The sequence below is a fragment of the Nelumbo nucifera genome, chromosome 4 (genome assembly GCF_055504915.1).
Source record: "Nelumbo nucifera cultivar China Antique chromosome 4, China Antique-T2T, whole genome shotgun sequence".
In the NCBI taxonomy this organism is placed as follows: domain Eukaryota; kingdom Viridiplantae; phylum Streptophyta; class Magnoliopsida; order Proteales; family Nelumbonaceae; genus Nelumbo; species Nelumbo nucifera.
The window spans coordinates 10617993-10676483 of NC_142652.1; the positions used below are offsets into that span (position 1 = coordinate 10617993).

Sequence of the window (58491 nt, forward strand, 5' to 3'; positions counted from 1 at the left end):
TAATAATACCCCGGTGCCCGGCCGGATTGTCATAACTTGCCAACTGACGGCATTAGATAAATAGAAAACTCAGCTGGGTTTTTTTACAAACATATGTACATCTGTACGTATTCGCACGACCGGAGATTCTTGCAAGTACCATCTACCATTTGCAGATGCACGGGCTTGTTTGTCCCCTGCAAGCAGCAACTGCAAGCTCGTACGTGTGGCATCATTTCACCACGTGCACTGTTCTCCTTTCTTTGCACATGGTAAGAAATCTAGACTCTCTACTCTCTACTCTAGACTCTGCATTTGAAAATTGAAAGCCAAGGGCTGCCAATGCCATTAGCCCATTACTCTCTCTTCTGTACCAGTACTCTGGCTCAAACTGGTGCAATCCGGGCGGGGTTTTGTATTCTGGGGTTTGCTCTATCTAAGTCTAAGGGGCCACTAGTTGCAAACTGGGGCTGCTTTGATCTCTAGTGTCGCTTGTCTGATCAGGCTCTCTCAGCACAGCAGATTTGCAGAACCAAGCGGATCAACTCAGCGACTGCAACTCCGGAAAAAAGTAAAGAGGAGAGGACGTTAACGTAACGGATGGAAGTCTAGAAAAATGTTGCAGGGTGCTGAAAACTGAAAGAATGGCAACTTTAAGAAATCCGTGACCGCGAGTGCTGCTCTGGCTCTGCTAAGTGCTAGCTAGGAGGGGTCTCGTCTTAGGCCATCTCTCATTAATTGGTGTCTCCAAATACAGACAAAATGGTGGAGAGACAGCCCTTGTCGTCCGCAATTTAAGAATCTATATATTTTACATAAATCATGGACTGGACTTGAAAAGCTTCCGAGTTCCAACTGAAATATCACATGTCCAGCAGCAATAAGCTCACCTTGTTATTTATAGATTATTCCTAGCTACAAATTCTAGAATGATCCGTGACTCTCTCTCTCTCTCTCTCTCTGCTCAGGTTAATCACCATTCTCAGCCTCTGTAAACTAAAACCTCTTTCTTTTTTCTACTATATTTTCCCTGGAGACCTGGATCATGTTACATGGATTTGATTAGATTACTATAATCAGAGTAATCAATACTCTGCAACATTAATTTGGTAAATGAGAGAGAGATGAGAGAGAGAGAGAGTGAGAAACCAAATTCTGGGAAAAAGGAACAAATCCCAACCCCAATCATGTTGTTGGATTAAGGAGGGGGCCCAAAAGTCACGAGAATGTAAGCACAAAAAGACGATTAAGAAGGTCGTACTCAAAGCAAACTTTCCAAAAAGGACTACCCTATAATTCATTCTCATTGTGGGTGGTCGGAAAAACAGAACCCTTCAATAAAATTCAGAGAAAAAAAAAACCATCATAATGTGTGGAAGGTGAAACAGGGGAAAAAAAAGGATCAAAACAGGATTTGGATAGATGATTAGAGTGGTTCATGGTTGGGCTGGACTACATTAAAAAAAAAAGGAATCTTGGTGAACTACAACTAAGAAATTCCCTCGATGGATTTATTTAAGTAAGAGAATTGAGTGATTTTGGTTTTCTCTGTTTTTTTTTTTTTTAAATCTTGTTTGTCTCGTTTTTCTTGTATTTGGGCGTTAGTCGGGTCAGCGCCGAAAACAATGGCAGGAAGCCTGGATGTGGATGATCGGTGTCGTAACGGTTTTCTGGAAAGGTTGCATCTCATGATCACAAGGATGGATCACGTGCAAGTATTTGCAACGAAGACTGAAAATGTCACGCATGCATTCAGCAGTCTTCAAGAGAACCAAGATTCAAAGAGAAAAATGTTTGGATTGATTCATAGTCTATTGTCCATGTCTGCAGTAATATAAGATTTTAAGTAATTAATACTTGTCTTTACTTCATGAACGTTTTCTGATGCCTTTTTATGCCTTTCCAAGTAAGCTAGCTTCATTCAGTTCCTTGACAAGTATGCAACCTTTGCCACGTCTGCACAGGGACATGTATTGAGCTCCAACATTATAAATAAAACCACATATTAGGGAGAGTGTATGTGTGTAAGGCTGCCAATGGACCGGTTTTGGATTAGACCTGTTTGGTCCAAAATCAATTTGGACGGATTGGATGGATCAACAAGACATTGAATTGGATCAATCGGTCCAAAATATTTATTAGATTGGATTGGACCTGATCTGTCCCTAATAAATTTATATTAGATTGGATCATTAATATAAGATAACAATATAGGTGTCAATGGATCAAGTTTGGGTTGAAATCAATCTAAACCAAAACAAATTTGAACAGATCGAACAGTTCATACTTTGACTTGGACCGGTCCAAAATATTCCAAAATATTCATTGGATTGAATTAGACCTGATCTATTTATAATAGACTCACATTGGACCAGATCGAATTGGACCAAATCCAATCCAATTGACACCCCTATATGTGTGTTTTGGAGAAAATAAATGATGCTACTTTGAATGGAAGCAAAGGATGCTATTGTCTTATAACGCAAATCAAATGCATCTAGGGTTATCACTTATCAGTGGGTCGGGTTAAGTTGTAAACCCTAACTGTTCCAGTTGGGTTAAGTGGCAAATCCTAATTTGACTCGGTTGGTAAAGCCTAATTGAGCTGACCCTATTCGGTTAGGATTGGGTCAACCTTAATTGGATTTTTTTTTTCTTTTTTCAGTTCACATTTAACATTAATGTAGAGCTATCAATGGATTAGGCAAGGTTTTCAAGCCCTTGTTGACTGAACGGTCAAACCGTTTGGCCTGAAAATTGGCCAACATATCGTTTCATTTCACCTCCGAAGTCTGAACCACTATTTTTGTGGTTGAACCATCAATCTGTTCAACCCAAACAACAGTTTTTTGGGTCAATTTTTTATGCTAATTATTTTTTTATTTTAAGATCCTTTTTAAAATGTCACAAGCTGATCCATTCAGAGATCAGACAGTTGAACCACGGACCGAAAACCGATGACCAAAACAGTTCTGATTCCGAGACAGTTAAAGCATTGGGATCGGGTCTTTCTGATACAACCTAACCAACCGAACCAGTTATATTGGTTTAGGTTATATGGTTTGTGTTCTAATTAATAATTCGGTTAGGGTACAGCCTAATTACCAACACTTGTATCAGGTTTATCTGATGCAATCTTAGGGTATTTACATTTTGCTTATTCTAATGCTAATGGGTAGTTTTAAGATTCAAATACCCAAAAGCCCTTTCATGCGTACAATTAGTGTTTTAAAACTAAGCTGGGAGGATGAAATAAATGCTTTTCCCTCCGGGTCAATGGGTATCATGTCATTGGTTCAACCATCCAAATAAATGGATCAACCAGTGACGTTGAGACAATTTAGACTGGTCAGGTGGGCCGTGGTCTCATGGGTTCAACTGTTCAGGTCAACAGGTCAATATTGTAATATTTATCGAAGTTGACCCAAGCTGAAATTGTAGTTTGTCAATGACAGGTCGAAAACACTGAATTACCTCTTGTTTTATAATTAGAAAATATTATTTTTTTTCTACATTTAAATCTTCAACTTTTTAGTTCTTTTTTTTTTCAAAAACATGTTTTGGAGTTGGCTCAAATGTCATTTTAACGTTTAAACTGAATTCTTTTAGGAAATGTCTTAAAAATGATATATTGGTATGATATGATACAATACATTTGATACATGAATATTCACAACTGAAAGTTTAAAGTGAGAGTGATGTCCTTTTCATTTGCCAAATTACCTAGCTACATGCTTAATTGCCCCCAAATTGGTAGGCAGTACTAGCCCCTGTCTAGGAGTGTGTATTGGATAAATAAGTACTTATCCTAATAAGTGCTTATGAGTGTTTTTAGTGACAAAGCAATCCTTTCAAACAGGGTAAGCTTAGTACAAGTATTTTGAAAATACATGGCAGGCCAAGAGGAACAGGCAAAAAAATGTAACGAGCGCTTGAAAACAACCAAAGATCTGTGCTTATTTAAATTATTCTGTCTTATTTCCCAAACACATATAAGTGCTTATTAATATAGTTTTAACCTAAAATAAATGCTTTTTCAATAAGTGCTTGAAAAAATGAACACTCCCAAACAAGATCCTAGTATTGATATTCTATCAGTAAATAATTGGTACCAATACCATGTAAGTGTCTTGGAGGAACACAACTAAGATTAAGAGGTTTTATTTCTTGTTAAAAATAGAAAGAAATGATGAGTGAGAGAACATAATTAGGTTTTAATCTCTTGAATCATATAGAATTTTAAGTTTAAGGAGAAATGCTAATTACATAGACACATTTAAAAAGCAGTGATGACTGTAGAACTAGAATTTGCCTTTAATTTGTTACAAAGAGGATTTTTCTGAAATTTCTGTCAACTCTAACTAATGCTAATTTACAGGGCACTATTTGCAGTAATTTCCTGAAGACATTCAAACTGTGAGGATTTATTTTATTTAGGGTTGTTGTCTTGAGATGAGAGTTTGAACTAGTAATATTAGAACGTGTTTTGGGTGGGTTTGTACCAGACCTCGTAACTGGGACAAAATGGGACCGGACTAGTAAGAGGGCCCAAACACATTTTTATGTTTCCTACGATCACATTCTGATTAATTCAGAGAAAGCTACAGGAGAATTGGTACTTGATAGCCTGATGTAAAAGCTTAATCCCTCCATCAACCAAAATGCTATTATTCAATATAAAAAACCGATGGAAGAATTGAAATTAGGGATTAGAGATGATTTAGAAAAAGGTTTAAGGAGGGGAAAGCAATGAAGCTTTCACAGATTCCTCGTCCCTTCTGGGCAGTCCTCTCCTTTTCCACAAAACGTCAGATCCATCCAATTTTTTTTCTGCCTCAAATGAATTTTAGAGCATGGAGTAATTAGCAAGTCAAAGATGGGTTTGATTAGAAGCTTATAATTTATTTAATCCGTACAGGTTACGGAATTAAGATCCCCTGAAAACCATGCTCAGAAGAAATCAGGTGTGATAGGCAGTGGCCTAGAAGGGTGGCACTATGAAATTGGATTTTATTGATTAAACAAAAGGTGGGGAAGAAAGGGTGAAAGGCTGGAAATGTTAGGGTTTCTGGCACTTGGAGCTGGTTAAGAAGACAAAGCACAAGACTCACACCCGTGAAGCTTGCATGTGACCATGAAGAGCTGTTATAGTCAGTGGCCTTGACATACTATAGACCAATTCACGTGTGACCCCTTTGGCTTTTACACCTCTCCCACTCCTGAAACACCCCCGGCCCCAATCACAGTAGGTGACTGGGAGAGAGAGGCCGAGCTACATCTACCCATTATTGTGTTTGTGTGGCTCTTCCTCTTCTTCACTTCTTCCTTCAATATAAATTAAACAAAATCCCAAAATATAAGGTCCCCTTTGCTTCATGGAAATAGGGGTTTAAAATCGGATTGGTTGGACGAAATTAGAAGCTCATTCCCATTCCTGATGGAATGACATTTTCCCGTTTGAGAGAATGGCTATTCCCTCCCCTCTCTTGAAAATAAAATCTCATTTCAACTTATTTCAATTCTCATTCTGATTCCTATCTGAACCAAATAAACTATAATGGTCTGATTTCAACTTATTCAACTAATGTTGCTTTACAACTTTAAAATACAAATATTAATCTCCTATTGTTGTTTTTTTGTAATATATATATATGCATTGATTCAGCAAACAAAGAAAAAGAAAAGGAGAAAAAAACTGGGAAAAGGAATAGGAGAAAAAAATTGGGTGATGTGATGGACACCAGGCATCATGGGTTGGTGAATGGTGATACAAACAAATGAACAGTACCAGTCAATTATTGGTGCCCTACATACACTCAAATAGTATTTCGCGTTATTCTCTGAGTTCTTGCAATGTATTGTTTTTTTTTCAATGAAAAGTATTTAATTTGTAATTTTTTTTTCTTCTACGCAAACCCCCATTAATGCAAGAAATATTTTATGGGTTTTCATCTAAACTTATTCCTCATCTTGATTGAATTGGGTTTTGCTCCATCTGTAGCTTCAAAAAGTGGAAAGCTGATGCCCCCACTCGGATCAGCCAAAGATTACAACGTCCTTGCATGAGCAACTGGGCGTGTCACGTGCAATGTACAAATGACAAATGGCATTAATGGTGGGTTAAATAAATTAATCCCAACCAACTGTCATAAAAAGGAAAGAAGCAGCAGAATATAATAATCAAACCAATACTCAAATGCAAGAAGGAAAGAAAAGCAAGAGAATGAAACAGATTAAATCCCCATTCTTGTCAATCTGTCTTGCTTAAGTGTGTATTGGGACATAATTTCTGAGTGTTTCTCTATTTAAACCCAACCATCTCTCCTCTGTTGCCTATCTATCTAAACTCTAAAGTCTAAACTCACTTCCTCTCCCTTCTCTACCCTTTTTCCTTCCTCCACCCTCTTCCTCTATCGCTCTGTTTCTGTCTACTTAACGTAGACAGACGCAGACGAACGTCAAAACACACTCAGCATAGCAACACTGGGAGAAACAAAAGAGATGGGTAGGTTCAGTCTAAAAGGCCTCACATTGTTCCTTCTCATTGCTCTTCTTGTTTGGAGCTCTACATTTGAAGTTTGCAATGCCAGAAGAGGCAAGCACTGGAGGCAGAGCAGAGGTATCACCTCCGCCTCTTTATCCAAGAAGAAAGGGAAGACTCACGGTGGTAGCCACCACCAAGGCATCAGCGGCGGTGGCCGTGGGTCCAAGCCGACGAAATCCCCACCGCCTGCGCCAAAACCGGGAAAAGGGTACAAAGGGCCAAAAGAGCCAACTCCGGTACCGCCACCGGGAAAAGGATTCAGTGGTAGTCATGGTGCAGTGTTCGATGTGTTGCATTTCGGTGCCAAAGGCGACGGCAAGACTGACGACACGAAGGTGATAGCTTCAATTTCTTTCTTGTTCTCATGTACCCCCATTTGGTGCTTTTAGTATACTTAACAAGTTTGAATCCCAGACTCAAGTGGGTTCATATTCATTTTACTAGAAAAAACATCTATCAAACATTTACACATTTAGTTTTTTTCATAGCTGCTTGAGTTTGAAAAGATAAATTAAGTGCAGAGTAACCTCCATGGCTCCATCTCCATCGTATAGAGACTGTAGAGTAGCTTGATGTGGTCTAAATTCATCTGAGCAGTCATAGAACTCAGGGCGTATTGGCCAAATAAATCCTCCCACTGGTCACGAAGATTAAAAACAAGAGCAAAAAGTAATCACCGCGACGGTTGTCGTAATGTCGTCTCGTCGCTGCTTACAATTTAATTTAAATAATGATAACAATATTAGTGGGGAGGGTTGAATTTCTGAGGCGTATAAAATTGCGCCAGAACCAGAATGATAAAAAGAACATCAAGAAATGGACAAATGATCTTCTGGAGAAAAGGGGGGGAAGCGGCCATCACGTGGGGGCCCACTCCCCAATTTTTATTCTGATTAAGGCAGTTTGGTGCAGATTCCAACAATTATTTTATACGGTTTTCATACGGAGTACCACCCCCCACACCACACTCACACAGTCACACTGTATTGGTGTAAATCAAAAATGGTTGTTTGTCAAATCTCTCAAATTTTATGTATTTTGATTCGGTGAAATGCAGGCATTCCAAGCTGCATGGGCAGCTGCTTGTAAGGTGGAGGCATCAACAATGGTGGTGCCAGCAAAATTGGTGTTTCTTGTCGGACCCATTTCCTTCTCCGGGCCTTACTGTGAATCAAACATCATATTTCAGGTGAATTTCTGGGTCTGGGTGGTCGAAATTACTAGTTACACCATTATTTATCATACAAATAGACAGAAGCTACCCATCCAACCTCTTGTAGCGGAGAATGTTGTGATGTCTCAAATCCAGAGACAGATGATGATCAAAGGGGGGGTTTGAAACTTTGAGGCCCACCTGTGATTTTTGTGGAAGGTTGAAGAAACAAGAAAACCCATCCATTCTCTGCTTTTGGGGGTGGTGGGTTTACCACTGGTCACGCGTCCAACAGTAGAAACAAACAGTATAATCACGCAGCCAACAGTAGGAAACTAGAAAATTATATTGAGGCATCAGGGACCAGGGTTTATTTAAATTTAATTAATAAAATCCTGTTAATACTTGAGGCTCACGTATCGGTATCGGGTGGCTTGCAGCTGGAGGGTACAATAATCGCTCCCACAAGCTCCGATGCTTGGGGTTCTGGACTGTTGCAATGGCTGGAGTTCACGAAACTGAGGGGGATTACAATCAAGGGTGGAGGCATAATTGATGGGCAGGGTTCGGTGTGGTGGCAAGATTCCCCGTTTGATGATAGCACAGACAGTGAAGCACGGTTAATCGTTCCGATTACCGACGAACCTCCCACGACGGTCAACCCTCGCATTCCGGTAACTTACGCCACCTGATCTCTCCGCAAATTGGTTCATCAAATTTCCTAGAGATAACAATAACAGGGTTTTTTTTTTATGGGTAATCACCGCAGATAAACAGCACACTCGGCCGGAAAATGCCAAGCATAAAACCAACTGTAAGTACTGAAGAGCTTCCCAGTGAATTTTGGGGTTTTCGTTTTCTTATTTTTTTCACCATATCAGTAAAAATTAGATGTATTTAGTACTCTCCCTCTCGCTGTGTTCTTCTGGCAAGCAGGCTCTGAGGTTCTATGGCAGTTATAATGTGACAGTCACAGGCATAACAATTCAAAACAGCCCTCAGTGTCATCTGAAATTCGACAACTGCATCGGCGTCCAAGTCTACAACATGACTACCAACTCACCCGGCGACAGCCTCAACACTGACGGAATCCACCTGCAGAACTCCAAAGACGTGCTCATCCATAGCACAAACCTCGCTTGTGGTAATTTCAATTCTGCATCGTGTGTATCTGTACTTCTCCGTAAAAAAAAAAAGTCTAGCTTAGGTCTTTTCATACTTCCCCTCACCCATGACCCAAAGGCCCAACTCCAAAGCTCTTCATGTGACTCCAGAAAGATTTATAAGAAAATTTATGAGTAGCCAGTGGTATGCATCAGGACTTAGAGGCAAAAAATTGTGACACATGGCAAATGTGTCTGTAGGACAGACACATCATCAAGGTCTAACCGCTACAATTGTGACACATGGCAAATGTTCATGTGCAACAAAAAACACTCTGCAGGCTAAGTATTTTGTGGCCACAATATTCCTCACACATATACCAATCAAACCTACAACGTGGATCCATTTGGAATTGGGTTTTGGGACCAGCACCCAACCAAAGTACTCTCCTTCCACTTACTCCTTTCTGTTTCTCCTTTTAGTTTTTCTATTGTCTTGTTCCAGAATAGGAACTTGGATACCTTCTGGTCTCTCTCTCTCTCTCTCTCCTTTTGACCTTTTGTCTTCTTCCGAAAGAACATGGCAGAGCAGGAGTAGCCCCCAAAATTTACCAGAAATATAAAATGAAAGATTACCCAAGCGAGATGGTAATTTAGGCAAGTTGGGTAATACGGATACAGGAACAGTAAACGATGCTGCACCTGCACAAACTCTGCCACGCATCCCTAACCTTGAAATACCACCAAGCCAATACCTTCCAGCACATAGTTTTTAAGAATACAATTCTCCACACTCCACTCCATCCATATCTGTGTAGAAGCAGAACTAAAAAACAATAACCAACCAGTTCCACATCTCTCTGCCTGCTTGACATCAGGCTCCTACGCGTTGTGCAGGTGATGACTGCGTATCCATACAGACAGGATGCTCAAACGTATACATACACAATGTTAACTGTGGACCTGGGCATGGCATCAGCATCGGAGGTCTTGGAAGAGACAACACCAAAGCCTGTGTATCAAACATCACTGTGCGAGATATCATGATGCACAACACCATGACTGGTGTCAGAATCAAGACATGGCAGGTAAATGTAAATCCACCCTAGTGCCTAAGTTTTCTAGTTGTTTTTGATACTTTGAACCGTTCTGATTTCTGACTTCTGAGTATGAGGTTTTGAGTTGTTTCTATTAGAAACTCCAACTACAACTTATCTCTACTAGATCAAACTGTATGTATTAAAACAGTTCAATTGTTTTCTTATTTTCCTCTCTCTCTCTGGCATGCAGGGTGGGTCGGGTTCTGTGCAAGGAGTACTATTCTCAAACATTCAAGTATCTGAAGTTCAACTTCCGATTGTAATCGATCAATTCTACTGCGACAAGAGCACATGCAAGAACCAAACATCGGCAGTGTCTCTGTCAGGAATTACATACGAGAGAATAAGAGGGACCTACACAGTAAAACCTGTACACTTGGCATGCAGCGACAGTTTGCCATGCATAGACGTGACTCTAACTGCCATACAGCTAAAACCAATTCAAGAACGCTACCACTTGTATGACCCCTTCTGTTGGCAGACCTTTGGGGAGTTGAGCACTCCCACAGTCCCCCCAATTGGCTGCCTGCAGATCGGCAAGCCATCAAGCAACCGGATCCAGTCCGATGGTGATACTTGCTGATTGCTTAGCCCCAGCCTAAGGATCCTATATATGGTGTATTCAATGTGTGGTTGTGATCTCCGACCCCTTCACACCAGTGGCTGTTACCCACCACAGTACATATATATTTATATTTATATATTTAGGGGATAATAGTCTAATGGGAATTCTTATTCACTAGCATTACGTTATTATTATTATTATTGTTTCCCGCTTCGAGGGATTGTACAGGGAGGGCATTGTTATTAGCTAGACTTCTACGGTATAGGGTATAAAGCAGCCTTGCTTGCTAGGGTGGATTTCCCCATTATCAGAATTAGTATACGGGTGCTATGTTATGATAGACCATCTCCATTGCAAATTTGCAATACATAATTGGTTTTCACCATCATTGCATGATATTTGTGACATGTCTATTTTACACAAAAGGGTGGTGCTGCTTTTCTCAATCAAGTTTCATCTACTGATGACGAAAGTTATAGAAAATGAGTATAGAACTATAAATAGCAAGTGGAGCTTTTTCCCTGGTGCAAGAGACGTTTTCTATACAAAATCTAAAGCGTGTGTTTTCTCATCTTAAGTCATGTGGATTCAAGGTGCCATATCACTGTTATTTAATTCTTGTCTTGATTTACATGCAAGCTAATCGTTGGGGAAGTTTCATTTTAACAAACTTTCATTAGCAATCGAAAGGATAACTCAATCACTTATAGGGTAAGTTTCAGTAAACAAAAACTTGAAACGAATTGATTCCATTCCACGTGACTTTCAATGTATCATAAATACAATTATACAATCCTCAGAGATGTTCAAGTTGCATAACAGAGTTGATGAAGGGTGTAGATCAGTGTTTAATAAGCCCCTTGAGAAGTTGCCCACAAAACTAGAACAGGACCGGAATAACCGGATTATTCTCGAAAGTTGTTTTATCTGCATTTACGTATACTTCTCCCTGGAGAGTTGATGAAGGGTGGATCAGTATCTATGTATGCTACCTTCAATGCCCCTGGAGAAGTTGCCAACAACTGACAATTGGCAAATAACTCCTCCATAGGGTGGATCAGTATTTACTAAGCAGCCACCAAAACAGTCTGGGACCAGTGTATTACAGATGATTCGAACCACTCTATATCTAGCTACCTCTTCTCAACCCAATTATTATGTATACAGCAATACCTCCTTAAAGGATACGACAAAGCAAAATGATTTAAAACAACCCAACAGTAAGAGTCGCAGAATTTACCATATCGGACATATAAATGCAATATTGACTAGGCTTAGTTCTTGTAAACCTTCAAGTTTTAATTGCTAGGTGCTGGAAAAAATTGCCACTGAAAACACTTTTTGGATACTTTTTCACTCTGCTTTTCTTCCTGAAAAATCTGGATCATTGATCAGTGGCATGTTTGAATTTATGTTCTCTACCCATAACCATATGCTTAATGCATATATGAAAGAAAAACATGATGTCACAAATCTGTAAGCCCATGATAAGCATGGACACTATTGGGCAAACCCAATGTTAATCTCTTACGAGATGACAACCGGTAGTAAAAATGGGAGACCAAAATGATTGGATAAAAGGGAGATAACAAGTATTAGTAGAGGAATGAACTCAATTAACTGTTGGTTTTCCCAAGTGGAGTGTTTCTTTATAAATTTTTATTTTCAAGATACTCCCCTTTTATGAGATGAAGGGAGAGTACAGAGGTTTAGTGCCAAGATGACAGTAGCTGCTATAATTCCAATACAATGATTGTGTCTTCTAACAAGGTTAGCAGTTAAAACCAAAAAGGTAGAAAGAAAAGATATGGAAACAAACTGGTTAACTGTTGAATTGCCTTTATGTTGCTTCAACAATTTTCTACTAACATTTCCACTCTTACTGACATTGACTATAAAGAACAGAAAGGGAGAGGAAAAAAGGAAAGCCTCAACAAGACTATTAAGCATTCAAAAGTTTACTTACAGATATATAAAACATCTAGGTTCCCACCATAGACCTTCCCCTCAAGTTATGATGTTGTGATCTTCAGTGCTCCTCCATTTATCATCTCTTGTGAGAATCGCATGTCCTACTGGAGGTGTTCAGGTGCACAGAGCACACTATTCACAAATCTAACTCTCTATTAAGTTTCAACCAGAGCCTTCAAAAGCTATCTGGGAGTTGTCACACAGGGAAACAAGGTTTGGCTCCAGCTCCAAGTGCCAGAATTCATAGCAGGCCTTCTATTTCATTAAGTTAAAAAATTTCCAGTCCATATGAGAATTCTGATTCTGTACTCTCAATATGTAATCTTCTTCCATTCACAAGGGGTGGTTTTAAAACACCAGCTGTACCCTATGATTTGTAATCTAACTGGAGCATTATTTTGTTGCTTTGCTACTAAAGAGAACTGCCTTGTCCACAAGTACTTTTGCACCATGATGCCTCCAACAATTTTATTTCACACACTAATTTCCCATGGAAAAAAAAAATCATGTTAGCTGGTAGGAGACGGAACGAAATGGAATAAATGAGGCTTCAAATAAAATGGAATAAACGCAAGATTGTACAGCTCCCATGGTTAACAATGCTCAATTGCTACATTTGGCCCAGAACGACGGCACCTACTAAAACCCATCATAGACCCCTCTTATTTCAATTGAACATCCATGGCTTCATATTCCCAGGCAAAACAATACCAGAACACAGGGCAGACTAGATTGAGTTTCCCTTATTAGGGCTGCCGAATAAGATTCAACATTACAAAAAAACCAGAAAAAGAAAGAAAGAAAGGAGACACTCCACAGGTAAATGCATGCTGACAGAAGTAGATGCCAAAAAGTTTGGGTTGAAGTCATAACCATCAGTGCCAACGTTAGTTTATTGACTCATGACTTAGGCTGCAGTCTCAGAACAGCTAAGCCCCAACAGTTAACTTGGGTAGATGAGTCAATTTTATTGCAATTCTTTTAAAATAAATGTTTTCACAATTAGTTATCTGAATAATGTCAAAAAAGATGGAAAATAAAATGTATAAGAAGAAGATTTATGCATAGTAATTTTAAATAAAAAAGCAGGAAACGAAAGAAAACATGAAAAAAATTAAAAAATAAATTGTTAAAACACAAATTACAATGAAGAATATGCCAACCTTTTTTTATTATTCCCTGTATCGTTGATAAGAACATATTGACTATCTTAGCATTCCACAAGGGGCCATCTTGGCCAAACGGTAAAATCTCAGGCTTAAAAGAGTGAGAAAATGGGTTTGAGTCTTTAGAGAAGCCACTTGGTGCAAAAATAGAGAGAGAGAGAGAGAGAGAGAGAGAGATTTAGCAAACTTTAATTGTGTAATCATTTTTCCTTTCTTTAGAAGCCAAAAAATTAAATTTGAAAGGACCCTGTAATAAAACACCACCTTGATACCAAGGACTATCTTAGGGGACATATTACAGGTCAGATAAGGGCAACAGAATAGAGCTTCTGATAATGCACAATAGGATGATTCAGTTAGCATTCTTTTTTATGCATCAACAATATCCAGAAAAAAGTCATCATAATATATTAGAAGGCTTTCAAGTACTTTTTGCTTCAACATTAATAACCTCTATATTTCCTTCTAGATAGCATGAAATTGAGTGTATTTCTAATTTTACAAGAGGATACCATGTATATCGTGCATCCTAATGGTCCAAATATTCCATTGGCCTGTAAACCAATCTGTGCTTCCCCTGTTTATCTAGTTCTTTAATGTGATTCCATGTGCATTAGGCTTTCCATTCATATATACCATAAAAATTAACTTCACAATGAGAGAAAAAATAACATGAATAATTAACCAAAGTTTACATAACCAAATAAGCAACAAGTACATGAGTTTTTTCTTTATAAGACCTGATAGCTGTGCAAGCATGGAGCAAGATTTATGATCTTCCAAAACCGGCCACTGCCTGCCTTCTTTTCCGCATATCTATCTTCTCAGGACTTGGTAATCCAGTCTTGCTTTCATACTTCTTTTCTAGTGCCTGCCAATAGTACAACCAAGATGACGAACAAAATAAGATATGGTATCTAATATTTTTTTTCAATAATAGCAGAGCAGAAAAATCAAGGAATTAAGTATCTTTTTTTTCCATCAGTGACAAAAAAGGTAGTGTATCAAGGTATGAATGTGAGAAAGTAGGTAAAATATATCATGAGGGGGTTAAAAAATAGATGCCCAACATCCATAAATGGGAACCCTGTGGGAAAAAAAATACCCAAAAAGATTGCACCATCAACTTGGTAATGAGAAGCAGTAAAGCTCACACCTTGTGAGTCCATGCTTGCTGGACTGTCTACTAGAGAGTTGGGTGATCTAGAGAGATGCGGATTGACTCTTGAGATCAAGGATATATTTTTTTATGAGATCAAGGATGTCGATTCTGCAATCTTATGAATTAGCCTCCAAGGGCTGCTAGAGATGCTCCCATCCGCCATCCATCCTATGAATCTCCAAAAATGTATATTCCCTGGTAGCTAATAGAAACTGATAGATCAAATCCCTGAATGAATGACAAAAGCTCTGCTTTCGCAGAGTTCCCAGATCTGACTCTTGTACCTATCAACTGGTTCCTCCAATCCCCAGATGGGCTTGGGTTACCTAGAGGCCATTCATTATAATTTACTTTGATTGAGCTCTCTACATGCCCCCCACTCCCAGGGAAAAAACTCTCGTTCTTACATAAGGGATGGTGCCACTTTGTACTCCTCTTTAAGCATCACCCCATCACTTTGTAGCCCTCTATTTTTTGGTTACTGCCTCCCTGGATTTGGTTTCTAGATCTCTACAGGTTTAAGACTTTAAGGATGTGCTTTGATTGTCTTTTAGAAGGGAGTCAAGGGACTGGTGGTTGGAGTTTGTTGATGTGGATTCCTATACGTAAATGTTCTTTGTGAGTCTGCCAATACATGGGAATGCTTTTTCTATTTACATATAAAGTTCTTTAGTACAAAATACATGATATGATGACAATAGGATAAGGTTAAGTCCATGCTTCCAGTCACCTGCAGCTGTTCACGGATACTTTCAAGTACTTCTTCAGTCATTCTATCAAAGAAAAGAGTTCCCTGCAAATTCACAAGCTAGTTGATAAACTACCTTGACAGGTGAGCCAGCAAAACTGGAACTTAAGAAAATAACAAGTACTTCAATGCACAGTTTCATGCATATGTGATAATTAAGAGAGGAAATAGATAATGTAAATATGTTGATGCTATACTGATGAATTAACTATAAAAGGTATATAATGTTTGACTAGAAAAAGACAACATTATTACTTGTATACTGTCACCCAGATAAAACTAGGGCACGGATGAACAAGGTGTTAAGTGCAAAATTTACACCGAAAGGTGAAGTATCTGGACAAAGCACCACCCATGTAAGGGATCTGGGTGTCATAGATTGTAAGCATTCAGGCATTTAAATGTAGCCTAAAGCTGATTCTGAAGAACAAACTGTAATAAATTGATACAACTTCACATATTTATAGTGCATGACATGTACTTATTTACTTGTATACTGTCACCCAGATAAAACTAGGGCACGGATGAACAAGGTGTTAAGTGCAAAATTTACACCGAAAGGTGAAGTATCTGACAAAGCACCACCCATGTAAGGGATCTGGGTGTCATAGATTGTAAGCATTCAGGCATTTAAATGTAGCCTAAAGCTGATTCTGAAGAACAAACTGTAATAAATTGATACAACTTCACATATTTATAGTGCATGACATGTACTTATAGTATAGCACCAACCGATAAGAAGTGATCTGCTACAAATTGAAGAGGCTAGAAGAGCTAGGGGCAAACCAAAAAGGACATATATGGATTGAGGTAGTGAGAAATGATTTAACAGCCCATATTTTTATAATGGATATGGCACTGAATAGAATGGTGTGGCAGAACAGGATTCATGTAGCTGACTGGCCCAACCTCATATAGTTGGGGACAAAGCTTAGATGATGACAATGATGATGATAGCCACCCATGGTATGCAGTTGTCCCAAGCTTTGCTAAAAAAATACCACGGGACTTACTGCTTTAGGAGTCCAAAAATATCTGGTAAAACTTTAAAGATAAGAAAAGGTAAGAGTTGACATATCTCAATTATTCTATCATTGGGGGTTGCCTTTTCTAAGAAAAGGTAAGAGTTATATTACATTCAGAAAGCAAAATATATATATATATATACAAAATATGGAGAAGCAGTTTCTCCTACCAAACTAAGCATGGGAATGGAGATATTGCTCCATAAAAAAAATAAAATAAAAAAACTACTGATTTCTTAAGTAGGGAGACCATCTGCTATGGCATTCAGACTAGTAGAGGCAGAGCACTATGCAGAAATGGATCCTTCATGCTCATGGTGTGGTCAAATTAAATTTTGATAGCTGATCCATCAGCAAGCCAGTGGTGAAGATCATTTTGGTTTGGGTCCCACTGGCGAGGGCAGTTAAATGCTTGCAGTACATTAGGGAATTCATCTGATGTCTTCTTTTGGTTTGTCTTGTGTGAGATCACATCAGCGCCCCACAGGCACCTCACATGCACATCTCAGCGTAACATCTCCTGTACTTGTCATTAGGAGATGTTTCCAATACACAGTTGGGATGTGCTGTGGGGCGCCGATGTGAATTCATCTTGTGTGGAGGTGAAGGGTGACTCAGGTAGTTATTGGATAGATGGAAGACAGTGGCCAAAGGTGCCTTGTTTCACTATGTCATCTGTTATACAGGAGAGAAGAAGAGAGGAAGAGAGAAGAGAGAGGAAAGAAGAGAGGAGAGATTTGAGAGTCAAAAGCTGATTCTGGCAGCACCAGCTTTTAGTATTTATACTAGGGCGACGAGACATAAAAAAATAAAAGAAGAAAAGTACAATAGTACCCCTGCGGTACTATACTTAAAGAATAACCAACTTTTAACACTCCCCCTCAAGTTGGGACATAGATGTCAATCATGCCCAACTTGTCACATATATCATGATGTCGTGAGTGATGTAACCCTTTTGTGGAGATGTCTGCAAGTTGGTCTTCAGAGCTAACATAAGGGGTACAGACTTCCCCAGTGACGACCTTTTATCTGATAAAATGTTTGTCGACTTCGATGTGTTTAGTTCTATCATGCAGCACTGGATTAGCAACAATGTTCATGGCTGCTTTGTTATCACAGAATAGAGCCATAGGTCCATCAACTGAAAAGCCCTACTCACTCAACAAATTTTTTAGCCACATAATTTCAGCCACTCCATGAGACATTGCCCGATATTCAGCTTCAGCACTAGACCTAGCTACCAGCCTACCACATTCTGCATTTTGCTTCTCCAGGTAACTAGGTTCCCTCCTACAAAGGTAATAGTAGCCGTTGGTCGACTTCTTGTCATTCAGGGATCCTGCCTAATCTGTATCGTATACACTTCAACTTTCAAATGCCCGTGCTTTTGAAACAACAAGCATGCACCTGGGAACTTCTTAAGATATTTGAGAACTCTTTCTGCTACTTCAAGGTGAGTAGTCTTAGGGGCATGCATGAACTAGCTAAGAACACCCACTGCATAAGCAATGTTTGGTCGAGTCATAGAAAGATATAACAATCTTCCTACAAGTCTCTGAAACTGTTTCACATCCTCAATGGGTTCACCTTGACAATCACCTAATTTGTGATTAGGATCAAAAGGAGAATCAACCGGCTTCACTCCCAATTTTCATGTGTCCTGGAGTAGGGCATACTTTCTTTGGGAAATGAGGATACCCTTTTGTGAGCGGGCCAGTTCAATCCCAAGGAAGTACCTTAGAGGACCTAGATCTTTCACTTCAAACTGGGTAGCAAGAAAACTCTTCAACTTTTGAATTACATCCTTCCAATCACCAATGACAACTATATCATCAACATACACTATTAGGTGCTGCAATTTTTCCTTCCCCTCTTTTCACAAACAATGTGTGATCAAATTGACACTGTTTGTATCCTCTTTGTTGAACTGCTACATAAAACCTACTGAACCAGGCTCTCAATGATTGTTTCAGGCCATATAATGATTTTTTTAACCTGTACACTTTCTATTCATTACCTTGAGCCCGGAAACCAGGGGTTGTACCATGTATACTTCCTCTTCAAGGTCACCATTTAGAAAGGCATTCTTGATGTCAAGTTGATGAAGGTCCCAATCAAGAATAGCAACTAAGGAGAAAATGACTCTAATGGAGTTCATCTTAGCAACGGTTGTAAAGGTTTCCATGTACCTGGTTGGGTAGGATCTGCCCCCGAAGAGTTTGATGGCAAAGGTGTAAACCCTTTTGCCACTAAACGAGCTTTATACCGCTCCACCGTGCCATCAGCCCTATGTTTTACTATGAAAATCCATTTACGTCCAACTGGTTCCTTCCCCACAAGAAGATCTACTAGTTCCCATGTACCATTTTTATGTAAAGCATTAATCTCTTCCTTCATAGCATCTGTCCATTCATGCACCAAAAGAGCTTCTGCCACATTCTTAGGAATAGGAACATTGCCAATGAAAGAGAGGAAGGCCTGAAAGAAAGGTGAAATGTTCTCATAGGAAACAAAGTGGGAAATGGGGTGTTTAGTGGTGCAAGACCTAATACCTTTCCGGTGAGCAATAGGAAGGTCAAGGTCATTAGCAATAGAAGTATCAGTAGCAACAGGGCCAGGAACATCAATGGGAACCAAGGTAGGATCAGCCCCCAAAGAGTTTGATGGCATTGGTGGTACAGCTTCTAGGTGCTCCACAGCTCTTGAACATGGTTGGCCTTTGTGACAACGAAAGAAGACACGAAAAGGAGGAGGATCAAGAAGAGGAGGGAGTTGAACCAGTTTCTCCTCATTCCTGCTCTCCCCCTGAGGAGAAACAGGGAAGAAAGGCTCACTCTCAAAGAAAGAGACATCCATAGAAACATAATACCTCCGAGAGACAGGATCAAAGCACTGGTATCCCTTCTGAGTGAGAGAGTATCCCAAGAAGATGCAAGGAATAGCACGAGGATCCAATTTTCCACAGGTGGGTGACCGATTTTAAACAAAACAACGACAACCAACGTTTGGGGACATTCATATGAATTAGTAACCCCTGGGCCATTTCAAGAAGGTGCCGGTTCTTTCTTTCAGCAATACTATTTTGTTGTGGTGTTCGGGCACAAGAGCTATGGTGAAATGATCCACGCAAAGCAAAGAACTCCGTGAAATCATTATGAAAATATTCTTTGGCATAATCGGATTGAAAAACTTGGATTTCAATTTGAAATTGGGTGAAGATCATTCGCTGAAAATCTTGGATAATTTTTGGTATTTCATTCCTGGTTTGCATGGGATACACCCATGTATATCTGGAGTAATCATCAATAATGGTAATGAAATACTTGTAGCCACTCTCAAATGGTAAAACAACAGGGCCCCAAACATCAGAATGAACAATATGGAAAGGAAATTCAAATTTTATTATTCTTTGAAGAAAAATGAGTTCTACAATGCTTACTCAATTGACAAGTTTGACAAGTAAATTCTGACACTGACACTGACTTAAACAACTCTGGAAACACCATTTTTAAAGACTCAAAAGATAAATGACCAAGACGGATGTGCCATAAATAGACTTGACTCTTACTAGACTGACTCTTAGACTCTGTGACTGTAAGACCAGCCTTATTCTCTAGCATGTAGAGCCTATCCACCATACGTCCTCTACCGATCGTCTTCCCCAAGGCTAGATCCTAGATCACACGGTAAGAAGGGAAAAAGGTCATTGAGTAGTTTAAGGAATTAGTGATACTACTAATTCCTTGACCAGCTATGGTAGAGTATGATCCATCAGCTAGTCTCACTTTGCCTCTTCCAGAGAGGAGGTGATAGGTCTGGAAATAAGAGGACTTACCAGTCATATGTTTAGACGCTCTAGAATCAATTATCCAAGGAGAGTCAGGGGAATGGGACGATACATGGAAAGTTGTGATAGAGTTACCTGATGTAAACGCAAATGAAGTTGAGGGAGGAGCATCCATCTAACGAATGACCCTACCATAGAGCTCTAAATGGTCACAGAAGGAATTAATAATATCCTCCCTTGTGTCAGAACCAGAGGTGTGTGTCTGAGTCACAGTAGTAATAGGGGGCTGATTCTCCTGAGTAGCCATGTTTGGCATAGTGTGCTTTCTTGTACCTTGCTATCCTGACTTCTTATTCAGATCAGAACCTTGCTTCTTACTCAAATCTTGAGCCCATTTTGGCTTCCCATGAAGATCCCAGCATGTATCTCGGGTGTGTCGGGGTTTCTGGCAATGGGTACACCACAGTTTGTCTTTGTCATCCACCCTTTTTTGAAAGTCCCTCTTCTTAAAGATATTTCCCCCACTTGTAGTAACATTCCCTTTCGCTGCCAACACAACTGCATCCCCTCCAGAATTATTCATCAAATTCCTTTTACTTTCCTCTAACTATACTAATGCATAAACTTCCTGGACAGATGGAAGATCCTTACTGCCTAGGATCCTGGACTCTAATAGATTCATATGCAGGATTCAAGCCATGGAGAAAAGCAAACATCCTTTGCTGGGAAACAAGTTTCTTGTACGATTTTGCATCTTCATCACACTTCCAGTCCACACTCTGATAATGATCTAACTCCTTCCAGATAGAGGTTAAGTCTGAATAGTACACAGAAAGACTCCTCTCCCCTGTTTACAAGTGGATGATTCTACCTGTAACTGGCAGATTTTTGCATAGTGACGCAGCTCAGAATAGGTTTATTTTGCCTGTTCCCAAATCTCATAAGCTGTTTCAGCCCACATAAAGTTCCTTCTCACTTGAGGTTGCATACACACTAAAAGTCAGGACATGATCATGCTGTTTTCCTGGTTCCATTTGTCATACTCAGCACTCCCAGAATTAGGTTCTTTAATTCTCCCATTTATATATCCTATCTTTCCCCTTGCAGTAATGTATAACTTGATCCCTCTCGACCATTCTAAATAATTTAAGCCATTCAGGGGAATAACAGCAATGGGAAAGGATAGATCCACACCCCCACTCATTCCATTCTGCATTGAGGAAACATCGGATGTGGCAGAATCTTCACCACTCATGATTACAGATTCAGATCACTCTTAAAGTGGGCACAAAACCTTAAAAAAAGGCAGTCTAACGCCAAGGAAGAAAACATCTCCTTTTTCCTTCTGAAACTCAACTTTTGTAGTGAAAAAAAAAAAAAAACAAAAGTGTTGTTACAGCACTAACAGGTCATCCCTTGACCTACAGAAACAAAAAATAGCTGTTGTACAGCACTAACAGGTCATCTCTTGACCTACAGAATCAAACATGGCTGTTGTTGCAGTACATATAGGTCATCTCTTGACCTACGCATCAAATATAGTTGCTGTCGTAGCATGTACAGGTCATTCCCTGACCTACAAATTCATCATAATGGCTGTTGTCGCAGCATACAAAGGTCATCACCGACCTACAGCCTACACAGGGATCAGCCGATCCCACAAATAAGGAAAGAAAGAGGTGCTGATCACCTCACATCCAACCAGCAGACCTAGTACAGGTTCTGTCCTGGCGCACAACCAGAAAAAAAAAAGGGAGGAGAAAGGGAGAGAAGTTACTTCAGTGCTTGTAGAAAAAAATTGGATCTTCAATAACCCAAACAGTAGCTGGTGAAGGCAGATCTGATAGTCTGATGCGAAAGAAGTTCACTTGATCTCTCCTTTCAGATCTGATAGTCCCGCTCTGATACCATGTTATACAGGAGAGAAGAAGAGAGGAAGAGAGAAGAGAGATTTGAGAGTCAAAAGCTGATGCTGGCGGCGCCAGCTTTTAGTATTTATACTAGGCGACAAGACATAAAAAATAAAAGAAGAAAAGTACAATAGTACCCCTGCGGTACTATACTTAAAGAACACCAACTTTTAACATCATCATAATAGCAATGCTAGATTATTAGCATCCAGACTAAACATCCTGTTCCAATGGGTGTCACATCTTCAAGTTATTTAACCAATTCTATAGTAAGGGAGGAGTTGGAGAGCAGGGATTGAGTTTACTGGGGGGTCTTTCCTCTGAGGCTATTCTTGAAGGACACTTCAAGAATGAACAGTTAATGTGCACAGAGAATGCTCTTTTCCCTACAAAATGTACTTAAGTGAGAAATATAATCTATTAAAAACTTTTTGTATAGGTTTATAATGTTAAAGTTCAATAAAATAATTAGTATTTAATAATTCATAGATGTGTCCATGAATCTTTGGTTTTTCATCTTGTCAAGTCAGATTCCTGAACATGTATTGGGTTCTGATTCTCGTGACTATGTCCATGCAACATTGCTTTGTAGTTTTTGGGAAGGCTTGTTGCTTGTATCTCTTTCTTTCAGCTAAAGAAGTTTCCATTATCAATCAAAAGTTAAACTTGATGAATTTTGACCAAAATGAGAAAAATTCTTGATTGAATCGCCCATTGAACAGAAATCCCTGATAATACCAAAAATATCACCTCTTTTTAACTTTTGTGGATTCTTTGCAAGCTTAGAAGAAGACAATAATTTCACTTGTTTAAAATCAAACCCATAAATACTGATAGATATTGTTTAAAAACAATTAACATAGTTTTAGTTTTACAGAATGAAGTAAATCCACATTATCATCATCATCATCCAAGCCTTATCTCAAGTTCCCAACTATATGGGGTTGGCTACATGAATCCTGTTTCACCAGTTCATTCTGTTTAATGCCATATCCTTTCTTAATTTATCGGTGCTTAAATTATTTCTTACTACTACTCATATCCTTTTTGGTCTACCCTCTTGCCCTTCTAGCCCCTTCAACTTGTAACAAATCACTTCTTCTTTCGGGTGATGTTAATTATATCCACATATGCATACAAAATATCATCCACATACAGAACACCTTCATGAGTACGTGGTTGACATTGGAACCTGGTTGGTGGGTTTGGTCTGAACTTTTTTGGGGGGCAAGGGGGTTAGGAGGGAAAAGCTGCCGATTGATTTGTAGATTTCATTTGTGGGTGCTGCTTGTTCTTTGTTCCAGGGATGGCTAGTGCCAGGTTCTGTGCATGGGGTTTGGTGATCTCCAGAGTTTTTGCATAATTTTTTTTTTTTTTTTTTGAGGGTGGGCCTTGGCACAACGGTTGGGTTGCTCCATTGCGACCTTGGTGACCAGGGTCCAAATCTTGGAAACAGCCTCTCTGTATGTGAAGGAGTAGCATACATCTTTGAAAGTGATCTGTCCCTCCCCAGACACTGAATTGGCGGGATCCTCGTGCACTGGGCTGCCTTATGTTTTTTTTTTTTTTTTTGTTTTGGTAATGGCATTGATTGTGTTAAGTTTGTTTTTTACTGCCCCACACTAGTTCCTCTTTTTGTTTTTGTATGTATGCATAATGTATTTTCTTTATCTTTTTATTTTTTTGATGAATTTCTTTATCTTTTTATTATCTTTCATCATTTAAAAAACAACGATAAAAAGAATAAAGAGATGAAGAAAATGACCTGCAAATGATCAAATTCATGTTGGAAAACCCGTGAAGGAAGGCCTGATAAGTTAACTGTAAACCTTGCACCAGTAATATCCTGAGCATCAACCTTCACGGATTCTGGTCTCTGCAAAAAAGAGAATAGTGAACAATGTGAATCATTCTCATAGAATTGAGTTTTTTTATCATAGATGGTAAAAAAATTTATATTGCTATAAAGAGGGTGTGAATCCCTCAAAAAAAAATTTACACACAATCAGTAAGGATAGCGTATCGGGCTGTATCTTGACTCGCTCTTCGAAACTTGTTCAGGGGGTCAGTTTAAGGCCCATCTACCCCATGAAATAGGTGGGACCCCGAAACACCTTGTGTAGGGGCATATCAGAGGGGCCCCAATATGATACATATCGGCCGTATGCCCCAATATGTGATGAAATTTTGACATCCAATATACAGGTGATCTAGCTGAAAGTATTGCCCAGAAGATCAATAGCCAGACAAAAGAAACAGTTGGGATAACTAAAAAATGATAATGTACCATTGATTAGTTAAGATAGATGCAGGTACAACAAGAGGTTGAGAGTTAACAAATCAGTTAGAAAACTTGAGCATAGCCCCTGCTATCTCACCATACTCTGTTACAACTGAGCCCAAAACATTTGTTGTTTAGTAACCCCTTATTTTGATAACCCATCAGCCAAACTATTGGCTGATCTTTGTACCCATTGTATTTCCAAATGCCCTGCATAGTCCACAACTGAGGATTCAAACTAGGAAAAGAACTGCCAAAGGAGAAATGAAAAGAAAAAAAAAATAAAAATGAATTCAGCAGTTAAGTAATACCTCTACGTCTGCATAAATGCCTGGAAAGGATAAGCAACCTTCATTGAAAAGCACTGTTTTTTTGGAATATTTGTAAACTCTTGGGTTTATAAGAACAATTTCCTCCCCTTCACCACGTTCACCAACAGGATTAAAAACCATGAGTCGAATATTGAGTCCTACTTGTGGTGCTGAGAGCCCAATGCCATCAGTTCTGTACAACAATTAACAATGGGTGTTCACACTGTAGATATCACACATTTTTATAAGCATATTCTGAAATACATTGCATATCCTATGGTTTGAGAATTTCATTAGGTCCTTGTCCTGTTTGATGGAGTTAAGCAAACCGAATGGAAAAACGCCCACCCCCATCCCCAAAATAAATAAATAAAAAAAAAAGAACAGGAAATAACCAGGGGAGGGGGCAAGAATTCAGACACCCACCACAACCACCCCTAGCAATTTGCTCAAAATCACTGGAAGACCTTTTTTTTTATCATTTCATTGCTGGACCATCTCCAACCCTTGTTCCAAATAATTGTGTCGTGTCTTTTATACTTGTTCAAGGCCCATGTATTCATGTTAAACAAAGAGTAAACAATGCCTTGGTGTAATAGGTAGTAGGAAAGGGAGGGGGAGGAACTTACTTGTACATTACATCAAACATCTCATCAACTAGCTTCTTCAAATTCTCATCAAATGTATTGATACGCTTGTTTCTCGCTCGCAGTATCGGATCAGGATACTCCACTATTTTAAGAGGTGGCTCGAATGAGAGATCAGCGGCTACGACCATACAAGATTATCAAGGATTCAGAACTTACAAATTTCATTCTAGAGTGTCGAGGTAAGCATATTAAAAACAAATAAAACTAAACGAATGAAAAATTTAAGAGTTTACACTGCTCCGGGGTTTAATTAACAAGAAAATTTGAAAGCAAAAAAAACGTTTACAACGAACATCTGAAGACCAAGACGAGAGAGCAAGAATATAAATAAAATCGCATATAACATAATCGAGAGAGTATAAGCACATGATATCGATTGGAAGCTGCAGAGAAGCGCTTGCAGAATGTTACTTTTACTTACGAGAAGCTACCTCGTCCTCTCTAACTGAAAAGCCTCGTCTGGCCTGCACGGAAACATCCATTAATGGAGGCCTGTGCAGGACGTTGGAGTAGCCAAGTCGGCCGGTGGAAGAAAGATGATAAAAGCAGCGCAGACTAGCAGACAACCTCGCATGTCGGCAAAGAACAGGAGCTAATGCATAAGATAAGGACGAGGACTGGAGCCAAGTAGCACAGGCCATCACCACAAAGGAATAGCAGAGGGAGTCGAGTCGACTCGCCCCGCAGAATTCGTTGTGGAGGGAGGAATCACAGGAAATGCTCCAAAAAGGCGGTTTAATTGCGGTCAATGTTGCAGATATAGCATTAGAAATAGAAGCGATCTGAAACCGGGTTAAACCGGTTGGAAATAAAACCGTTGGTTGGTTAAAGAGAATCTTGTTCAATGGCTTGCCCTTGCCGCGTTTTAAAAGTGATCCTTCCGTTTTCAGCTGAGACCTGAGATGTATCAAACAGATATCTTCCGAGTTCTGAATTCAAAGCCCCGAATCACTGGTTGAAACCTCAAAAACTTCTAATGGCGGAGTTTGAAGAGAAGGACATCAATGCCGTGGCAACAAGAGTGGCATCAGTGAAGTCCCCACTCACGAAGCGGAATTTAAAGAGCTGATATGTATCAGACAGATAGTCCCAGTTCACTCGATTTCAGAACACCCCGTATTCATCTATCTAATGCTTCTCTGAGTGACAGATTGACAGTTACCATTGAATACACAGTGAACTCCCGATTCACGAAACTGAATGGAGAGTTTGTTGCAACGAATCAGGGAAGGAGTTTATGGATATTATTCACAAGAAAGCCGTCGGGGAAGCATTCGCGAAGGTAATGCTTCGCCCAAGTATATTGAAGAAAAATGTCAAAAGAATTCATTCTAATTGGATTTTATGTGAAAGCAAGAAATCACGGATAGAGTTTCTAATTACTGTCACTTTTTTTTTTCTGAAAGTGAAACTCTGATTGTCGACAATTTTCTTACTTTTCAGTTTTTTTCCTTTAATGAGCATTCTTACTTTTTAGTTTGTTATAACCTAATTATGGTTAGTTGAAAAAAAAAGGATGCCCCCTATTAATTTCAATTGAAATTCTGAGTGAAACAGTCGCGCGTAATATGGACAAGATGATAGGAAATGTGGGCAAATGTAGTAATTTGCTTAATAACTGGTTTCAATGTTCATGCTCCTAAATGGCAGAACTTTGGCTAGTGCCACGGGACTCTTGCTTGTTTATAGATAGATGCTTCCATTTTTTGCTTAGTATCGGGAACAGTGGTGAAGCTTTTGTATACCCTTATCCTCATCTGGACACCTGGACTTTTTGAGAAAAAGAGTAACTTTATAAAAGAGAGAAAAGAGAGTACAAAGGCTAGTCACACACAGGTTACAAAGGCATTATACTATTACTATATAAAGTTTTCCCTGTGAGCACCAGACTTGGCTAATTTATCTGCTACAGAGTTTAAATTCCTGGGAATCCAGATTAACGATGCATTCAAGGAGTATAACAGATCTCTAGCCTCCTCTAGGGAGTGAGCCAGTCTCCAAGGTCCTCCTTCCATCTCCCCAAGCCACTTTATTGTGTTGCTAGAATCACCTTTGACCACCAGGTTGGTCAGGCCTAGTCTTCTTGTGATACGGAGGCCATTTAACATTGCTACGATTTCAGCCATTGTAGAGTCTATAGTCCCTAATGGTCCACTAAAGAACCACAAAGGACTACCATCCCTCCTCATAAACACAGCACCACAACTGGCTAGACTTGGGTTCCCTTGAGCACTTCCATCAAAGTACAAGGTCACCTCCTCCTCTTTCCTTGACTAGGGAATGTTAGTAGCTCTTACTGAAGGAAGGGGAAATCCATCATATGGATGGCCGAACCATGCTAGATGGTTGGGCGAAATTTCAAAATTTTCTTTCATCCTTTTGGGAATCGTATTCCCAGTTTTAGAAAAACTGCATTTTTCTAGGATCATTCTTGCACCGAAACCGGACCAGATCTGAAACCAAAAGGAAGGGAGAAGTATACCTGATACGGATTCCACAAATGTAGTTCAAAAAGTGGTAGTTCACGCTCAAAGAGAATTCCAAAACCAGCTTCCACTGAAGATGGCGCAGCTTGAATTGAAGCTGGTTCAGCAACACAGTTTTAAGCAAAACTGTGATCCAACACTTTGGATCGAACAAGGGAGGTGAGCACGAATTGGTTCTGATATTTTCTTGCAAAAATGGACTGATCAAAATTAGTCCAAGAACTGGAGGTGGAATTAGGGTTTTTGGGGCGGCAAGAGCAGAGAGAGAGATCTAAGAGTAGAGAGATCTGTAGCAGATTTGATCTCCTCTTTTCTTAGCCTTAAGGATCACCACTCCTAATCGAATTAGGAGGTTCCTAATCCAAATCTTTATTTGGATTTGGACTCTCTAAGTGGATAAGACTTATCCTCTTATCCTAATGGCTGATCCAAACCCATATTCGCCGAAATCACATGACTGCTTAAGCTGTCATGTGACACCCTGATTAATCCAATTAATCATGGGCTTTAGGCCCAATAAGCAAGTGGCTCACGTCCCTAGGTAGTTGTTGGCTCATTTAGGTTCACTTTGTATGGCGTGGGACTCCAACAATGACCTTACATATGCCCATATGGGTTCGGCCCAGCCTCTGTGAAAAGGCCTGGCCGAATTCACTGTCAAGTACAGTGAACCCCTGAGTCCATCGGTATAGGCTCTTAATGGGCCCAACATTTACATTAAATGATCCTTCAGTCCAGCCTTCCTATGAAGACCCAAGGACAATGGACTTAAGTAAGATATAGCCCATCAAGTAAACAACCCTTAATGGTCTCTTACACTTAACCTCTCAGCCCTTAATGATCAAACACTGCCTAACAGGGAAGGACCTCTCCCCTGGCTGCAAGGTGTAGTGTTGCACTCTCTGCTCGGATGGGTCCGGGAATTAAAACCTTTTTGCAAACCTTTTTCTTAAAACATAATATATATATATATTATCATATAAATATATTTTGCAAAACAAATCTCAAACACGGTTGAAATCGACTGCCGGCAGTTTTGGTTTCCATCAGAAAGAGTGCAGTCCCGATCATTCACTTTGTCCGACAAAAGGAATTGATCATGTCACTATGATCACCACTCGAGTAAATTCTCAAACTGCCCCAACATACCCAGGTTTTGACCCCCAAAGGATCTCACTGATTGGCATATCAAAGACAGCCCAATCCGACACCTAGTGTAGTACCATAATCGAGTCTAGGGGTTATGTGTAACTTTCCAATTTTGCCCACCAGTCTCCAAGGTCCAAGGCATAATTAGAAATTGGTCCAGGCTCAGTGTTTCAAACAAACACACACTACATGTGCTTCAGGTCCAACCTTGGCAGCTGAGACTGGCTGCCCCAACCTTCTTGGCAGCACATTAGTGTCAGCTTTGGCAGAATAAACTCCCCAAGCCTATCCAACGGCTGAGAACATTCTAAACTAACACGAGTCTCATAAGTGTCCAGTTTAAGGGGTAATTACACAGAAAGACACCAATTATAACATGAAACAATTATGTATTTTTACTCATTTACAATAAATGTATCAGTACATCAATCTGATTGGAGCTAAGGGCATACACTGTCTAACACTTACAGCACTAGGTGAAGAGTACAGCAGCTCCACTAGGTTCTGCTGAAGCATGTTTAGAGAGAAGTCTTTGTACATCTCTGAGTTCAACACCCACAAAATTGCATAAGTGAGAGATATGAGAGCTTAGGTCTTCCAAGGTTCTAGCTTTGTTGTTAAAAATGCGGTTGTTTCGTTCTTCCCAAACACCCCACATGACTGCTTGGGCAGCCGTGTTCAAGTAGAGTTTGCCCCTTTGACTTAGCTCTCTCCCTTGCCATTGCCACAGAAAATCTTTGATGCTTTTAGGAAATACCCAGCTGTAGCCAATCGGATTTAAGACATGGTTCCATATTTACCTAGTTTATGAGCAGTGAAGAAGGAGGTGCTCGGCTGACTCTCCATTGTTGAGACAAAGAACACATACATGGCAGGAAATGCACAATCTACCAGAGTGCTTTTTCTGTAAAAGATCACAAGTATTTATCCTTTCCAAACAGGCTTCCCAAACAAAGAAGGATACTTTAAGAGGGATGTAACCAATCCTAACTTTCCTAAACGGGATCCCAGAATTTGATTCTTCCGACACCAAGGCCTTGATAAAGGAATTGGTTGAGAACTTCCCAGAAGGAAGGAGATTCCAGATTCTTGTGTCTTGTTTTTAGGGGGAAATGTAGACCTCCCTTAAGGCATGTGTCAGATCTACTAACTCAGCAATCTCTACATCCCTTAAGGATCTTCTTAAACTTAGGTTCCAGATTAGAGAAGAAAACAAGTCTGAAAGGCAAGAAGCTATGGTGCCCGCTTGGTTTTGGGAAAGGCTAAACAAACGAGGGTAAGAAAAAACTAATGTATTTTCTCCCCACCACAGATCAGTCCAGAATTTAATTTTAGATCCATTCCCTACTTTATATCTAATAAAAGGGATAAAAGAAGAATAGGTAGAACTGGTACCTTTCCAAGGATTGTTGGCTTTCACTTGATTCAAGTGGACCTTTCTATCCCACCCATTGGCATGCTTTCCATATTTGCTGCTGACAACTGAGGCCCATAGAGTATCTGCTTCAAGAGGGCAGTGGCACTTCTGTTTTCTATTATGATACTACAACATGTCATTGTTGTCTCCAGTTGCATCCAGAGACTTAAATCCACTCTACCTTTACTTTGCTCGTAGATTACAATCAACCAGTCAGAGAGGAGGAATGCTTTCAGGCCACATACTATTAAAGAGCTTATTTATGCATTTAATGATGCCCGAGATGATAGCTCTGTGGGAGTCATCATCCTTACAGGCAAGATACCTTCTTTTGCAAATTATTATTATTTTCTGCATGGTTTATTTATTAGACCTTTCAATGTGAATGAAGTAGTTTTTAATCTTTGTTTTATTCTCATCCTCTTCTATTTTTGACCTTTGATTTTTTGTGTTTTGTAAAATACCATGCATTTATTGCTTGAAGTTGTAGCTTTCATTAGTTGAGTTGATGTGTTCATTAAGCTATTGACATTAGATTTTCCTATTTCAGAGTAGGCTTGATGCATCTTTTAAGGACCCTCTTTCACTGAAAATAATGTTGAAAACATGTTTACATAGGGCACCAAGGCATTTTTCAGTGGTGGAGATCAAGCATTGAAAGGCAGGATGGATATGCTGACTTTGAAAGTTTTGGTCATCTTAATGCTTTGGATCTACAGGTAATTATTTTTTCATGATTGAAAAATTTTTCTTTGGATTGGAAGTCCCACTTGTAAATCCTATGCATCAACTTCAAAACAATATTGGCTTTCTTGAAAATAACAGGTACATAGCATTGGTTCTTATCCTGGTATATTGTTATTCTTTTTTTTCTCTCTATAATTTTCTTTTCCCTTTATGAAGTTACAAATTTGGTGTCTTCCCAAACCAGTAATAGCAATGATATACAATTCATATATTTTTTCCCCTGTATGATCCTTTTGTTTGACCTGTGGATAATTTTTCTTTTTGCTATATTTAGTTGCAAGTTATGCTGTTGGAGGTAAGCATATATTGCATATGGTTTCCGATCTAACAATTGCAGATGATAATGCTATTTTTTATCAGATAGGTCCAAAGGTTCTCATCCTTTATGGCTAATCATGTTCAGTTACAAAACTCATAGTCAACTGGTAAATGATATGAAAACAATCAAATATTGCATGTAACAGATGGTTGCTTGTTTGGGTTCAGATCTCATTTTGGGAAAGGAAAACTATGGTTTAACCAATGTTACCTTTGATACATATAGCCTTACAGTTGTACAATTCAGAGGTTATTGGTGATCATAAGATGCAGTTCCTTCTGTTTTAATGTGTAACCATTGTCATAGTTATGGAGATGGGTGTGTCCTTAACTCCACAACCTATGTACAGTTGAAATGTTGTTGATGATCATTAAGATGCACAGGAAGCACTGAAATCTGCATTTTTTTAATGAGACACCTTTGTCATAGATATGAAAATGAGTGTGTACTTAATTCGACATTTTGCTGGCTTCTAACCAGATTGCTTTTTGAGAAAGCTTGTCTTAAAATGCAGCATAATGCTGCCATGAAACTCCATTTAAAGTTTGGTGATCAATTCTTATTATTGGCTACCCAATGGCCAAAAAGAAACATTTGACAATTATATTTCTTCATGTTTGACATGGTGGTTGCATATTTATGATTGAGAAGATCCAAGGCTGTGTCTGAGTTACTTTAATAAATGGAAATGGAAACCTTAAGAACTTTTTGCATTTATAGCCAACTAAAGCATATCAGTTTTGCATTATTTTGCTTTATTATCCCTGTATGGGCAACTACGGTCAGATTATCACTTGGACATTTCTTTTTTCTTTTCCCCTTGATATTTAGTATATTACTGTAGAGCCATCCTATTGTTTGAAACCTCAAAAACAGTTATATTTCAAAAATTGTTGTAGTCTTGCCAATCAATTGGACTATTGGAATTGTATCTCCTTATCTGAAGATTTTGGAAGTCCTCATGCTCTCTCTGCTGACCTTTTTACTCCTTACCATTTATGCTGTTTTTCATGCTTGCTGGAACATCTACAAAAATAATGCATGCCATAAAAGATATCACCTTGAAGCAATAGCACTGATCATAGTTGTCAAGGCGACGCCTAGGCAACAAGGCGCCCTTTGAGGCTCGCCTCGCCTAATCACCAAACAGTTTTGTACTTTGTATTATAAAATACTTTTTATTCTTTATTTTTTGACATTATAATTATAAAATAGGCACTATTAAACTAAAATATTCATTTTGTGTGTTTATATACTAATTTCTTTTTATTATTTTCTTATATGTTAGGGTTTAATCGATATAAACATTGCTAAATGATGTATTGAACCCTCAAAGACTTTAAAACCTGAACCAATAAGTAAGGAAGAACTTCAAATTTTGTCTAATCAACACATTTTCTACTACTACTAATCAACACATTTTCTTTTCTTCTTTTCCTATAGCAAAAATGAGGGTTCAGCCCCTATATTTTTTGAATTTTCATTTCCTTCTTCTTTTTCTTCTCATGAATATGTTGATTTTCTATACTTTAACATGAACTCTATACTTTGCTTATGAATAATTATTAAGGAAATATGGTTATGATACCTAGGGACTACCCTAAGATCTATATTTTCTACATAAAAAAATCCATCACCTAGGCGACTAGGCAACAAGGCACCCCCCTGTCGCCTAGCCTCGCCTTGGTGCTTTGAAAACTATGGCACTGATAAATGTGTTAGGCACTTGAATATATTGGGATGTGATAGCTTTAGGTTGGAAGCTTTGATGCAGGCTATGGATGTTCCATAATGTCTTGCTTGGAAAGCTAATGAAGCAAGATGCTTTTTGGCAATTTGTGTAGAATTGTTATCATCTCATGAAGCAAATCTGGTGTGGAACCAAAATAGTGTGGCTTCAATGGGCATGGCTTCTTTCTTGGGTCATGGCATCTTTATACATGTGCATTTGCAAATCCTTTATTTTATGTTAACTCACCTTGGGATGTAATATAATATGGGCTAATCCTAGCTTTATTAATTTGGACAACTTTAAATTTTTGCTAATTATTTTATCAAGAATAGATGTGAAAGGTTTCTTTGGTCCTTTTTTTTATTTTTCGGTTAACTTTTCCAGTTGTTCTGAACTTTTGAAACCCTGTTTCTGGTTAACCAGATTGGACCTAAAAATACATGTCAGATGTGGTTTCTGGCATGATTTTTATAGTGCTTCTGAAGTAGAGAAAACAGGGCTAGTGAATGCTGTTGTACTGGTGAGTCCATGATGGAATTATGTCTCCGATGTACCTTCATTTTCTTAACTATGATGCTTTAGTCTTTGAAATGATGCATATGTTTTTAGACTGTAGAGCTGGCTAGTGCAGAGGCAGACCCATACTCTTATAAGATGATTAGGTTTATGTCATCCCATGATTTTCTGGAGTAACATAAATATGCACACAGAGTCCCACTACTGAGGATTAGCAAGGCTAAGAGAGTTTGCTTAATAGACAAAGCTTCCATTCTCCCAACAGTGAGTTCTTTTATGTGTGCATTTGGTGATGAAGGTTTTATTTTCTTCTTCTAAAATTTTTATTTTAAGGAACCATCCTATCTAATATGGGGAATCTTGTGGAGCTGCAGGAATTACTGGATCTCAGTGAAAATTCACTTAGGCTGTGTTTGGTTTGAAGGAAAAAGGTAGGGTCCCTTCCTTTCTCTACCTTTTCCTTCAAACCAAACACAACCTTATTGTAGACAAATATTGTATATGTTGTCTGTTTTATAGGGAAAACAGACAGTCATGAAATAAGAAGACAAATGTAGGCGTTACAGTTCTGAAGTATAGAACTGTGAACCGGATAATCACGTACAAAGATGGAACATTAACAATTTGTGCAGTTTTCAGTAGGAATGGCAATGGGGGGGGTTCAGGGGGTGTCATATTCCCCATCTCCAATCCTTGTTGGGGATAAAATTTGTCCTCTATCCCCGATCTTCAAGAGAATGGGTTCCTCGCGGGCCAAATCCCCAAAATTTAAATAAATAAAAAAATTTAAATTATAAATAATGTTTTAAATATGTTTTGATATATATATATATATATATATTGATGAAGGAAGATTTGGCCGGATCTCGCAAATCACACCACGTGGCAAAAAACAAGTAGCTCGGCACTTAAAACAGCACACCGAGGATACAAACACCAAAGGGAAGAGACCAGCGGTTCGAATTCCCTACGAGGAGCCCGAACTCCCTACTTGGAGTTCGAACTCCCTACAAGATGCCCGAACTCCCTACTTAGAGCTCGAACTCCCTACGAGGAGCCCGAACCCCCTGCAAGGTGCCCGAACTCCCTACTTAGAGTTCAAACTCCCTACGAGGAGCCCGAACTCTCCCTTTGGCCCCAAGTCACACAAAGCAGAGACCCGAACTGGCCCGTCTTATGACAGTTCGGGACCCTCCCCCCTTATCCGAACTCAAGACTTCGCCTCACGCATCGCTCCAGGCACCTCGCTTCCAGAGCATTGAACTGGACGAACCACACCGTACCTGACACCGAAGGAGTTCATATCCAGGGGCAGCGCACCTGACTGACTTGGGATCTGACGCTTGACGGCCGCACTTCAAACGACCACCTGCCACCGTCACCTGTCACCGCTACCTCCAGTTACAGAGACGGCTCCGACAAAAGGATCAGTGACGGTTCTGCCTCAGTAGAGGCGATGACGCCTGAACTGGCAGAAGCACGGAAATACTCATTCCCGACCTGACAGGAGTCTAGGAGTGAGTGCGCGAGGTGGTTATAAAAGGCTCTCCACTCCCCCAAAGAGGAGGTATGCAAACTTTGCGCTATCTGGTTTTATCTTGCCTTTGAAGGATTCTAACTTAAGCTTCGTAGCCTTTACACCGGGTTCTCCCCGGACCTTCCTCATCTCCTCCGTTTCAGGTTCCCTGCTACTCAGTTTAGAGGCAAGGTCGTTGACAGCTAGGACCGGCCGGATTGCGCATCATCAATTGGCGCCGTCTGTGGGAAACGCTTCAAAAAGCCTCCCTCCAAACTCTCATAACCTCCTTTTCTTCTGCAAAAAACCCAACACTCATGGCCTCTTCCAGCAACGCCGGACGTGGCACGGAGACAAACACCATCGGGGAACAACTTCAAGTTCCCGTGGTGTGCGTTGGACAGTTCACCATCCCCCTTTCGGTGAATGGAATCCTCAGCTTGAATGCGCCACAAGCAGTGGCGCCCGTAAACCTTCCTGCCACAAGCATCCCCTTTCCTCCCCCTATTGAGACAACCTTTACTGAACCGACTACCATCCCCCTGACAGCGAGCCAAAACCGGTTGGACGACCTGATGCAGTGCATGCGGGCAATGCAAGGCCAAATGCAACAGTTCCAACAACACCAGCTTCACCAGCACCAAGTGCTGCACAACATCTCCCAGTATCACTATGAACAGCAGTTCCCCCAACTACCACTGAACCAACCACTACTTCCACCTCGCCACCCTGCTCCGAGGCCGGTCAAGGCCTCCCCGCAGGATGGACGCCCCCACCAAGGAAAGGCCTCCAAGCCCCAGAAACCCCCCTAACAGCCAGGCCTCGTTCCCAGGCCGAAGAGAGAAAAAAATCATCCCCGCCACGCAGCTCGCAGGCGGGTCGGCAACCTCGCCCGCGAGATTGGCACCTCGGTGCTCCAAGCCCGAGTTCCCACTCACGGAAAACCGATTCAGCACCCTGGCAGCAGCAGACTACCAGCATTCCGGCCCATCGAGCTCGGCAACACGGAGGCCAGCAGCGCCAGTACAAGGCCCACTCAACAACGAAGGCGCTAGGAAAGTCGCCGAACCGCCACCCGTGTCCTGTCAGAGCTCAGAGGCAAAGAAGAGACGAGCTCGGACGAGGTAGGAGCCGCCCCGATTCTCTCAGTTCCTTCCCCCCTCACATCAAAACTCCTGGCGGTCCCCTTGCCCAGAGATTTCAAGCTCCCACCTCTGGACAAGTATGACGGGTCCTTCGACCCCAACGACCACATTAACGCTTTCCAGTCCCAAATGCACCTCGCCAGGGCCAGCGAATCGTGCATGTGCGTGACCTTCACCACCACCCTCAGGGGGGTAGCCCGCACTTGGTACAGGAACCTGGCCCCCGGGTCGATAAAGTGCTGGGCTCAGTTCGTGCAGGTCTTCACCGCACACTTTGTCACCAGCAAACAGTGCCCCAGAACAGAGGAAAGCATCTTCGGAGTAGTCCAAAGGGAAGGAGAATCCATACGGGGCTACATCAAGCGATTCAATGAAGCATGCTTGCAGATACCGCGGTTGGACCCCGCGGTGGCAAAAAGAGGGGTAACGCACAAAGAATTCAAATGGCACATGTTAGCTAACCAGCCCGCAACCGTGGCCGAATTCCTCAAGCTCGCGGACAAGTTCATGAGGACAGAGGAAGAAATCAACCAACGAACCGAAGGCGGGAATGAGAAAAGAAAGAGGGAAGGCGAGCCCTCCAACCCAGTCGACAGGAAAAACCCGGCTCGAGAGCCGAAGCCGAACCAGTCGTTCCGAGCTCCCCTAACAGTTCGGACGGATTACATGTCGTTAAACACAAGGCGGACCGAGATCTTAATGACGATCAAGGACGCCCCATACGTGAAGTGGCCACCTCGCCTAAAGGGAAATCCGAACGAAATAAATAAGAATTTGTATTGTAGTTTCCATAGAGACCATGGTCATAGTACCGAGCAGTGTAATAATCTCCGGGACGAGATTGAGGGGCTCATCCATCGCGGATACTTGAGAAACTTTGTACAGCACAACAATAATAACAATAAGGCAGGTCGGCAAGGGGAGCACGAAAAGGATGCCCCGGAATCTAGCAGCAGACCTGCCGAACCGTCCATGTAATTGTGGGAGGTTCGGTAGTAGCAGGGTGTACCTCGGCAACAGCCCGGACTTCAGTTCGCGAAGCGGCCCTCGAGGAACGGAACCCCCCAAAGAGACCAAAGACCGAAGAACCAATCTTCTTCACGGAAGACGACGCGCGAGGGGTCCACTACCCCCACGATGACACGCTTGTCATTAAACTAAGGATCAGCGACTTCGAAGTCAGACGCATACTCGTAGATTCGGGCAGCTCAGCAGACATCCTCTTTAAATCAGCATTTGACCAGCTACAGTTACAGAGGAGCGAACTGAAGCCCGTGAACACTCCCCTGGTGGGTTTCAGCGGAGAGGAAGTCAGGCCCCTCGGAAAAATAACAGTACCCGTGGAAGTCGGCACATGGCCTTGTGCGGTCAGACTCAACAATGATTTCCTGGTGGTCGCGACCCCCTCCCCATACAATGCCATAATAGGGCGGCCGATCACGCATATCCTACGGGCGGTGGTCTCCACCTACTATTTGGCCATGAAGTTCCCTACGGACTTCGGTGTGGGGGTAGCGCGGGGCGACCAGCTCGAGTCCCGCAAAGGTTATGTTGCCGCCCTGAAGGGAAAAACCAAGGCAGCCGATGACCTCGAACTGGAGCGGCCTGCAGAGCAAGGCGAGGAACGAGCTTCGCCCACAGAGGAAACAGTCGCAATCCCGACTTTGGCTACGGACCCAGCTCGCACACTCCAGATCGGTGCTTCCGTCGAGGGACCCCTACGAACCGAACTGGTGAGTTTTTTACTTCAAAATTTAGATATTTTTGCCTGGTCCACGGCCGATATGCCCGGTATTGACCCTGGCCTTATAACTCACAAACTTAACACTGACCCTGTAGTCAAACCTGTTAGACAGAAGAAATGCAACTTAGCCCCGGAATGCTGGAGGGCGGTCGACGAGGAGGTCGAGAAGCTCCTCGCAACAGACTTCATAAGGGAAGTCCATTACCCGAGCTGGGTGGCCAACCCTGTGCTGGTAAAAAAGGCGAACGGCAAGTGGCGCATGTGCGTCGACTACACCGACCTGAACCGAGCTTGCCCGAAAGATTGCTTCCCCCTCCCCAGAATTGAACGCCTAGTGGACGCGACCTCGGGACATGAGTTGCTAAGCTTCCTGGACGCCTACTCAGGCTACAACCAAATCCGGATGGACCAGTCCGATGAGGAAAAAACCAGCTTCATAACCGAGTTCGGCCTGTACTGTTACAAGGTCATGCCCTTCGGATTAAAAAATGCCGGGGCAACCTTCCAGAGACTTGTAAATAGGCTGTTTCGGCCCCTGATTGGCACGAAGATAGAGTGTTATGTAGACGACATGGTCGTCAAGACACAGTTTTCACAAGAATTAATACAAGACTTAGATTTTGTCTTCCAAATCCTGCGTCAGTTTAGCATGAAATTGAACCCCAACAAATTGAACCCCAACCCGGACAAGATAAAAGTCATCCTAGATATGAGACCGCCTCGAAAAGTAAAAGAAGTTCAGAGGCTAAACGGCCGCATAGCCGCTCTAAGCCGCTTCATGTCCAAATCAGCAGACCGCTGCCTACCTTTCTTCAAAGCAATCAAAGGCAAAGGGTTCGAGTGGACCCAAGACTGCCAACTCGCGTTTGACGAGCTAAAAGGTTACCTCGCTAGTGTGCCAACCTTAGCCCGGCCCGAGGAGGGCGAGGTCTTAGAACTGTACCTCTCGACAAGCGACGAGTTAGTCACTTACTAATAAAAGAAACAGACCGGGTCCAGCGACCCATATATTATGTTAGTAAAATTTTGCAGGGAGCAGAGATAAGGTACCCGTAGATAGAAAAGCTAGCATACGCACTGGTGATAGCAACTCGTAAACTCCGTCCGTACTTCCAAGCTCACACCATCATCGTCCTGACTGACAAACCTCTGAGACAAGTTTTACTCAAACCTAAGGTTTCCGGTCGACTGACGAAATGGGCCGTCGAACTCAGCGAGTACGACCTCTAGTACAAGCCAAGAACTGCTATTAAGGCCCAAGCTTTGGTAGATTTTATCGCCAAATGCACGTTTAGCCTCGAAGCCCCTGAGCCGGTCGAGCCCGAGATCCCCAGCTCAGGCGAGCTCGGAGCTCCTAAGCCAATAGAGTTTGAACCCCGTGAAGTAGCAGCCAGTGTAGCATCTCTCCTGGTTAGACCAAACGCGAACTGGGATGAGGAGCCCTGGATCCTTCACGTAGATGGCTCCTCGAACCAGCAGGGCAGTGGGGCCGGAATAGTGCTACACGGCCCGAGCGGAGCAAAGTTGGAATACACACTACGCTTTGAGTTCGCGGCATCCAACAACGAGGCAGAGTACGAGGCACTGATAGCCGGGCTGAACCTAGCGCACAAGGTCGGAGCAAAGCACGTAATTATCTACAGGCATTCCCAGCTTGTGGTCAAGCAAGTTACAGGAGAGTACGAAGCACGCGAGCTCACTATGATTGCATACTTGGCAAAAGTAAAGGAGGCTCTGCTCAACTTCCAGTCACACTTCATCAAGCAAATCCCGAGGTCAGAGAACACTAAGGCCGACGCCCTGTCCCGACTAGCCAGCACGAGCCACAACGCCATGAGAACCGTGTACATAGAGGACTTACCTCGGCCCAGCATTCTCAGTGGGGCAGAAGAGGTCGCTCCCGTCTCTAAAGCAGAGCCGAGCTGGATCGACCCACTCGCGAGCTTCCTGCTATACGGAACCCTCCCTGCGGACCGCAATGCAGCCAAGAGGGTGCAGTGCCAGGCAGCCAAATACGTCATAATAGACGAACGGTTGTACCGACGATCCTACACGCTTCCCTACCTGCGATGCTTGCGCCCTACCGAAGCCGAGCTCGTACTCCGCGACACTCATGAAGGCTTGTGCGGCGGACACCTGGGGGGCGGAGCCCTCGCTCAAAAGGCACTTCGACAAGGATACTATGGGCCAACGATGAAGACTGAGGCCATCGAGCTCGTCAGAAAATGTGACAAGTGTCAGAAGCATGCTAATATCCACCATCAGCTTGCTTTCGACCTCAAGTACCTCACCAGTCCATGGCCCTTCGCCCAATGGGGCATCGACCTTCTGGGGCCATTCCCACCAGCGACAGGCGGGAGAAAATTCCTAGTGGTGGCAGTAGATTACTTCACAAAGTGGATAGAAGCTGAACCCCTGGCAACAGTTACAGCCCGAAACATACAGAACTTCTTTTGGAAGAACAAAGTATGTCGCTTCGGGCTACCTCGGGTACTGATCTCCGACAACGGCAAACAGTTCGAGGATATCAAGTTCCAAGAATGGTGCCAAAATATGGGAATTAGTCAGAACTTCACGTCGGTCGCACACCTGCAGGCAAATGGCCAAACAGAAGTAATGAATAGAGCCATCCTCCGCGGACTGAAAGCACGACTAGACCGAGCTAAAGGGTTGTGGGCGGACGAGCTACCAAGTGTTCTATGGGCTCACCGAACCACGGAAAAAACCGCCACATGAGAGACCCCCTTTAACCTCACCTACGGCACCGAGGCGGTAATCCCGGCGGAAATCGAAGTACTTACGCTGCGACTAGAAGCATACGACGAGCAGACAAACGAAGACGAGTTACACACCAACCTCGACCTACTAGACGAGGTGAGAGACCTCGCGCACATCCGAACTACGGCCTAACAGCAAACGGTAGCTCGGTACTATAACGCTAGAGTAAAGAAGAGGAACTTCCGCGTCGACGACCTGGTTCTCCGTAAGGTCATGGTACCCGAACCCGGCGTAGGAAAACTCGGACCAAATTGGGAAGGACCCTACAGAGTAAAGAAAGCACTCGGGGGGGCATACGAGCTCGAAACCCTAGAGGGAAAACAAGTACCTCGAGCATGGAACATTGTCAACCTAAGGCGATACTACCTATAGACCGCCAAGCAAAGTGGATAAAATCACCACCAAAGCCTACGGGCTAGGATGCCAAGCTAACAAAGGAACCTCGACACAAGCAAGCAAAGAAAACAGGCCGTGCCAGTGCGGTAACCCAGGCAGAAAACAGACCGGATGTATAGTCAGTTCGGCAAATATGCTCAGTTCGGGAGAAAGAATAACCAGCACTTAAACAAAAGTCATTCCATTTCAAAAGTAGGGTAGTACAAAAAAAAAACAAAAAAATTTACAAGCCCGGAGCTATTTCTTCATCATCAGAAGGCACTTCGACAAAACCCGAAGGCCCCGCCTCGCCCTCGGAGTTTGGCTCGGCGTCAGCAGCATTAGCCATCTCCTGAGTTATGCGCGAAGTGGATATGGCGCTAACATCGAGCTCGGGGTACGTGTTCCGGATCATCCACCGGCTTAGTTTAAAACCCCTCCTATATGAATCCACCATCAGATCATCAAAACCCGGCGAAGCGATGTACTCATCGACGACCTTCTTCTTGGCATCTTCGATACCTTGAGAAAAGATCTGCGTCCTCTCCCTGATGTCCTCTTGAAGATACTCGACCTGATGCTGCAGATCCAGCCTCAAGTCTGCCATGTGCTTCACCACCACTCCCCTGGCCTCGGCATCTCTCTGAGACCTCGCCTGCCTGATCCGTGAAAAACGAGCAGTCTCTTCAGCAGCACGAGCAGCCTCCTCAGCAGCACGAGCAGCCTCCTCGGCAGTGCGACAAGCCTCTTCGGCAGCTCGCGCCTGCCTCGAGCTCCTCTCCACCTGAGCCGCCAAGGCGTGAATAGAAGAATTCACCTGCCAAAAGAGACCAAATAATCAAAAGAACCAACAAAACAAAAGCCAAAGAGCTCTAAAAAAGGAGAACACTTACCACCATGGCATGGGTAACGGCACGACAGGCCACTTGATGCAGAGGGAGATCAGTCTACGCCGCGACCTCCTCGGGGAAGATAGCCTCTTTACTCTTTTGAAGAGCATGGGTTGGCATCAACACACTCCTGAAATTCCCCGGGGCTCCCGAGCCCGAGGGCCCAGCTCGCGTATGAGCAGACCCGGAGTAAGCAGGAGCACCGGAGTATGTAGGAGCCCCTGTGTATGTAGTCTCAGCATAAGGGCCCCCTGCCGGCTCCTGCATCGGAGGGACCATCTCGGGCTCCCTGGGCGGATATTCTGGCTGATAGCCCGGCACCTCGGGCTCCGCATCCTGGGGCATCTCGGCGTGAGTTCGCTTGGCGACCCGCTTTCTCCTCTTCATACCTTGAAACAAGTGCCCACCCCGGGTCCCTCGCGAATCCATCACACATGCGAAAAGAAGTTCGCCATTAGTAAAAAGCAAGAAAAGATAGCAAGATAAGAGTCTCTAAGTGAAGAACCTACCCGAGCTCAGGCCGGCCGCAATGAGCTTGGCCTCCGTCAGATACTGTTGATACTTCAGCCCAAGCCGCGCCCATTGCCGGAGGCCCTTCGCCGTCTCCTTGTCAAGCGTGACCCCGAAGTCAGGAGCGGCCATCCCCCACCCAGTCTGAAAAGGCCACCCAGCACACTTCGCACCCCGAAATAGTCCCGCTTCCATGCTAGGACCTTGTTGGGGAGCTCGTGTAAAAGCTTAAAGCCCGGGCGAGGAGACAGGTAGTAAGCCCGCCTGCGCCCGGGGAGGGGACCCGCTTGCTTCTTAAGCATCAAGATTGAAGAAAAAATCTCCAAGTCCAACAGAAAGCTCTCGTCACAGAATAAGGAGATTGTCCCCACCAAGTTTCGAATGGAATTCGGGTGAAGCTGGCCGATCGTCACGCCGAAATGGTTCAAGACTTTGACTAAGAGGGGATGGAAAGGCAATCGCAGCCCCGCGGCAAGCTGCTCCCAGAATATCACGATCTCATCAGGACCGTGTTCCCAATGAAAGCTACCCGAAGGTATGAAATAAGCATACTCCCTGGGCAAGTTATAGTAAGTAATGAGGGATTGGAGCCCCTCGGGTGTCATGGTCGAAGGGTCGAACTTGTCTAACGTCCGACCCCGACGAGAGGTGGACGCCAAACTACCCGAAGCGCCGCGGCCTACGAGCTCGAACTCTTCCTCGAGCTCTACCTCCGGCTCGCTAGGGCTATCGGGGGATGCAACTTGGTTCGTAGAACCTGCATCAGACCCGCTGAAAGGATTATCTGAGCCATCCGAGCTAGACATCGGGAGTGATGAGATCCAGGAAAGTACTCACCCGGACAAAAGTTGTAGACCGCAGGAGCTCGGACGAGCGGAAGACCTTGAGCGCGAAGTGAAAAAACCTGGACGCGAACTGGATGCGAGTTGAAACTCAGACGCGAGCTCGAAAGAAATACAGAAGTGACAACAACTAGGGTCCCCCCCTGCTATTTATGCTCACAGTGACCGAAAGGCAACGGCTTAGATCAAAGCCAATCCGACGGCCTACAGCCGCATTGACCGCACGTCCCCCGAGACCGAGACGTGATTGGCGCACATCTTCTCGAAACTGATGGAACGCCAGCACACGTCTCCTCAGAAAAAATGGCAGCGGCACGCCTTTTCAAATTTGAAAAGACGCCCGCTATCGTGCCCCCCAAGTGGCGCGCTTTTTTTGAAATTTTGAAATAAACGCACGCACCGCCACATCTATCAGCGTTTAGACAGGCCGGCGCGCTTCCCGCCTAACTGGACACTCGAAGAAGCCCAAGAAACCCTGACAACGCACCTCGTGCCAGCAGAACCAAGATTCAAAGTGCAGAACAAATCTACCTGACACCTTGCGAACTCTCCGCGCCAGGGCAAGACCCTTAGCACGAGGAGTGGGGGGCAATTGATGAAGGAAGATTTGGCCCGATCTCGCAAATCACACCACGTGGCAAAAAACAAGTAGCTTGGCACTTAAAACAGCGCACCGAGGATACAAACACCAAAGGGAAGAGACCAGCGGTCCGAACTCCCTACTTGGCGGCCGAACTCCCTACGAGGAGCCCGAACTCCCTACTTGGAGTTCGAACTCCCTACAAGATGCCCGAACTCCCTACTTAGAGCTCGAACTCTCTACGAGGAGCCCGAACCCCCTGCAAGGTGCCCGAACTCCCTACTTAGAGTTCAAACTCCCTACGAGGAGCCCGAACTCTCCCTTTGGCTCCAAGTCACACAAAGCAGAGACCCGAATTGGCCCGTCTTATGACAGTTCGGGACCCTCCCCCCTTATCCGAACTCAAGACTTCGCCTCACGCATCGCTCCAGGCACCTCGCTTCCAGAGCATTGAACTGGACGAACCACACCGTACCTGACACCGAAGGAGTCCGTATCCAAGGGCGACGCACCTGACTGACTTGGAATCTGACGCTTGACGGCCGCACTTCAAACGGCCACCTGCCACCGTCACCTGTCACCGCTACCTCCAGTTACAGAGACGGCTCCGACAAAAGGAGCAGTGACGGTTCTGCCCCAGCAGAGGCGATGACGCCCGAACTGGCAGAAGCACGGAAATACTCATTCTCAACCTGACAAGAGTCTAGGAGTGAGTGCGCGAGGTGGTTATAAAAAGTTCTCCACTCCCCCAAAGAGGAGGTATGCAAACTTTGCGCTATCTGGTTTTATCTTGCCTTTGAAGGATTCTAACTTAAGCTTCGGAGCCTTTACACCGGGTTCTCCCCGGACCTTCCTCATCTCCTCCGTTTCAGGTTCCCTGCTACTCAGTTCAGAGGCAAGGTCGTTGACAGTTAGGACTGGCCGGATTGCGCATCATCATATATAATTGGAGTCGGAGCGAGGCAGGGACCTCAATCCCTATCTCCAACCCCAACACCGATCGGAAATTCCTATTAATCCTTATCCCCATCCCTGGCCCCGGAAAATTGAGTCCTCATCAGGGATGGGAAAAATTGCCATCCCTAATTTTAGTCACCAAATAAAGTGCTAAAAGAATCTTGACATTTTGAAGCTTCATGGGGTTAGGTAGTTTTCACGCCATTGATATGTCATGTCAGTTAGAAATCAATTTGAGAATCGGCCATGATTCAAAGTATACAATGCATCTGATACACCATATCATTTTTAAAATGCTTCAGAGTTTTAATGTGTTTAATCATAAATGCCATTTGAAACTCTCGGTACACATCTTTGGCTGTATTGATGCATAGATGCTTTGAACCATGGAATCAGCCAAATTCATGAAACTACTTCTTTGAGCTTGGGGCATCCAATCCAAATCATGAAATTCGGGGAACCAATTGATATGACAAACCAAACATTATCTTGATATTTGTCAATAAAATAGAGAGGAGATTTAAGTAATTATATATATATATATATATATTTTTTTTTGGGGGGGGGGAGTATACCAGCAAACTAGAATCATAGGTTACATAAAAATCTCAACAGCAAATCAATGGTTGTGATTTACTTGTTTCAGCAAAGAGCTACCACACTATGTCACTGTCTAGCAAATGTGAATTGCTAATTTTATGGGAGCAGAGGTTATAAAGTGAGACTCGGGCCACCGAGCTTCATAAAATGGCACACATGCCAATACAAATGGATTGTGTGGTCACGATTTTTTTTTTTTTATTAACTGGAATTGTGAGGTCTCAATTCATATCATATTAACATTTGTTGTCATTATTATTGTTTTTTTAAATCTTCAACCGATGCAGAGATAATAAAACAAGAAAGAAAGTTAAAAAATATATTTACAAAATGGATTTTAATTATATTTCTATTATATATATATAAGACGTCACGATCGGTGCAAATTATTTGGAGATCGGATCTACTGCGCACAAAGCTTCCGACATGGTCTACGGCCACACATCCCAAATATGGACCTGATCGGATCAGAACAGAAGACTGGGCCGGATCTGCTACACTTATGCCAAGACTTCAAGAATAAAGAATCCACTACTACCTGTTTAGGAGAGAATATCCGAAAAAGCTAATATGAACGTTGCAAACATAAGAAATAGACCATATGTACAAACTTTTATTCAATAAATATAAACTGAACCAAATACATATATTGAGGACAGCATTAAAATAAGTTTCTCCAACTATGCATGCACATAAATCAAGAACAACTTTTATGAGTATTTATACTTATCACTATGATGGGGCCAAATGCTGAATTAATGCATAACTGTGTTTTAATAAATTTTTATCGCAAAACGTTCATAAAAACAAGACACAAATTGGATCTGTTCCTCACACGCACATCCTATCATACATTGGGAACACCTCCCGTATTTATTGGTTATTATTCACAGGAGATATTCCCAATGTATAGTGGATGTGCTTGTGAGGCACCCATTTGTGAGAAACCCCTCTTCACTTTCTCATAAATGGGCGCCTCACATACACATCCACCGTGCATTGGGAATGTTTCCCAATTCACTAATAAGTATGGGAGATATTCCCTAATCCCAATGCATGATAGGATGCTAGGTTGTGCGTGTGAGGCGCCAGGTCTCTAAATAGATATGAAACATGAAAGACAGGTGAGAGAAAAATTCCAATTTCACAGTTCTATTTTAATCTTTAATCCCACTCATCATCAAAGACGAGATTTTGCTTCCCGCGCGAAGCAGTGGCTCATGATCAAGCATTTCTAACTTCCATTGCCCATGGCGATGACGGGGACATTCTCGTTATTTAAATCAAAGTGAATGGATATTTTAGTACAACAATCCTTCGTCTTTTTCCTATTTGCTCTTCTCCTTTTTATTTTTTCCCACTGGAATATTTCTTTTTGTATCCACATTCCTCCTTTTCTGAGTCTCTCCCATTTTGCGCGCTGTTGTGAGCCTTCTCTCTCGCCCTCGCCCTCGCGAAGTCGGTCCATCTGTGAAGTTTTCGGAAGGTATATCGTCGTTGCTTATTTTGATGGCAGAAGGCTTCTTCTTTCTGTTTGATTTCTTAAGCTTAAGTGACAGATCTACTAGCTATTTGAATTTGTTTTGAGTCCTTCATGCATGCCTTAGAGCATATCAACCAATCAAGGATTCGAATGATCTCTGTTCCGATTTGAGTTTTTCTGGAGGTAGATTCAGGGATTCCAATGTGCTTTTGTGCAGCCGAAGGCTTGGATTTTGTTGTATTGAGTTGATAGGGGGAGCTTTTCCCTTATTATTTAGAGATCTTTTGGATCCAATAGATGTAATTGGTCATGTCGTTTTTTCTTCACCAAACAACGTCAGAATAGGATCTGAATTCTCAAGTGAGCCCAGTGAGGTCCTTTATATCATGTATGGAGATGGCTTAGAGCTTTGCCTGTTCTCCTTTATACGGGTTCGTTCTTTTAGATTTAGATCCGTTCGAATGAACAGAATTTTTACCCAAAGTTCTGTTTCGGTTGATCATTTGGGCTTTATTTGAGATTTATAAGATGTATTTGATGACTTTTTAGCCAAGGTGTTGAGGATTTATCGTTTATTGGATTCGAATGTTCTCATATTCCAAATTCCTTTTCAGAATATTGCAATTAGCCAGTTTTGATTTCTTTTCAATTATTATTGGAATCATGTGGTTTGATTCTTTGAGAAAGCTGATGGTTCTGATGATGTTGTGGCGGTGCATCGCTTTGGTTCCCATTTTGGTTTTCTCATTGCCTGATTTCATTTTTGTTTTCTTGTCTCAACCGTGGAGGGACGTCATAGCTCAAGGAGGATGGGGCTAACTTTCACGAAGCTCTTCAGTCGACTTTTTGCCAAGAAGGAGATGCGCATTCTGATGGTTGGGCTTGATGCTGCTGGTAAGACTACGATATTGTACAAGCTCAAGCTTGGTGAGATTGTCACAACGATTCCTACCATTGGTAAGTACTCAATGTAGGATTTAACCCAATTCAAAATTTCCATTTCTTTAAGTTTTCTTTAAAACGGTGCCTTCCTATTGGTCCCAAACGACTCTTCTATTTGTCAATATGATTCCTAACTTCTAAATCACTATTATGCATGCACTAAATTGTGCATAATTTTGTTGCAAATCTTGAATTGCAGTGTGGAATGTGGATTCGTCAATGTTTCTACAGATCTGTCTGTTAATAGTCTAAAAATATCTTCCACGTTAATCACTTCCGCTCTCTCTATATAATGTAGATGTTGGATCTTAAAAGAATCAAGTGAAACAATGGTGAAAGTAACGATGAATTAAATTCCTTGGATCTGGTATCAGTTGTTGCATGCAAATCATCATTATGATGTCATTTTATTGTCTGGATTCAACTGCTTTTTGGTGCATGGATCTTGACACGTTTATCTTATTATCAAAAAGCTACCAAAAAGGGGAAACAAAAGAAGAAACTGTTACTGGCCCTTAATTCAGATTTACTTGAAGCAATATGGGAGGGAAGCCTTCAAGAGCCCTCCATTTGTTTAAGGCCCAGAGGCTATACGATGGAACCTTCTGTTATTCCACATATTAATAGATATTTATGTTATCTTGCTTGCAATGGTAAAAGAGAAATTTTGACACATAGAGCTATGGATGTGGCTATGATGCCAAGGGTGCTAATTAATTTTTATAAAAAGACTGGTAAGTTTTTTTTTTTTTTTCCATTTATGCTTTCACCATGTATCAATTTGTTTTTGTTTTCTACCGTTGGCAATAAGATGAACTGAAAATAGTAAAATTGTCTAACCTTCTAAGAAGAGAATTTACTGACTTCTGTATCCATCTGAACAAGATGTTCAGCCAGATGTCATTCCTCTACCTTCTCTGACGGGGTTTCAGAACCCTGAACACCATCAGTCAACAAATCTATGGCTACAGATGTCTTCCTCTTCCTTCACCTTCTCAGGAACAACAGCTGCCGATCAACCTAAGACCCTGTGATAATGACATCATCTTTGCACAAGTGGAGTCTCATCAACCAATACCCTCTCTGATGGGGTTTCAGAACCCAGAACACCATCAGTCAACAAATCTATGGCTACATATGTCTTCCTCTTCCTTCACCTTCTCAGGAACAACAGCTGCCGATCAACCTAAGACCCTGTGATAATGACATCATCTTTGCACAAGTGGAGTCTCATCAACCAATACCCTCTCTGATGGGGTTTCAGAACCCTGAACACCATCAGTCAACAAATCTATGGCTACATATGTCTTCCTCTTCCTTCACCTTCTCAGGAACAACAGCTGCCGATCAACCTAAGACCCTGTGATAATGACATCATCTTTGCACAAGTGGAGTCTCATCAACCAATAGGATCAGAATAGACTAAAACCTTCTAATCTGAAAGCTACCACTATGCCAAAAGGCTCAGGATTTAAAATTGGGTTAAGATCTGCTGGAGTGGACACCCTGATCTTCCAACAGCTTGCTGACTCTTTAGCAAGATCAAGGGTAACAAAAAATTAGCTACTTAATAGGGCTTCTTATATGTCTGCACTTGACTGTGTTTGTACTTCTCCCTTCATTCCAAAACCTTTTGAATGTAGGGGATTTCTTTCCATTTTAATAAAATTCACTGATTGTTGCTGTCAAAGCAAATAGAAAAATGAACCATTTCCCCCCCTCCCCCCAAATTTTGGGGACATGTTGCATATTGCTGTTTAAATCAGACAAGATGATCCATGCAGAACTTCTCATTTCATGACAACAAACCTAGTATAATTAGTAGCTTGTGCTCTCTTCTTGATGATATCTATTGGATGTTTCATGACCTTTTTTTTTGGCACAAAGTGGCCTCTCTCAGACTCAAACCTGAGTCATCATGCTTGTCAGCCCAAGATTTACAGACCTTCAACTTTTGGCGTTGTTGAGCTCTTTGTACATCAATCAATTCATGGTCATACTATGTGTTTTTGATATACTCGGAGATGTACAAGGTTCAAAAAAAATTGTAGGTGTAAAAGGTAGATTTATTGCTCTTGTTGTTTTTTATTATGAGAATTTTGATATCTTGCAAATGTCTCCTGTCTTTTCCTCAATGTATTATATATTTTGATCTCTTCTCTGTTTCGGTTAGAATCTAATTGTCGATCATTTTAGTAATACAATCTGATATCTTTTGCAGGATTCAATGTGGAGACAGTGGAATACAAGAACATTAGCTTCACCGTATGGGATGTTGGTGGCCAGGACAAGGTAAGAGCTTCTGTTGTTTGTTTTAAAATCATATGCAGGAACTAATTGTATTTATGGATTTTGCTTCTTACCCACATAAGCTCTTTCCATTTCCTCCTTTCTTTGTTTTCTTTTTCTTATGTTTCTGTTAATTGGTCAGCTCCAAATATGTATATGGCCTTTTATCACTGGAGAGAGCCTATGGCTGAAGTGTGGTGTCAATCTAACTAATTAACATTCTATGCTTCTTGTATAGATTCGTCCTCTGTGGAGACACTACTTCCAAAACACTCAGGGTCTTATTTTTGTGGTGGATAGTAATGACAGAGATCGAGTTGTTGAGGCAAGGGATGAGTTACACAGGATGCTGAATGAGGTATGTTATGATTTTAATAATTGGTGTTATATTTGTGCGCATGACATATTTATAGAAGAGGAAGGTGCTAGTTAGCTTATTGATAAAGTTTCTGGCTGGTTGTAATGGAGACCTGGGATTGAATCCTGCTTTCATAAGGGTTAGGGGATTTTTGGATTTGGGAGAGGGCTGGCTACTCCCATTTTATGGCCCATTCACCTAGCCATAAAAAGCATATTTGTAAAAATGAATTACTGATAATTAAAAATAAAAAAACTATCAATATGAATTTGCAGCCTCTTCTATAATAGAAATTTCTCTTAATTCAGTTATATGTCTTCATTTTGTTTTATTTATGTCGTCTGCTTGATTTTGTCTTCTTGGCCATACAAGCGGAGGGGCTCGCAAAAGCTAAATTATTGTATATGAAAAATGAATTTGCAAAAGGTAAAATTTTTAATTAATAGTTTTTAGGAAAAAGGATTTACTTAAAATAAATAGAAATTTATGGATAATAATATATTTAATTTAATAAAATAAACAATAAATAAATAAATAAAATTTTCAATTTTGAAGTCAACTTAATATAAGTAAATCAATTTTGTTGTTAAATAAAGAATACATATCTTTTTTTCTCAATTTCTTGGCTGGGCTTTGGGCTTTATATGGGGGTCGAGCTTGGGATTAAGATCTAGGCCCGATGGTCCGGCCCTACTCAGGCTTGGGCCTGAATATGTTCCGTTGATATAAAGTCCAAGCCTACGTGGGCTAAGAATAGGTTTAATCCTAACCCCGGGGCGGTGACAGGGGGACCCCAAGGAACCATGGCCCCCTATGGCCAAAGGTTCAAAGTATCGACACGTATCGGCCGATACGTATCATTTCGGGAGCTCCCCAATACGCCTGTACAGAGGGTGTATCGGGGTTCTGACCGATTCAGAGGGTGGAGGAGCCTTAAACCGCCCCCTGAACCAGTTTTGAAAAAAAAAATAAAAAAAAATAAAAGAAAATAAAGAAAACACTATCGATATTGCCCGATATGCCCCTACCGGCTTATCGATATTTAGAACCTTGCCTACGGTCCAACAAATCCCCACTCTTCATGTATATTTTCCCACTCCCCACCCCAATAGTTTTTCCCCCATATTTATTTCCCCTACTCCAATTCACTTAGATTTTGGCACCCCTCATAAAAAATTCCTAGCTCTGCTCCTGCCCAACCCAGACCTAACCTATTGATAGCCCTAAATTACCCCCCCTAATCCCATTTAGATTTAGCTCCACCCCTGCCCAACGCAGACCTAACCTATTGATAGCCCTAAATTATTAGGCTCGGGGAGAAAGAGAAATAATTTGTTAGTAAAATAAATTATTAACTAATTGAATAATTTAGTAAATTAAATAAATAAAAATCTATGGATAATAATTTACTTAATTTTGTAAAATAAATAAATAAGTAACTATTCATTTATTATTGGGGCATGGGTGGTCCAAGTTATCCGGGACAATTCTGGTCAATTTTCATATTTCAAATCCCCTTCCCCCTCTTGATCTGACACTATACTAATTATATTAGATCCTTCAGACAAGAATTCTATGGCACTGATAAGAAGCTATGCAGTGTAAACTTCAGTAAATGCAAGAATGGTAAGTTGGTCTCTAGTAAAATGTGGTTGACAGTGATGTCAATGCAATAGCAACTTAGACTTTATATATGGTGCTGAGTTGAGTTTCTAGCATCATCATCTTCTGGTTTACTGTTTGTTTCTCTGCCAAAGCCTTTCTTTTGTTGCATAGCTTCTATAGTGATACATTCTCGCATTTCTCCTCAAGCCTGTTGGTTGTGTAGGATGGACCAAAGGGATTGATGTAGAAAAGACTTGAAAAAATGGACTGACTCAAATATCTTCTTTCAGGATGAGTTGCGAGAAGCTGTCTTGCTCGTATTTGCTAACAAACAAGATTTGCCAAATGCAATGAATGCTGCAGAGATAACTGATAAACTTGGACTTCACTCTCTCCGCCAACGCCACTGGTAAATTTCTCCATTCATTTTCTGCAGTAGTTTTATATTGAATTTGGTAATTCTCTTTTAAAAAAATCCTGCAGCTGGGTTAATATTGTTGGGCGTTTTTTTTTTTCAGGTACATCCAGAGCACTTGTGCAACCTCAGGTGAGGGCCTTTATGAGGGGTTGGATTGGCTTTCCAACAACATCGCTAACAAGGTGAGTGTATGAACAAAATTTCTTGCCTAGTTTAGTAAAGAGTAATAATCAAACAATAGGATTAGAAGTTGAGAACGGCTGCCAAGGAATTTCATCTAGGCTCAGTTTGGAAGGAGTAGAAATACAAATATGTACAGTACAAATACATACAAATAATACAAAATATAAAGTTTTGCACTCTACGTATTTGTATTTGTACTCCTTCCAAACTGAGCTTTAAGTTTGTACTATTGGAGGCAAAATTGATGATTGTTTTACTAAGTTGAGGACATACGTTCAGGTTTTTGAGCTCTTAACCTGTTTTGACTCCATTCCCCAGTTTTTAGTTATGTGTAACTCATTTGTACGTCTATTTTGTTCTCTCATTTACAGGCCTGAAATATAGGATTATGGATCGTTGGAAGGGTTTTATGGATTCAGTCATAAATATTATCTAGTTTTCTTTTGTTTTTTTTGGTGTTCCTCCTGCGATAAGTCGGCTTGTGGTTGTGGTGATGACTTAATATCTCTTTACGACTTCTTGGTGACGATGTTGTAATAGGTGGATGGATGATTGGATATACTTTTTACAAGGTTTTTTGGCCTTGGGTTTTCATGTACTTTAGCTAATCCTGTTAGCTGCAACCAAAAGAAAAAGAACTGTTGTGCTCTTGCCATATATTTTTAACTGAATAGCATTTATAATAGGCTTATAGCCATGGTTTAAAGTATTGATACGTGCGGTGCGCAAAAATTGTGCAATTCAACTGGGGCGATACTCATGGATTGAAATTGTTCATCTTTGCCATTTTATGGAATGGGTATTAACCGTTGCATATGGGGATTTAGAGTACTTGCATATAGCCAATGCTGTGGGCATGTGGCCTGTTGGTCAGTAGAGGTGCAGGCTCAGTCCAGTTTACAAAAAAACATTTACAAATCAAGGAGGTGTTAACATGAATGTCTTTTTTATTTGTTTTTGGAAATGCCATGTCAGCAAAAAAACAAAAAATATTATCTTTTAAAACAAAAACAAAATTTTAAAATTTTTAGTATACAGATTATAGGATTAATGGAACATGATGTTAAATAATCAGATGAAAACATGTTTTTGGAACTAGATTCAAAGAACATGTTATTAGTTTTAGTTTTGAAAACATCTAACACATACAATTAAGAACATGTTTTTTGTATTTTCTGTTTTGAAAAAACAATCTGTTTTCATATAAGATGGTTTTTTTTTATTTATTTTTAGGACGGAAAACAAGAAATACAATTCACGTTGTAAAACGGGGCCAATGGTTGAGGATTCAGCTGTGGAGGACGCCGAGTTCTCTGCTATTCTTTATTTTTTAGTAACCAAGTTCTCTGCTATTCTTTTTATTTATTTCTTTCGGCTACTGGCGTTACTCGTTACCATCATACGCCTCCTTAACTACGCATTGGGGGTATGGATCAAATGGGTCAAATTTTAGCACAAAGTGGCTTGCGTTCAGGAATTGAAGTTTTCCAATAATATGAATCATCTGAAATGGTTGAGACATTTACGATGAAAACCTCAAAAGTCAAAACCAACCACCTTCTAGGCTTTTATAATGCCATTTTGTTTAATGATATGATTTCTTTAGAACAGAAAAGAAGATTTTTTTTTTTTTTTTTTTTTTCGGTTCTTCATGCTTCATAACCCTCCCTCGGGCCCCTTCTCCAAACAGAGAGAGAACCCTGAAAAGTCATAAAGTTCTATAAGAACCAAACCATGAAAGTTCGAAAATAGTGGACTTGCATTTCATTTTTTTTTAGGACTTGGGATCTCATAAGAGTATGAGATGTTCTCATTTGTGACTGTGATCTCATGTAGGTAGGTGTGGGTAGAGTTGCCGTGGGTATTAGTATTAGAACTTGGATGGTGGCATATTTTATGAAAAATATTTAGGCTGTGTTTGGTTTGAAGGAAAGAGAGGAAAAAGGTACGAAAATCTTTATAAACCTTGTATAGGTTTTCTATTTTTTTATTACTTTTCTTACTTTTCCCTTCAAACCAAACATAGTCTTAGATGAAGCGATAAAGCATTGCTTATCCATGAAGAAAAGACTCACAAATCCATCAAACTTACAAAACTACCCTGGTCATGGTATTGTTTCTTTTTTGCTGGCACGAGGAATAAGAAAAGGGCAAAAAGCATCCCAAAACATATTTAATTATTATGCTGAGATAATTCCTCAAATTTGAAGCCATACCAATCTATAAAACTGTTATCCTTTCCACGAGTCAAGATTTTATGCAAAAGAAGACATTCCAACCTTCTACCAATTTGATCTAACACCGCCCATTTCATTATGAAATTAAACCCACCAGAAAAATAGGACCTGTAGTATGTATGAGATGGGCTTTATAAGCCGGAACTGAAGTGGGGCCCAACATTATTTTCCATTATAGACGAAAAAATAACGATTTAACCCACGATTAAAATTATTACGCACTACTTACAATTGGGATAGATGTCAGTTCGAAATTGATGCCAATGCCTAGACAGATATAAATTAGGGGCATTTTTTCTGATATTTTGAATGTTTATAGGTCTGCATTCAGAAATCTAAAAATAGACCTATCCGCTGCACAGTAGTTGTATTTGAGGTATGCAATATATTAGTGCAGGGAGTTTATATATAGTACTAGTTTGAACTCTTAGTTTGATTAATATTAGTACTAGCATGCAGGTTATGAGTGGGTATCTTTGAATTCTTAAGTCTGTAATATGTAGTTTTCTGGATGCCAAAAAGTAACTACTAGTGTGAGAATTTTAGGAGAGAATGGTGCTAGTAGTTGGATTTCTTTAAAATGGCAATCAGTCCAATGGATCTTGTGCTTGTTTCTTGACTTGATGCATATATATTGTATGTTATAATCAACTGAGAAGATAAAGGGTGGGTTTGGTTTACTCGGTAACCTAAGGCCGTCTATTCTTTGCTTGGTTTCTGCATAAACCCTTTTTTTTTCTTCTACTTGTATTCTCTTATTTTCAAGATTAATGGTGATGTAGCACGATCTAGCTGCTCCCTGCTGGAGGTGATCTGGATTCCAGATGGACGGTGGATTGAACCTGCAAGGATATCAGAGAACCCGGGAATGCTAAACCGGCGAGGTCGCTCCGATGCTTAAGTCAGTAGGCTAGTAGCGAGCTAAAATTGCTTTTGAAAGTAGAGAGCTTGAGAGTAGGAAAATCACGCATACCTTGCACCCCGGGGGGTGGAGCCTTTATATAATGGAGTCCTCGCGGGATTCGCGGAGCGGTTCCGGGATCCTCGTCATGATGAGATCCGTTTCGGCGTAAGTTGGGAGATAGTGCTGCCAACTAACAGGGTTTATCGAGTCCGCCCGAATCGGTCGAGGTAGATAACACTGGCTGTTACGCGGCGTGATCCCGTGAAGTTCGAGAACCGTCGGAGGGATTTTCGGGATCCTCATAGTGGCACGTCGGTATCCCCGAACTGACGCCTTTAAGTCCCGAACAGGACTGAGTGTCGAAGTGCCTTGGCATCGAGGTGTTCTTGTTGCGATCTGATACCGAGGCGATCTCATTTCGAGTTGACCTTGTCTCGAGGTCACTTTAGCCCGGGGTAGATACGTACCCGAGATTGTTCTGCTGCGGGCTGGTCATGCTGAGCTGTCATCTATTAGTCAGGTTGCGTCCACGTGTCCTCCTGTTACGAGGTCGGGCCAAATCACCCTTCATCAATTGCCCCCCACTCCCCGAGCTAGGGGTCCTGACTTGGTGTGGGGAGTTCATGATGGGACAAGTGGATTTTGCTCGAGGTCCAGGCCGCTTTGTCGGATGAATCGTTGGTCGGACAAGTTCGGCTACTCGGCTCAACCAAGGAAAACCCTTGTCGCGTCTGGCTTACATGCGGACGTCACGCGATCTACAAACTCTGCGGACGTCAAAAAATGCGCTAAACCGATTTCAACCTCGGGGGTCGCGCAATCGGATTTCTTAGGAGCCGTCGGATCGCTTTGATCTCGACCAATGATTCTCCGGTACAATGGCTATAAATAGGGGGACCTGAGACTCATTTTCTTCGCCATAAGTTCATTACCCTTTGGTCTGAGGTCACGTTCAAGCTCCTTAGCTCGGGTCTTTCAGTTCGATGTTTTTTCGATTCGGTTTTTCTCATTGGTGAGTCTTCCCTAGCTCTCGTCTTCGATTCAATTTGTCTTTTTCATGTCTAGTTTCAGTTTTGATAGTCTTCTAGATGAGGCCGAGGTGGGTTTTCTGTTTGGAAAAAAACAATCTGTTTTCATATAAGATGGTTTTGTTTTGATTTATTTTTAGGACGGAAAATCAATACATGGAAGATCCCATAAAAGCTTTTATGTTTGGGTTCCAATCTCATATGAGATGTGCGGCGTTAAGTCAAGTTGGTAGAGGGTTGGAACGAATTTTGTTGGCAAAAGATCTCAACTCGCCAATGGGCCCTGATTTTGATGCTGCACGTCGTCGACCAGAAGTTAGTAGTCCACTCCTTTCCTTCTTTAATTACCTGGTTCAAAACTCAAAAGTAATAAGAAATATACTGAGTGTGGTTTGTGGTGGATGACCCATCCTAGTTCCTACTTGTCTATGGAGTCTGGACAGTTCCAAATTCCTAGCAGGACAAAGACATCCCCTACCTGTAGTAGCTGTAGCCTGTAGGCGCCACTGCACCAGATATTTCATACTTCTTTTGGAGTGTTACGTTCCTTCAACAAAACCAAACCCAGAAATTACATAAAAGTTATAAACCCACCACTCACTACCCAGAATTGTGATCTCAGGACTCTGCATTCAGCAACACCACACGCTTACTTGGTTTGGTGGTATTGTCTGATATTTGGTGTGGAGAGGGATGGGTATTTTGTTATCTGTACCAATTTCTGCCTCTCATGTTTACACGTGGCCTCTTTTCAACTTCTAGTTATTGCCACTACTTTTTCTCCCATCTCGAAACCCTTACAATTAGTTTCTCTATCAGAGGAGTACCATAAACACCATTGGACCCATTATCTGTGGTTTAGCATGCGCTAAAAACTCGACAAACTCGGATGAGTTCACTCGCGACTCAACTAGGTTGTGGTTATACCCCGATACAACCAGCTATTGTTCTGGATACTGCACACATTTTCATTCTTGCTTCACAAGTAATTCATTTAATATTAATTCAATGATGCTAAGGACACAATATATAACGTATCTAATTACTTAAGCCACATACATTATTAATTAATGGTGTTGTAAGAGTAGGGTTTTGACTGGTTCCAAGATGATTATGTCATCGGAGAAACATAGTCTATAACCGATGATGTGTTGTCTCAACTTCCTCAACCGTGAGAAATGCATGTTGAAAGCATTCAATTCATTAAAAGATTGTTAGAGTAAGCTTTGAAACGTTGTTCAGTCAGTTAATCATCCTATATCCTCAAATATGTGAGATTTTGATTT

The 58491-nt window shown here is 41.5% G+C and overlaps 4 protein-coding genes and 1 long non-coding RNA gene across 8 annotated transcripts; 3 read left to right on the forward strand and 2 right to left on the reverse strand.

Moving 5' to 3' along the window:
• Window positions 1-6129: 6129 nt before the first annotated feature.
• Window positions 6130-10832, forward strand: LOC104591397 (polygalacturonase At1g48100). Its single transcript, XM_010250187.3, has 7 exons — window positions 6130-6858; window positions 7581-7712; window positions 8117-8350; window positions 8446-8490; window positions 8613-8820; window positions 9677-9867; window positions 10070-10832. Exons 1-7 carry the CDS (start codon window positions 6481-6483, stop codon window positions 10460-10462), a joined length of 1581 nt encoding a protein of 526 aa, XP_010248489.1. The 5' UTR covers window positions 6130-6480; the 3' UTR covers window positions 10463-10832.
• A 423-nt stretch (window positions 10833-11255) lies between these two features.
• PDF1B (peptide deformylase 1B) lies at window positions 11256-26300 on the reverse strand. 3 transcript variants are annotated; one of them, XM_010250185.3, is made up of 7 exons: window positions 25877-26198; window positions 25435-25573; window positions 24806-24998; window positions 23979-24089; window positions 15474-15536; window positions 14322-14452; window positions 11256-11393 (listed from the first exon to the last, which is right to left on the reverse strand). In XM_010250185.3, exons 1-6 carry the CDS (start codon window positions 26094-26096, stop codon window positions 14351-14353), a joined length of 828 nt encoding a protein of 275 aa, XP_010248487.1. In that variant the 5' UTR covers window positions 26097-26198; the 3' UTR covers window positions 11256-11393; window positions 14322-14350. The 3 variants fall into 3 exon arrangements, with proteins under 3 accessions (XP_010248487.1, XP_010248485.1, XP_088760107.1); XM_010250183.3 differs by lacking the exon at window positions 11256-11393 and adding an exon at window positions 12755-12895 and having other exon boundaries at window positions 25877-26197; XM_088903981.1 differs by lacking the exon at window positions 11256-11393 and having other exon boundaries at window positions 14238-14452; window positions 25877-26300.
• A 296-nt stretch (window positions 26301-26596) lies between these two features.
• Window positions 26597-31249, forward strand: LOC104591954 (uncharacterized). Its single transcript, XR_016085748.1, has 3 exons — window positions 26597-26737; window positions 30706-30823; window positions 31126-31249. It is a non-coding gene; the product is annotated as an uncharacterized LOC104591954 (long non-coding RNA).
• A 10364-nt stretch (window positions 31250-41613) lies between these two features.
• On the reverse strand, window positions 41614-42595 carry LOC148792008 (uncharacterized). Its single transcript, XM_088902876.1, has 2 exons — window positions 42273-42595; window positions 41614-42196 (listed from the first exon to the last, which is right to left on the reverse strand). Exons 1-2 carry the CDS (start codon window positions 42276-42278, stop codon window positions 41624-41626), a joined length of 579 nt encoding a protein of 192 aa, XP_088759002.1. The 5' UTR covers window positions 42279-42595; the 3' UTR covers window positions 41614-41623.
• Window positions 42596-47085: 4490 nt separating this feature from the next.
• Window positions 47086-53745, forward strand: LOC104591395 (ADP-ribosylation factor 2). 2 transcript variants are annotated; one of them, XM_088903188.1, is made up of 7 exons: window positions 47086-47244; window positions 48041-48198; window positions 50405-50475; window positions 50711-50830; window positions 52726-52844; window positions 52954-53035; window positions 53408-53745. In XM_088903188.1, exons 2-7 carry the CDS (start codon window positions 48051-48053, stop codon window positions 53411-53413), a joined length of 546 nt encoding a protein of 181 aa, XP_088759314.1. In that variant the 5' UTR covers window positions 47086-47244; window positions 48041-48050; the 3' UTR covers window positions 53414-53745. The 2 variants fall into 2 exon arrangements, with proteins under 2 accessions (XP_088759314.1, XP_088759315.1); XM_088903189.1 differs by having other exon boundaries at window positions 47114-47244; window positions 48030-48198.
• Window positions 53746-58491: the final 4746 nt, after the last annotated feature.

What these genes read in the sequence shown, in the direction of transcription:
- LOC104591397 (XM_010250187.3), top strand. Translation starts at nt 6,481, where the DNA reads ATGGGTAGGTTCAGTCTAAAAGGCCTCACATTGTTCCTTCTCATTGCT. An exon ending in AATCAAACATCATATTTCAG is followed by an intron (nt 7,713 to 8,116) that starts GTGAATTTCTGG and finishes GGTGGCTTGCAG; the next exon opens with CTGGAGGGTACAATAATCGC. An exon ending in CGGTCAACCCTCGCATTCCG is followed by an intron (nt 8,351 to 8,445) that starts GTAACTTACGCC and finishes TAATCACCGCAG; the next exon opens with ATAAACAGCACACTCGGCCG.
- PDF1B (XM_010250185.3), bottom strand. Translation starts at nt 26,096, where the DNA reads ATGGCCTGTGCTACTTGGCTCCAGTCCTCGTCCTTATCTTATGCATTA. An exon ending in ATGTTTGATGTAATGTACAA is followed by an intron (nt 24,999 to 25,434) that starts GTAAGTTCCTCC and finishes ATTGTTGTACAG; the next exon opens with AACTGATGGCATTGGGCTCT. An exon ending in ATGAATTTGATCATTTGCAG is followed by an intron (nt 15,537 to 23,978) that starts GTCATTTTCTTC and finishes GTGAATTTGCAG; the next exon opens with GGAACTCTTTTCTTTGATAG.
- LOC104591395 (XM_088903188.1), top strand. Translation starts at nt 48,051, where the DNA reads ATGGGGCTAACTTTCACGAAGCTCTTCAGTCGACTTTTTGCCAAGAAG. An exon ending in TACACAGGATGCTGAATGAG is followed by an intron (nt 50,831 to 52,725) that starts GTATGTTATGAT and finishes ATCTTCTTTCAG; the next exon opens with GATGAGTTGCGAGAAGCTGT. An exon ending in TCTCTCCGCCAACGCCACTG is followed by an intron (nt 52,845 to 52,953) that starts GTAAATTTCTCC and finishes TTTTTTTTTCAG; the next exon opens with GTACATCCAGAGCACTTGTG.